Genomic DNA, 72089 nt, shown 5'->3' with positions numbered 1-72089 from the left:
AATTGACATGATGTCTTCAAAGTTCATCCACATTGTAGCACGTATAAGCACTTAACTTCTTTTTATGGCTGAATAATATTTCATTATATCATATATCATATATCACATATAATGTGATAATGAGTATATCACATTATACCACATTTTGTTTTTCCATTCATCTGTTGGTGAACACTTGAGTTGCTTCACCTTTTTGGCTATTGTGAATAACACTCTGATGAACACTGATGTATAAATATCTGTCTGAGTTCCTGCTTTCAATTCTTTTGGGTAGATGCCTAGGAGTGAAATTGCTGGATTATATGATAATTCTATATTTAACTTTCTGAGGAACTGCCAAACTGTTTTCCACCTCATTTTATATTCCCATCAACAATGTATGAGGGTTCCTATTTCTCCATAACATTGCCAACTTGTTATTTTGTTTTTCAAAAAATAACCATCCATATGTGCAGGCCACAGTGGCTCAGCAGGCAGAGCTCTCGCCTGCCATGCCAGAGACCCAGGTTCGATTCCTGGTGCCTGCTCATGTGGGGAAAAAAAAAAAAGCCATCCTAGTGTGTGTGAAGTGGTATTTCTTTGCACTTTTAATTTGCTTTCTTCTAATGGTAATGATGTTGGGCATGTTTTCCTATGTTTATTGGCCACTGGAATATCTTCTTTGGAGAAATGTCTGTTCAAATCCTTGACCCATTTTAAAATTGGGTTATTTGTCCTTTTGTATTTGAGTTGTAGGAGTTCTTTATATAGTCTGGACATTAAATCTTTATCAATTCTATTCCACTGATTTATATGTCTGTCCTTATGCCTGTATTGCACTGTTTAAATTACTGTTCCTTTGCAGTTAAGTTTTTAAATCAGGAAGTTTGAGTCTCCCAATTTTGTTCTTCAAGCATATTTTGGCTATTCAAAACCACTTGCAGTTCTATATAAATTTGAGAATAATTTTTTCCAGTTCTGTAAAAAAGGCTGGTGGCATTTTAATTGGGATTGCACTGAATTTATAGATCACTGTGAGCAGTATCGACAGCTTCACAATAGTGCATCCTCCAGCCCATGAACCCAGAATGTCGTGCCCTTAATTTCAGCCTTCAATTTCTTCCAGCAATGTTTGTAATTTTCCGTGTACAAGTTTTTCGCCTCCTTGGTTAAATTTATTCCCAAGAATTTAAATCTTTTAGATGCTGTTCTAGTTTGCAAGCTGCTGGGATGCAATATACCAGAAACAGAATGGTTTTTTAAAAGGGGAATTTATTAAGTTGCAAGTTTACAGTTCTAAGCCTGTAAAAATGTCCAAATTAAGGCACCAACAAGAGGTTACCTTCACTCAAGAAAGGCCAATGAAGTTTGGGGTTTCTCTCCTGCTGGAAGGGCACATGGCGAAGTCTTCTAGCTTTCTCTCTCAGCTTCTTGTTTTGTGAAGCTCCCCTGTGGGTATTTTCCTTCTTCATCTCCAAAGGTTTCTGGCTTTGTGGTCTCTAAAGCTTTTCCCAAAATGGTTCTTTCTTAAAGGGCTCCAGTAAGCAAAACCTTGACTGGGTGGAGACACATCTCCATGGAAACCATCTAATCAAAAGTTACCACCCACAATTGGTTGGGTCACATCTCCATGGAAACAATCATAAAGCTCCCACCTAGCAATATTGAATGAGGATTAAAGAACTTGGCTTTTCGGGGGTACACAGCAGAGGCAAAGTGGCACAGAGTATAGGTACATTTTCTCCATATGTTTCTCTTATAATAATGTCATACATCTGTTCTAGTTCATGAAAGAACTTTTTTGTATTTGTACAATTAATCATGGACATTGCCTGTCACAAGATTCAATGCTATACATTCCCATGTTTTAACCTCTAACTCTCTTCTTCTGGTGACATACATGATCTCTATAGTTTTTCATCTTAAACTAAATGAAACCTAATTTGACTAGTATCAACCTAGTTTCAGTAGTGTACACATGTTCTATTTCTATGAATCCCCATCCCTACACCTGTATATTTTTATTGTCTTATTAAAATTACAATTTTATACACTGTATGTCCATTTACATAGATTTGAGTTTTTTACACTTTGCCTAAGTAATAAAAAGAGGGAAATGTAGTTACAAACCCAAAATATAATAATACAGGATTTCATATTTGCCTGTGCAATTACCTTGACCAATGTTCTTTATTCCTTCTTATTGCTTTGAGTATCCATTTAATATCTTTTATTTCAGCCTAAAGGACTTCCTTTGGAATTTTTGTAGGTCAGGTCTTCTGGTAACACACTCTTTCAGCTTTTGCTTATCTGTAAAGTCTTAATTCCTTTTTCTTTTGTTTTTAGCATGGGCAAGCTCCAGGAATCGAACCCGGGTTTCCAGCATGGCGGGCAAGAACTCTGCCACTGCGCCACTGTTTCATTTTTGAAATAGAATTTTGCTGGATCTAGAATTCTTGGTTGACAGTTTTTTCTTTAATGACTTTAAATATGTCAACAGTCACCTGGCCTCCATGCTTCTGATGAAAAAAAATCTGCGGTTAATCTCATTAAGGATCTTTCATATGCACAAGTTTCTTCCCTCTTGCCACTTTTAAAATCCTCTCTGTCTTTGGAATTTAAAAAATATATATTGCTATTGGTAAATGTTCACACACATACATTACGTACTTGGTGTACAATCAATGGCTCACGATATCACCACGTAGTTGCATATTCATCACTGTGATCATTTTTTAGAACATCTGCATCACTCTAGAAAACAAAATAAAAAGGAAAAAATACTCATACATACCAAATCCCTTACCCCTCCTGCTCATTGACCACTAGTATTTCCATCTACCCAATTTATTTTACCTTTTGTTCCCCCTATTATTTATTTATTCTTTATCCATATTTTTTAACTCATCTGTCCATATAGATAAAAGGCACAACAGACACAGGTTTTTACAATCACACACACACATTATAAAAGCTATATCATCATCAGGGCAGGCCACGGTGGCTCAGCAGGCAAGGATGCTTGCCTGCCATGCCAGAGGACCCGAGTTTGATTCCCGGTGCCTGCCCAAGTGAAAAAAACAAAAAAGAAAAAAATGCTATATCATCATACAATCATCTTCAAAAATCAAGGCTACTGGAACACAGCTCAACAGTTTCAGGTACTTCCCTCCAGCCACTTCAATACACCATAAACTGAAAAGGGGTATCTATATAATGTGTAAGAATAACCTCCAGGATAACCTCTCAACTTTGTTTGAAATCTCTTGCCACTGACACTTTATTTTGTCTCATTTCTATCTTCCCCCCTTTTCAAGAAGACTTTCTCAATCCCATGGTGTTTCAATCCGGCTCATCCCAGGAGTTCTGTCCCACATTGCCAGGGAGATTTGCCCCCCTGGGAGTCATGACCCATGTAGGGGGAGAGCAGTGAGTTCAACTGCAGAGTTGGCTCAGAGAGAGAGTCCACATCTGAGGAACAAAAGAGGTTCTCTGGGGGTGATTCTTGGGCCTAATTTTAAGTATGCTTAGCCTATCCTTTGCAAGAATAAGTTTCATAGGGGCCAAACCCAAGACTGAGGGCATGGCCTATTGATTTGATTGTCCCCATTGCTTGCAAGAATTTCAGATATTCTCCAAATGGGGAAGTTAAATATTTCCTCCTTTCTCCCCAGTCCCCCAAGGGACCTTGCAGATACTCCTTTATTCTCTGCCCAAATTACTCTGTGATATATCAGGGCATCACACCAGCCTGGACAAAGCAAGATCTCACGCCCTGTTCAAGATTCCATGTACTTATGGTGTTCAACTGAACTGACCATACAAGTTAAATTAGGAAATGCATTACCCAAAATATAAATTTTGCACCAAATAAACATCTTTTCATTTGGTCTCACACAGAAGTTGAAGTTTCAAAATATTGACTATATCATCCTTTACTCTGTATTCTGATTTACCTTAGTCCTAACTGGATCAGCTTCACTCAAATCTCTCCTTGTAGTCTGATCACTTTTTCAACTTTTTAAACAATCCCTGTAAGTGGTACTGCTGACTTTCGTAGCTTCAGAGCTCTAACTCTGAGTCTCAGGTGTCACAGAAATACCAGAAGTGTCTGGGAATGACAGGTTATAAACAATCAGCTCAGTATCTCAGAATTTAGAAGTAACAGTTATAGCTGGTGAATGTATGTGACTCCCCTAAGAGGTCACAATCTAGGACCCTTTACAATACAACAGGCCCCAACCTGATAACCCATGTTCTCAACTTTAGTTCGCCGAGTTTTATATTATAGTTAGTCCATATGATGGAGGCGTGATAATATTTGTCTTTTTGTTCCTGACATTTCATCCAACAGATGGTCCTTAAGGCTTATACACCTAGTTGCATTCCTCACAACTTCATTCCTTCTTGTGACTGCTCAGTAGTGCACTGTATATATACACCATAGTTTCCTCTTCCATTCCTTAGTCTTTGTACCTTTGTGCCACCTCCACATTATAAATCAGGAATAACTGCCACCAAAAACACCAGTGTGCAATGTTCATTCGTGTCCCCACACTCCGTTCCTCCAGGTATACACTGAGCAACGGGGTTTCAGAATCACATGGCAACCCCACCCCTAGCCTCCTGTGGAACCACCAACTGCCCTCCAAGGGGCTGCACCTCTGTTTCCCTATGGACAGTACGTAGGTACATCTTTTTCTCCACATTATCTCTAGCACTTGTTTTTCTCTGTTTATTTTTTTTATTAATTAAAAAAAAAGAAATTAACACAACATTTAGAAATCATTCCATTCTACATATGCAATCAGTAATTCTAATATCATCACATAGATGTATGATCATCATTTCTTAGTACATTTGCATCGATTTAGGAAAAGAACTAGCAAAACAACAGAAAAAGATATAGAATGTTAATATAGAGAAAAAATAAAAATAATAATAATAATAAATAAATATATATAAAAAAAGGAAAAAGAAAAAACAAAAGACACAAACAAACAAACAAACAAAAACTATAGCTCAGATGCAGCTTCATTCAGTGTTTTAACATAATTACATTACAATTAGGTATTATTGTGCTGTCCATTTTTGAGTTTTTGTATCTAGTCCTGTTGCACAGTCTGTATCCCTTCAGCTCCAATTACCCATTATCTTACCCTGTTTCTAACTCCTGCTGGTCTCTGTTACCAATGACATATTCCAAGTTTATTCTCGAATGTCGGTTCACATCAGTGGGACCATACAGTATTTGTACTTTAGTTTTTGGCTAGACTCACTCAGCATAATGTTCTCTAGGTCCATCCATGTTATTGCATGCTTCATAAGTTTATTCTGTCTTAAAGCTGCATAATATTCCATCGTATGTATATACCACAGTTTGTTTAGCCGCTCATCTGTTGATGGACATTTTGGCTGATTCCATCTCTTTGCAATTGTAAATAATGCTGCTATAAACATTGGTGTGCAAATGTCCGTTTGTGTCTTTGCCCTTAAGTCCTTTGAGTAGATACCTAGCAATGGTAATCTCTGTTCATTTTTAAACAGTTTTATTCATACATTATACAATCCCACCTAAGTGCATAGACATACCTTCACCACCATAATCTATATGAAGACATTTTCTTTTCTTCCATAAAGAATCTGTACCCCTCACCCATGTCCCTTACCTGGTGTCATTTAGTTTTGGCATAATGCCTTTGTGACATTCAGTGGGAGCGTATTACAATGTTACTGTTGTCTATAGACCCTGGTTTGCATTGATGTACTTTTTCACATATACCATATATTTTCAGCACACTGAAATGTTGACATTCATTTGTTCTCCCTCTTGCTAAAAGGCGTTTTTTTTTTTTTTTGCATCCTCTCTCTTCTTCTTTTTGTCAATCTTGCTAAGGGCCCATCAATCTTATTGATTTTCTCATAGAACCAGCTTCTGGTTTTATTGATTTTCTCAATTGTTTTCATGTTCTCAATTTCATTTATTTCTGCTCTAATCTTTGTTATTTCTTTCCTTTTGCTTGCTTTGGGGTTAGTTTGCTGTTCTTTCTCCAGTTCTTCCAAGTGGACAGTTAATTCTTGAATTTTTGCCCTTTCTTCTTTTTTGATATAGGCATTTAGGGCAATAAATTTCCCTCTTAGCACTGCCTTTGCTGCATCCCATAAGTTTTGATATGTTGTGATTTCATTTCCATTAACCTCGAGATATTTACTGATTTCTCTTGTAATTTCTTCCTTGACCCACTGGTTGTTTAAGAGTGTGTTGTTGAGCCTCCACATATTTGTGAATTTTCTGGTGCTCTACCTATTATTGATTTCCAACTTCATTTCTTTATGATGTGAGAAAGTATTTTGTATGATTTCAATCTTTTTAAATTTGTTGAGACTTGCTTTGTGACCCAGCATATGGTCTATCTTTGAGAATGATCCATGAGCACTTGAGAAAAAGGTGTGTCCTGCTGCTGTGGGGTATAATGTCCCATAAATGTCTGTTAAGTCTAGCTCATTTATTGTAATATTCAAATTCTCTGTTTCTTTATTGATCCTCTGTCTAGATGTTCTGTCCATTGACGAGAGTGGGGAATTGAAATCTCCAACTATTATGGTAGATGTGTCTATTTCCCTTTTCAGTATTTGCAGTGTTTGCCTCATGTATTTTGGGGCATTCTGGTTCGGTGCATAAATATTTATGATTGTTATGTCTTCTTGTTGAATTGTTCCTTTTATTAGTACATCGTGTCCTTCTTTGTCTCTTTTAACTGTTTTACATTTGAAGTATAATTTGTTGGATATTAGTATAGCTACTCCTGCTCTTTTCTGGTTGTTATTTGCATGAAATATCTTTTACCAACCTTTCACTTTCAACCTATGTTTATCTTTGGGTCTAAGATGTGTTTGCTATAGACAGCATATAGAAGGATCCTGTTTTTTAATCCATTCTGCCAGTCTATGTCTTTTGATTGGGGAGCTCAATCCATTAACATTTAGTGTTATTACTGTATGGGTAGTACTTTCTTCTACCATTTTGCCTTTTGTATTTTATATGTCATATCTAATTTTCCTTCTTTCTACACTCTTCTCCACACCTCTCTCTTCTGTCTTTTCGAATCTGTCTCTAGTGGTCCCTTTAGTATTTCTTGCAGAGCTGGTCTCTTGGTCACAAATTCTCTCAGTGACTTTTTGTCTGAAAATGTTTTAATTTCTCCCTCATTTTTGAAGGACAATTTTGCTGGGTATAGAATTCTTGGTTGGCAGTTTTTCTCTTTTAGTAATTTAAATATATCATCCCATTGTCTTCTGGCTAGACAATGGTTTCTGCTGAGAAATCTACACATAGTCTTATTGGGTTTCCCTTGTATGTGATGGATTGTTTTTCTCTTGCTGCTTTCAAGATCCTCTCTTTCTCTTTGACCTCTGACATTCTGACTAGTAAGTGTCTTAGAGAACGTCTATTTGGATCTATTCTCTTTGGGGTGCACTGCACTTCTTGGATCTATAATTTTAGGTCTTTCATAAGAGTTGGGAAATTTTCAGTGATAATTTCTTCCATTAGTTTTTCTCCTTTTCCCTTCTCTGCTCCTTCTGGGACACCCACAACATGTATATTTGTGCGCTTTATATTATCATTCAATTCCCTGAGTCCCTGCTCATATTTTTCCATTTTTTTCCCCAATAGTTTCTGTTTCTTGTCGGATTTCAGATGCTCCATCCTCCAGTTCACTAATCCTAACCTCTGTCTTTTGAAATCTAGCATTGTAGGTTTCCATTGTTTTTTCATCTCTTCTACCATGCCTTTCATTTCCATAAGTTCTGTGATTTGTTTTTTCAGACTTTCCATTTCATCTTTTTGTTCCTTCCTTGCCTTCTTCATATCCTCCCTCAATTCACTGATTTGGTTTTTGATGAGGTTTTCCATGTCTGTTTGTATATTCTGAATTAATTGTTTCAGCTCCTGTATCTCATTTGAACTATTGGTTTGTTCCTTTGATTGGGTCATATCTTCAACTTTCCTTGTGTGATTTGTTATTTTTTGCTGGTGTCTAGACATTTAATTACCTTAATTAGTTTATTCTGGAGATTGCTTTCACTTCTCTTACCTAGGGTTTTCTTGCTAGATGAATTTGTTGTCTATCTGTTCTTTGACCTTCAGTTCAGCTTTTTCCGGACCTCTAGCTTAGGTTTTGTTTAACAGAGGATAATTTTTCAGTTCTTGTTTTCTTGTTTCTTGCCCTGCTTGTATGGTGCCTTTTCCCTCCCTACATCTACGTAGGTATTATAGACTCCAGCCAGTTTTCCCAGACTATACTGGCCTCCTATCAGGGGGAAGGAGTCACCTGTGTCAGTTTTCCCTGAGGGTGAGACCCAGCAGGTTAAAAGACTTTTCTGTGAAGTCTCTGGGCTCTGTTTTTCTTATCCTGCCCAGTATGTGGCACTTGTCTGCCTGCGGGTCCCACCAGCAAAAGATGTTGCGGCATGTTTAACTTTGGCAGACTCTCTCTGCTGGGGGCATGGTGGAGACAGAGGAGAGGTTGTAGGCTGGTTTTAATGGCTTCAAATTGCCAAGCCCTGGGGTCTGAATTCCTTGAGGGAGGGATTCCACCTGAGTTGGGCTTCACCCCTCCCCCGGGGAAGGCACAGGTGGGAGACAGCCCTGAAAGCAGTCTGTTTCTGCCTATGCCTGGGGTAGTTGCAGCCCAAGAAGTCCCTCCGCTGAATCCAGAGGCAGCCAAGCCTCCATAGAAACACAGCCACAAAAACCTCTGTTTCCTCCCCTTTCCTCTTTTTCCATTAGCCCAATGAGCAACCTCCGCCTTGACCAGGTTCACCTGAGCTGGGGGCCTATTTTTAGTAGTCAGAATTTGTTAATTAATTCCACAATAGGCGTTTAATTATACTCAATCCCTGCTGTTGGTAAATTTCCTTTCCTTTCCCCTCTGGGAAGCAGCCTGTGGGGGAGGGGCACCGGGCACCGCGGCTTGGGGAACTCATGGTTCTGGGGAGGCTCACAGCTGGTGCAGCTGGTGCAGCTGGTCCAGACTGGGGTACACTGTGTGTCCTGTCACTGATATGGCTCCGGGAGCTGTTCTGTACTGTTTCTGGTTATTTAGTAGTTGTTCTGGAGGATGAACTAAGATGTGCACATTGCTAAGGCACCATCTTGGCCACACCTAAGGCTTTTTTTTTTTTTTTTGTACATTTAATCACCATCATTGTACACTCTAAGCATTCCTAAATTATATCTCTGTCTTTATCTTCTATCTTTCCTTCTGGTTTCATATGTGCCCCCAGCCCTTCTCCCTCAATCATACTCACATTCAGCTTCATTTTGTGTACTTATATTACTGTGCTACAGTCAGGTAGTATTGTGCTATCCTTTTCTGAATTTTTACAATCAGCGCCAATTGCCCGATCTCTACCCTATTTCTATCTCCTGATAACTTCAATTCTCCAAGTTCACTCTTTAATGTTAGTTCATATTAGTGAGAGCATTCAGTATTTGTCCTTTTGCTTCTGGCTAATTTCACTCCACGTAATGTTTTCAAGGTCCATCCACGTTGTTATATGCTTCATGACTTTATTCTATCTTATGGCTGCATAATATTCCATGGTATGAATATACCACAGCTTGTTTAGCCACTTGTCTATTGATGGACATTTGGGCTGTTTCCATATCTTGGCAATCGAAAGTAATGCTGCTAAAAACATTGACGTGCAGATGTCTAGCTGTGTCCTTTCCTTCAGGTCCTCTGAATATTTACTTAGTAATGGGATTGCTGGGTCATATGGCAATTCTATACTTAGCTTCCTGAGGAACCACCAAACTGCCTTTCAGAGTGGTTGCATCATTTTACATTCCCATCAACAGTGGCTAAGTGTGCCTCTTTCTCCACATCCTCTCCAGCACTTGTCGTTTTCTGTTTTATTCATAATGGCCATTCTGGTGGGTGTGAGATGATATTTCATTGTGGTTTTGATTTGCATTTTCCTAACAACCAGTGAAGTTGAGCATCTTTTCATGTGTCTTTTAGCCATTTGTATTTCCTCTTCTGAGAAGTGTCTGTCCATGTCTTTTGCCCATTTTTTAATTGGGTTGTTTGTCTTTTTGTTGTGGAGTTGAAGAATCTCTTTATACATTTTGGATACTAAACCCTCATCTGATACGTGGTTTCCAAATATTGTCCCCCATGACTCTGTCTTTGGATTTTGACAATTTCATTACAATGTTTCTTGGTCTCTTCAGAGCCTATCCAGTTTGGGACCCATTGAGCTTCCTGGATGTATATATTTATGTCTTTCATCAGATTTGGGAAGTCTTAAAAACATTTTTTGTCCCTTACACTTTCTCTTGCCCTCCACGACTCTCATGATGGGTATGTTCATATGGCTGATGGTGTGTCACAGGTCCCTAATCTCTGTTCGTTTTTCTTCATCATTTTTTCTTTCTGTGCCTCACATTGGATAATTTCAATTGTCTTTTCTTCAAGTTCACAGATTCTTTCTTGAATGTTCAAATTGCTGTTGAATTTGTCTAATGAGCTTTCCATTTCAATTACTGTATTTTGAAGTTCCAAGATTTCTATTTGGTTCCTTTTTATAATTTCTATCTCTTTATTTTTTTCAGACAATACTTTCCTAATTTCCTTTCATTCCTTGTATATGGATATCTTTAGCTCACGGAACATATTTAAGACAGTTGATTTAAGACTTTAGGTGATAATTTCAATGTATGAGCTTCCTCAGGGATGGCTTCTGGCAAATTCTTTTTTCCTGTGAATGGGCCATACTTTTCTGTTTCTTCGCGTGTTTTGTTATTTTTTTTTTTTTGTTAGAACTGGATATTTTGAGTATTACGTTGCTATAACTCTAGAAATCTAGAACTCCTACTCCTCTGGGATTGATAGATTTTGTTCTCGTTACTGTTGAGGGCTGGATTTTGTGACTTTTCCAAGCTGTTTTTGCTCCAAGTGGAAAATGGAAAAAGAAAAGAGAAAAAAAAGGTAGATACTGCCTCTTTAAGACTCCTCTGACACTTCTTCCTGAGGGGGAAACCATGGTCACCCTCAGAACGGCCTCACCTTCACCTGATGTAGCTGATCAAAAGCAGTGACCAGTGATTAGCCCCCCCCCCCCCACACACACACACACATGGATTTTGGAGAACCGGGTCCTGGGAGCACACTCGGACACCAACAGGAGCCCAGTCTGCAATTTCCGCAGCTGCCTGTCACTTGGTCGGGGGAAGGGGATTAGGAGCCACTGCATGGAGGGTAAAATTCACTGATGTTTATCTCAATTGACCAACTTTTCTCCAGCTCTTCCTGTATGCTGTCATCTTCCCACAATCCTTCCTCAGAGCTAATTTTATTTTATTTATTTATTATAATCTCTACTTCTAATGCTGATTTCCCACCTCATGTGCCCTACACATGGCTCTGTGTAGGCTCTCAAACTTAAATATGCACCAAAATCTCCTGAGGATTTGTTACAAAGCAGAATCCTGGGTCCTACCCCTGAGTTTATGAATTAGTAGCTGAGGTGGAGTTTGAGAATTACGTATCTCACAAGTTCCCCCGTGATGCGATGCTGATGGTCTGGGGACCACACCTTGAGAACTGTTGTTCTAGTAAAATTGAACTTCTCCATGTTTTTTTTAGAAATGGTCACACCTCCCTGCCTTTGCTCCTGCTTTCTTCTCCATTCAGAATGACCTTTTTCCATACACCTGCTCTGTGGACTCGCATAAATTCTCAGCGTAGAACTTGCTTCTCTCCTTCTGAGTTCCTAGGTCACTTTATATGTTTTTTGTCACCTACTGACTTGTGCTTTGGATTATACTTATTTATGTACCAGTTGCATCCTCTGCTAGAATAAAAAGCTTTTTCACGTCAGTAATCAGGTTTAATTTATCATTTTATGGTCCCTCAGTGCCTAGTACAATCCCTCAGCTGTATAGGCATGCAACAAATATCTGTTGGATGAAGGGAAAATGAAGGAAGTGAACAGTGGATAAATGATTTCATCATTTAAGGAAAAAAAGGGAAAAGGATAAAGAAAAAAGATAGGAAAAGGGAGGGGATACATGTGGTGTAGTAAAGTTGGGGTGCGTAGGTGGAGAATTATTTCAGAATGGGAATTTTGTTTTGCCAACTAGATGGAGAGCAAAAACAGACCAGGTCTTCGCAGCTGTTCTGTTAGTCTGTTTACTTGCAGCTGTGCTAGAATTTTTTTTTTCAGGCTAAAGTTGCTAATTACCATGCTAGTAGGGCCCTTGTGATTAAAAAGAGAAAAAAAAGAAAGAGAAAGAAAAAGATTAATGTCTTTAATTCCCAAATACTTAGCTGCGGCTGTGGAGGAATGCAACATTCTGGCGGATTGATTAGAAATGTATGTTACTCTTTTCATTGGATTAAAGATGAAGATATTTTTTTCTGTAGAGAATCAGACAGGGGCCCCTGGAGTGTAAAAAACAACAATTGAAGAAACAGTTAGCAGCACTAGAATTAGTTGTGTGTGCACCAAGTTGTAAAACAATGTTCAAAAAATGATTACCATAAATTCACATTTATGGTCCCACCTCCCCAGCAGGATGGTCTGGGCATAATGTCTAACTTCAGCTTCTTTGTTTGATTGTCTATTGGAACATTGTTATTTAAACCTAGCAATGTACAATAGAGTAGTTCCTCTGCCATCCTTTGCCTGTGGACTGGAGGGAGTTTTTCCAGTGCATTTTAAAAAAAGCCTGGGAATGTATTTCCACCTAAAGTACAATGCATTGGGTGTCAAGCAGGCTGCAAAGAGCTCAAGAGTTTCTGTTAGACTATGTGCCTGGGCATCTTTTGTAAGATTCTGTGAGTTTTAGTCCCTACAACAAGGGTTTACTGTGGGACATGGCTACCACCCTAGGGTTTTCCAACTCTGCTGTTTGTTATTTCCATTTTTCTTTACTTGCTGTTTGGCATGGCAGATAGATTCTATTGTGCTATCCTGACATTTCTATCTCCAGGTGCATGAGCAGAGCATTCAAACTACTGGCTAGGTGCTGCTCTTTGGTAATATATAGAAAATTAAGAATGTCCCGAGAGTCATCTTGAAACATTTATTTGGCTCTCTCTACATGCTCCTCTTTTGCAATATTTTTTCCCAAGCTATGACTGCACCTGGAAGAATTGAAATCAACTACATAATTGTGAGTCCAAGACTCTATAAAATTAGACATGCCCAGAAAGAAATCATTTTTTCTCATCCCTTTTGTGGATGATATCTCAGATGTCAAATTATCTTCTGCTGTTAGGGGATATTAAAAAGTAAGAATTTAGAATCTCTTACTAAAAGGCCTTAACAAGACCTTTAAAGAGACTCTTTGCATTTGCATATAAATTGATTTCTAAAAAGTTTACCTATATCTGCTGAGGGAAGAGATGAGAATGTCTGGATTTGTGTCTGGTAAAGGGAGCTTGTCTTTCTTTCTTCCTTCCTTCCTCCCTTTTTTCCTTCTTTCCTCCCTCCCCTCCCAAACCCCTCCCTTCCCTTCCGACTTTCTTTCTTTCTTTAATGTCTGGGGGAGATTAGATTGTGGTTAGAACTCTTTAGGACATTTAACCCAAATGCTGAAAATTCTGGAGGAAATTAGAAATAACAAGCATCACCCATCCTAATATCAAATGAATAAAAAAGGAAGTGGCACCAACTGAACAAGTCACCCCTTGTTTCTGGGAAGACTTCCAGTCTATGGTGAGCCTATTTAATATAAAGCAGACAGAGATTATATCTGATTATTCTAGAAAGACAAAGCACAATTAAAATGGGAGCAACCCAAGTGTCCATCAACAGATAGCCAGATAAATAAAATGTGGAATATTACTTGGTGGTAAAAAAGAATGAAGTTTCTATATATATTACAACATGCATAAATCTTGAAGCCAATATGCTGAGTGAAATAAGCCAGACACAAAAGAACAAATACTGTTGTGGTTCCACTTATAGGAAATATCTAGAACAGGCAAATTGATAGAGACAGAAAGTTGATTCGAGGTTGCTGGGAGCTGCAGGGAAGGGTACAGCATTTCTTTTTGGGGCACAGAGTTTAGGTTTGGGGTGATGGAAAGCTTGGTAATGATGGGGGTGATGATAGCACAACATAGACCTATTATTGGTTGGTTCCTCTTGATTAGGTTGTTTCCGTAGATATGTTACCCCACTCATTCAAGGTGGTTTTTTATCCATTTACTGGCGTTCTTTAAGAGGGAGATATTTTGGAGAAAGCACAGATGCTTGGAGAAAGAAAATGCCCCAGTAGAAGTTGGAAGGACTCCAGAAGCTGAGCCATTTTGAAACCAACCCAGGAGAAAATGGCCAGCAGATATCACCATGTGCCTTCCAAAGAACAGTGGAACCCTGGGTGCTAGCTGCCTTTCCTCTGAGAAGTTATCTTCTCTTTGGTGCCTTAATTTGGACATTATCATGACCTAAGACTTGAAACTTCTAGCTTAATAAAACCCTCTCGTAAAAGCCAATCCATTTTGGTATATTGCATTGTGGCAGCTTTAGCAAACTGAAACATACCCATTCTCGACCTAGCAATATGACACCTTTCCGCTGTGGTTTACTGTAGCAATTCCACCACTGGCTGACACCTGGGTTTTGATGCTTTGGATTGAGCTAGATGTTTGGCATCTAACTCTGCTTCTGCTGACTTCAAAATTGATGTTCTTATTTGCAAAGAGTGTTTACTCTAAAGATATGCATATTGTGTTGAGTTGTTACGCTCTATTTTATGTCATCTTGTTGGGTCCAGTTAGATTCTCTTTACTCATTTACTCAATAAATGTTTATTGGGGAGTCAGAATGAATTAGATATTAATATCTGGTGCAAATGTGAAGAAATATGATATCCTTGGGAAAGTCAAGGTGAATCAGCCATGGATCCTGCCTGGAACTTTCAGTCTAGCAGAGAAGAAAAAACAAAAAGCATCAATTATTACAATAAAAGATATAGAGTTTTAAAGTAAAATGTATACTAATATGAGATGAACAGATTAAATTTTATGGAAATTCAGAGGAAGAAGAGTGGACTTGCAATTGGAAAGCCTTTTGAAGGCGATGTCTTTGCAGCTAGGAATCTGAACCCCAGTAAATTGTGAACTCAAGAAGGACAAGGTCATTGCAAGAAGTAGGGTCATTGTTTCAGTGATGCATATAAGATGGAGAAATGGAGGCCAGACATCCCCAAACTGGGGGAGTGGGAGAAAAGGTCAGCACTGTGACTTATCAACCTGAAACATATGATTACATCAAACGATAGAGTTTGTTTTCCTCTTAGATGATATAACCCTACCTACTCTCTGCCCATTCATTCCTCCAGCCACTGCGATCTGACTTCTAAAATCAACAAAAATCTCCTCATTACCAAATCCAGCGGTCCCTGTTCAGTTTGTATCCCACTTACCTTTCTGTGGCATGATGTGTGACTAACCATTCTGCTCCTTGAAACTTTCTCCTGCCCTGACTTCTGTGATAGCCCTTTCTTCTCACCTTCCCTTCCTTCCTTCCCCAATCATTCCCACATCTATATTTGTTCTTCCTAGCCTGTGACACAAGCATTGGCATTTCCAAATCCTCTGTCTTCTTCTCTCCCTAGTCACTGCCATTTTTCAGCTCCTGCCTTGTTGCTGACGCTTTCCAAATCTGTATTTTCAGATGGATCACTCTTCTAGTATTTTCAGTCTGTACCTGGATGTCCCACAGGTTTCTCAACCAGATTTTCTTTCTTCTTTTCTTTATCTATATTCATTTCCTTTATGACATCAACTAGTTGTAGCTTTAATACCATCTATATGTTGATGTCTCCAAAATGTATACTCTGCCCAACTGTTCCTCTGCACTTGGACCCAGACTTGCCTACTTATTACCTCCACTTGGATACTTAAGAACTGTCCCAGACTTAATATGCCCAAATGATGCTCTGGGTTCTCCTTAAAACCTACTCCTCTATGGTGTCACCATCACAGGTGATGATAACTCCATCTTTTCAACAGCTCAGACTCAAAACCTTAGCGTCCTCAATGTCGTTGGCCGTCAGGAAACTGCAAATCAAAACCACAATGAGATACCACCTCACACCCAGTAGGATTGGCTTCTTTAAGAAACAGACCATAATACATGCTAGGAGGGTGTGGAGAAATAGGACCTACTTGTGCATTGCTGGTGGACATGTGAAGTGGTGCAGCCACTGTGGGAAACAGTTTGGTAATTCCTCATCTACACTAGGGGCAATGATCCATGATGAAAAATAAGAATGTAGCCAAAAAAAGTAAATTAAAAAACCAGCATTATGAAGTGAGTGGATTTTAGTTCAGATTTTTAAAAGCTTAATAATCCAGACAGACCACTTTTTATTTTGTGAATGCTTTCACTGAAGTATCCCATGCATGCAGAATAGTACTCAAATCATTGGAGTAAGCACATGTAACCATTAGTCAGAGCAAAATCTAGAGCTTTCCTAGGACCACAGGAATCTCCCTCATGTCCCTTCTTAGTCCTCACTGCCTGCAAAAATCAACACAAAACTATTGCCTGGTTTAAACTTGATATACATGGAACCACAAAATCTGTCCATCTCTTCTCTGACCAGCTTCTTTCACTCAACACCCTCAATCCATTGCTTGTTGGACTGAGCTGGGTGGCTGGGTCATCCTTCAGTCTCACTGTTGGGTATTGCCCCCACTGAATGGCTCTGCCAGTTTATTCATCCAGCTGTATTGACCAGCTGGGTTATTTCCAGCCTTGGGTTCTTATGAACATGCCACTGTCAATGCCAATTTTCCAGCATGTATCAGTAACATTTCCATTGGGTTATATTAGTTTCATATCACTGTCATAACAAACTATCACAAATTTAGCAGCTTAAACGAACTCACATTTATTATCTTCTGTAGGTCTGAAGTCTGGCACAATTCTTACCAGGCTAAAATCAAGGCTTCAGCAGAGCTGTTTTCCTTGCTGGAGGCTTGAAGGGAGAATCATTCCTTGTTCATTCAAATTCATTCAGAACTTGGTTCCTAATAGCTACAGGAACAAGGCTCAATTTCATAATAGCTGTCAGCTAAAGGCTGTTTGCGGCTTTTAGAGTCCTCCACATTCCTTGGCTCATGGCCTCCACCTCCATCTTCAAAGCCAGCAACAGATGTCTCTGACCCTTCCTTCATCCTAGCATCACTGATGCAGTGGGAAAGTCTTTTTGCTTTTAAGAATTCATGTGATCAGATTGGACTCACCCATTTAATTCAGGATAATCTCCCATCTCAAGGTCCATAACCTTAATCACATCTGCAAAGTGACTTTGCCATGTAAGATAACATAGTCACAGGTTCTGGAGATTAAGATGTGGACACCTTTTGGGGGAAGGGTTTCTTTATTCTGCCTACTCCAGAAATATGCCTAAGAGTCCTGGGTCATAGCATGTGTCTAGGTGAGGTGCGATGACAGTAGATACTGCCAACAGCTTTTCAAAACGTTTCAGTTTACATCCCCACCAAAAGGGTGCGACTTACTCCACAACTTTTGATGTCTCAGTATTGGTGGCTTTTATCAATGTTAGTCATTCTGGTTTAGTTGTAGTGTCGATAAATGTGGGTTTCATTTGCATTTCCTTGATAATTAATCACATAGAACACTTCTCCATTTGCTTTTTGGCCATTGGTATGAGCTCTTTGTGAGGTGCCTATTCAAGTCTTTTGACCATTAAAAAAATTGGATTAAAGCATATCACGCTTTAAATTATGCCTAACAGTCACCCCCAGAGAATCTCTTTTGTTGTTCAGATGTGGACTCTCTCTCTAAGACAACTCTATAAGTGAACTCACTGCCCTCCTCCCTATGTGGAACATGACTCCTTGGGGTATATATTTCCCTGGCACTTTGGGACAGATCTCCTGGGATTCACCAGGACCCAGCATCATGGGATTGAGAAAGCCTTCTTGAACAAAAGGGGGAAGAGAGAAATGAGACAAAATAAAGTTTCAGTGACTGAGAGATTTCAAACAGAGTCAAGAGCTTATCCTGGAGGTTATTCTTATGCATTAAATAGATATCCCTTTTCAGTTTATGGTGTATTGGAATAGCTGGAGGGAAGTACCTAAAACTGTTGAGTTGTGTTCCAGTAGCCTTGGTTCTTGAAGACGATTGTATAATTATATAGTTTTTACAATGTGACTGTGTGATTATGAAAACTTTGTGCTGATGCTCCTTTTATCCAGGGTATGGACAGATGAGTAAACAAATGTGAATAAAATATAAATAAATAATAGGGGGATAAAGGGTTAAATAAACTGAGTAGATTGAAATACTAGTGGTCAATGAGAGAGAGGGATAAGGAGAATGGGACGCATTAATTTTTCCTTTCGTCTTTTTATTTCTTTTTCTGGAGTGATGCAAATGTTCTAAAAATGATACTGGTGATGAATGCACAACTGTGTGATGACATTGTGAGCCATTAATTGTACACTATGTAGGACTGTATATGTATGAAGGTTTGTCAATAAAAATATTTTTTATAAAAAGCGGATCACTTTTTGGGCTGTGAAAATATATACCAAGGTGGAATTTTCCATCTGAACATGTTAAAATACCTAGAAAATTGAGAGCCCATGCAGTCAGCGACTTTTGGAGATGAAGAAAGAAACTACCCCCAGGGGATTGTCATGAAACAGAAGCCTGGAGAGAAAGCTACCAGATGTCACTATGTTCTACATGTGCCTTTCCAGTTGAGAGAGAAACCCTGAAAATCATTGGCCTTTTTGAACCAAGGTATCTTTCCCTGGATGCCTTAGATGGGATATTTCTATAGCATTACTTTAATCTGGGCATTTCCACAGCCTTGGAACACATAAACTTGCAACCTAATGAATTCCCCTTTTTAAAAGCTGTTCCATTTCTGATATATTGCATTATGGCAGTTTGCAAACTAGAACAGATTTTGGTACCAGAGAAGTAGGGTGCTGCTGCTATTTGCAAACACCAAACATGTTGGAGCAGCTTTTTAAATGGATAAGGGGAAGATTCTGGAAGAGTTGTGAGGAGCTTGATAGAGAAAGCCTAGAGTTATCTAGAAAGGGCTTATGGAAACTTCTTTTGTCTGATGGACACGATCTGAGCATATTGTACAGAAAGCCAACAAGAGTGTTGTGAGATCTGTATAAATGGAACTGCTGCCAGTCTGGACTAGAAGTCTCAGAAAAGGGATGATGTGAAGGTAAAATGTCTTCAGAGGCAGAACCATGGAATCCGAAGTCAAGAAAACTTGGGCCAGGAGAGTGGACCCACCCAAGAACTTGGAGAGGGTGAGTTTGCCCTGAAGAATGAAGAGGGCCTTCCACCTCATTGCAATGGAAGAGTTGTGCCACCTCAGGCCTTGGAGAGGGTGAAGCACATTCCTTGAGGATTGGGGAGATCCTGGCTGCCACCACTTGAAGGGGCTGAGTATGTGCCCTGGAAATGGCAGAGAGCCTGGAGGTGGCCCCGATGCTTGGAGAGGATGGAGCCGAGAAAAAGGTGGTCTCCCCAGTGTCCCCCCAAGGTTGCATTTGGAGAAAGGTGGGCCATTGAGTAAGTCCCTGGAAAGGATGGAACTGCCCCTTTCTAAAGCCCCGAAGATAAATGACTCTCAGGCTTTGAAATCTAATAGAGTTTGCCCTGCAGGTTTTCAAAACTGCTTGGGTCTGGTGACCCCTATGTTCCTTTCAATTTGTCCCTATGGAAATGGGATTATTTATCCTATGACTGTCCCTCCCTTGAATATTGGCAGCAAATACATTCTTCTGAGTTTTACAGGTCCAGAGTAAGAGGAGAATTTTGTCTTAGTATAGACCATGCCTGGAACTAACTTTGATGAGATTTTGTACTGTTTCTGACTTTGTATTTTATTTGTATTGTTACTGTAATGGCTTAAGGCTTTCTGATATTGTGATAGAATAAATGCATTTTGCATTTGGAAAGGACTTGTCTTTTGGGGGTCTAAGGGGTGGAATGTGCCAGTTTGAATCTGTTGTGTATTCCAGAAAAGCTGTGTCCTTTAATCCTCATTCAGTATTACTGGGTGGGAGCTTTTTGATCATTCCCATGGAGATGTGAGCCATCCAATTGTAGGTGATAACTTTTGATTAGATGGTTTCCGTGCAGATGTGTCTCCACCCATTCAAGGTGAGGTTGCTTACTGGAGCCTTTTAAGAGGGAACAATTTCAGAAAAAGCTTCAGAGCCCACGCAGCCAGAGACCTTTGGAGATGAAAAAGGAAAATGCCCCTAGGGGAACTTCATGAAGCAAGAAGTCTGTAGAGAAAGCTACCAGTTGTCGCTGTGTCGTCCATGTGCCTTTCCAGTTGAGAGAGAAACCCTGAACATCATCAGCCTTCTTGAACCAAGGTATCTTTCCCTGGATGCCTTAGATTAGACATTTCTACAGCCTTGCTTTAATTTGGACATTTTCACAGCCTTAGAACACGTAAGCTTGCAACTTAATAAATTCCCCTTTTTAAAAGCCATTCTGTTTCTGGTGTGCCCCATTCTGGCAGCTTGCAAACTAGAACGTATGGTAAGGACAGTAGCTAGTGTATTTATTTAGAAAACCTTCAACATTGGTATCCCCTAACGTATTCAACTGCTTCATCTTTCATCTCTTATCTCTTATGTCTCCCTCTCATTTCCCCTCTTTTCCCCTTCTCTCTTTTTTCATCAAACTTCTCTTTTACCAAACCATCTGAAAGTGCTTGCAAAAATCACACCTCATTTCACTCTAAATATTATAACAAAAAAATCTCCCAAACTCCTAGTAGCAAAGATATTCACTATAACATCTTCACCACATCTAAGAAAGCCACATTAAGCCAGTAAAATCATCCCACATGCAGTCCATACATAAATGTTCTCAACTGCCCCAAACGTGTCCTTTGTAGCTCTTTTTTTATGCTCTGATCCAAGGATCAATCAAGGTTTATGCATTGTATTTGATTATCATGTTTCTTTATTATGCTGGCTTTTAAATTTAAAAAAATTAGATTCTGGAAAAAAAACTAGAAAATTAAATAGCTCACTCAAATACATTTAGACTGTAAGGGAAGAAAATGAAACTAACTTATCCAATCTTTTTATTATCACTTTTTCCTTTAAATGAAGCTTAACGAACAATGAAACCATTTACAATAACTCACACCTGCGTTGTACTTTAGGCTTTGCAAAGTGTTTTCAGATTCATTTGCTCATTCTGCTTTTGTGACAAGGGACAAATACAATGCTGCACGCTAGTTGTGTTTTCAGAGCATAAAATACTTTCACCAAATGCAAAAATCAAGGCAAAATGAATGTATTAAAGATAATTGCAGTTGGGATAATTGGTCGATGTGAATTAGATATTTTTCTTCTTTGGTAAGAATTAGCTCTAATTTAGTGACTAATATGATACATGCTCGCAGAGTGTCTAACAGCCCTATATCTCCTAATGCAGAAAAGCATGCTGTCTTCTGGGCACTGCAGTTTAAACCAGGAAGAAGGCATAAATCCACAGAAGACTGCTGATGGGAAATGAATCTGGTGCAAAGAGGAGAGCAAATCTCTGTTATTGTTGAGAGTAGCAGAAAGATACAAATCAAGCAGACATTTTTTGAGACACTAATCGCACATAACCTTAGTACATTACAGATGCTTTTTTCATTCCTTCCAGACCCGACATTAATTGAATTAGCCTTCTTTACTCTGATGTTTTAATAAAAAACTGCTTCTTGTTGGGTACCGTATCTTTCTCAGAGACAAAATATGAGTGTGTGTGAGTGTGAGAGAGTGGGGGTGGGGTGGGGTCTACTTTTATGTGTGGGTGAAATGAGAGAAACTGTTGAAGAAAAGAAATGAACATGTATTAAAATTCTCAGGCTAAATGGTATCCTGATTTTTTTTTGCGGGGGGAGGGGGGCTTCCTGACATTTTAAATACCAGTATGCTATAAAAATATAGAGCCTCTTCTTTCATCAAGTTTACAGCCTTGAAGGATAAGACAGGCAAATGGAAGCTAGAAATGGAAAATATAAATTTAATGACTTTGTTCTTCATCTGACCATCTCAAAATTAGAATCATATCTCATAGGAAGTGACACTGTCACTTTCAAATTGTGGTTACATCCATCAAAGATAGAAGATTTTATTCGCAAGTGTGGTGCCTCCAGAAGCTATGTTGGTTTGAAAACAATTTTTCTTGAACCATGACCTCACTCAACACAGATTATTGTCTTTTGGCATTTTTGTTTTTCAAATTTCTACATCTACTATTTCAGTACATTGAACATCATGGTGCTACTCAATACGCATTTTCCCTTTTCTTGTTAACTCTGTTTCCATTCGTACCTCCCCCTTGCAGCTCATGCTATGTCTCTGGAGGAGCGCTTATCCCTTTTTTCGTTTCAGAGAAGAACTGAATCCTATTCTTTTCCAGGAATGGACACAATCCCAGAATGTGCCCAAAGTTTTGCTGGGGGGCTCTGGGAAGGAGGCTGCCCTAATCTTCTAAACCCTGCTTCCAGAATAGCTGCTCTCTTTGTCCAGGATTGAATAAGGAAGTGGGTCTGGGTTTGGAGGAGTGAAACTGGTGGTACTGCAGAGTGAAGATGAGCTGTTAAAAGATACCAGGTTCCTGAGGGCTGAAATAAGCCAACCCTGGAGGCTGCCCTGACTCTTTTTAAAATGGGTTTTTGTTACTTACAGCTAAATGTATCTTAACTGATATATTCAATGGACACTTTGTAAAGGCACCTAACAGAGTATGTTTTTACTATGCATATTGCAAAAGGAATACAGGGAAACAAGTAGATCTAGTCTTTCATGATGTCACCACAAATTTTCCTATCCAAAAGTATTTACTGACTACGTATAATCTTTAGGAATGGTGTACCCTAGTTTGCCAAGATCTCCACAGAGTTACTGATTACTTGGGTTTGGTGACTTGACTTTATTAAAGAAGTCCCTGATATCCTTTGCTCTTTCTCCTTTATTCATTCAACAATGTCTACTGAGCACCTTGGATACAGTAGGTACTGTCCTGGGTACTGAAAATACAGTGGGGACCACAGAAAGGCCCTTCTTAGAGTTTATGTGCTGGGGATGGTGGGGGAATATACCATAAATAAGTAATTAAACTTTTATAAAAGATAATTTCATAAGTGATAAGTGCCATGAAAAAAGTTAAATAGGTTGTGCTGATAATAGGCGACATAGCACGAGGCCTGGGAGTCTTTCTTTTTGATTGAATGATCAGGGAACATAACCATTGTCTGCTCCTTCTCTCCCCCTCCCATACACACACACAATCTGGAGGCACATCACTTGCTTATGCCTTCAAGGGTTTGTGAGTGAAAGCACAAGTGGCTTTTGCCCCTACACTCCTCACTAGTTGCCCTAGAAATTGAGTGTTTTCCCACTCTATGTACATTGCCAGAACAAAGACAACTTACCAACACCATAGAGGTTCTTTCTTCCTCTTTTCATTCTTTTTCTTCCCCCCATAAATCCAATGGAACCATTGCTTCCTTAGTGTCTACTCTTGTCAGAACATGCATTAGGGGCTGGTTTTCTGGCCCACCCTGGCTCCTCCTGTCTTGGCTTGCCCAACAAGGTCACTCAGTCGGCATTGCCACTGTCCTTGCCCTCAGGTAACTGGTCAGTTGCAGAGGGTTTGTGTAAGTGCACCTTTGATTTGTGCACTTTTTCCTTGTTTGCTTGCTTGCTTGTTTCTGGCTTTATGCTGGTTCAGAGCCATTCCAGAGGCTAAGGGTTCTAGAAGCCTAGTTTCTATAAAGGATAAGGTTCTTGACTTTCCAACATGGCATGTTGAACAGATTTAGGGTCATATGGAGGATCTGTTGAGATCTGGCTGTCCAAATCAGTCATCTGCAATCATTGCATTTTCTATAAATACATAAGAAATCCAAGATCTCTGTGTTTCATTACTGTCTTTGTTGACAGCAGTGAGGCAGGAAAGCGAGACCCTTGCCAGCATATTTCTTGCCTACATGACACTTTTTAAAACTTTTTATTTGAAATAGTTTCAAACTCACATGAAAGCTGAAAAAATAATATAAAACCATACAGAGAACTTCAACATACCCCCACCAAGATTCCCAAGTTCACCAACTTTTAACCTTTTACCACATTAGCTCTATTATATATCTATCTGTGTCTGTCTATCTATCCATCCATCTATTCATCTATCTCTATCTCTTTATCTACTTAGCTATTTATCTATTTTCTAAACATTTGAGTGTTGGTTGTATATATCATGCTCCTTGAACACTTAATACATTTCCTGAGAACAAAGATAATCACTTATGTAGCCACCTTAACATTCATATAAAGCTTACAGCGAATATTCCAGTTTTTCATCTGGCCTGACAATGTCCTTTTGGGCATTTTCTCCTTCATTATTAAGTTCTAGTCAAGGATCATGAATTGCATTTCATTTTCATTCCTCTTTTTTTTAACATGGGCGCCACCAGGAATCGAACCTGGGTCTCCAGCATGGCAGGCAAGAGCTCTACCACTGAGCCACCATGGCCCGCCCTCATTCCTCTTTAGTTGCTCTTTCTTTTTTCTCTTTTAGCTGTGGAAACATATATACCATAAACTTTCCCATCTCATTCACTCTGAAGCCTACCGTTCAGTGGAACTAATCACCTTCACGATGCTGCACTACCTAACCACCATCCATTATGAGAACTTTCCCACTGCTTCAAGCAGAAACCCTACACCCAATATGCCTCAAACCTCCATTCCCCCTCCCCCACACCCTTGGTAACCTCTAATCTCCTTTTTGTCTCTATGAATTTGCATATTTTAGTGATTTCATCTAAGCGAGATCATACAATATTTCTCCTGTTGTGTCTGGCTTATTTCACTCAACATGATATCTTCAAGGTTTATCATGCTGGGGCATGTATCAGAACGCCATCCCTTTTAATGGCTGAGTAATATCCCATGGTGTGCATATTTCACCTTTTGTTTATGGACGCTTGGGTTGTTTCCATGTTTTGGCAATTGTGAATAACGCTGCTGTGAACATTGATGAGCAACTATCTGTCTGTGTCCCTACTTTCAGTTCTTTGGGGTACATATCTAGCATTCGCATTGCTCAATCATATGATAATTGTTTCACTTTTTGAAAAAACCATCCAACTGTTTTCTATAGCAGTTGCACATTTTATATTCCCACCAAGGATGCATTTGGGTTCCTATTTCTTTTCACCCTCGCCAGTACTAGTTATTTTTTGTGTTTTAAATAAAAACCATTCTAGAGGGGGTAAAGTAGTAATGTCATGTTTTGTGTGATGTGTGTTTTAAGTAGATAAAAACCATGCAGGAAGTACAGAATTCCCATATCCCCCCTCTCATACATGCAATTTCCCCTATTATTATCATTTTGCATTAGTGTGGTACTTTTGTTACAATTGAAGAAACAATATTTTATAATATATAATATTATATAATTAGAATAAATATAATTTTAGCCCACTGTTCACATTAGTGTTCATTCTTTGTGTTAACAGTTCTATGGGTTTTATTTTTTTGGTAGTAACATATATACAACTGAGAATTTCCCCTTTTATCTCTTTTCAAATAAACAATTTAGTGATGATAACTACATTCACAAAGTTGTGCATCCATCACCATCACCTATTGCCCAAATTATTCCATACCACAAAGAGAAACTCCATACCAATTAAACATTAACTCCCCATTCCTCTTCCACACCCAGTCCCTGGTAACCTATATCCTATAGGTAACCTATAACCTATATCCAACTTTATGAATTACAGATTCTTTTTGCATTTGCTTATTTCATACGTGAGATCATACAATATATGTCCTTTTATGTTTGACTTATTACACTCAAGATGACGTTTTCAAGTTTGAACATGTTGTAGCATACATCAGAACTTCTTTCCTTTTTATAGCTCTATAATATTCCAATGTATGTATAGACCACATTTTGTTCATTCATCTGTTGATGGACACTTGGGTTGCTTCCACCTTTAGGCAATTGTGAATAATGTCACAACAAACAGTGGTGTACAAATATCTACCTGAGTCCCTGCTTTTAATTCTTTTGCATATATCTAGAAGTAGGATTGCTAGGTCATATGAAAATTCTATACTTAACTTTCTGAGGAACAGCCAAACTGTTTTCCACAGGGGCTGTGTGCCACTTTACGTTTCTGCCACAATAATTAAGTTTCTATTTCGTCACATCCTCTCTGACACTTATCTTCTCCATTTTCTGAATGTTAGCCATTCTAGTGGGTGTGAAGTGGTATCTCATTTTGATTTTGATTTGCATTTCCATGATGGCTATTAACATTGAGCATCTTTTCATGTATATATCTTCTTTGGAAAAATGTCTCTTCAAGTCCTTTGCCCATTTTTAAATTGGGTTGTTTGTCTTTTTGTTGTTGAGTCATAGGAGTTCTTTATATATTCTGGATATCAAACCCCTGTCAGACGTACAGTTTCCAATATTTTCTCCCCTTCTGTTGGTTGTCTTTTTAGTTCCTTGATAAGGTCCTTTGATGCCAAAACTTTCTAATTCTGATGAATTGAATTTATTTATTTTTTATTTTGTTATTCATGCTTTTGGTGTATTACATGCCTGTATACATTTTCTTTTCCAGTCAAAATAATATTCTCATTAGGACATGTTTCCTTTCTGCTGCCAATAGCACCTCACCTTTTGCCTAAACAACCACCTTTCTTAATCCATACAGTTTGGCTAAGAATGATGAAATATACACTCTTCCTCCCTACCCACTCCAAAAAGGGGCGCACAACACTGTGTGAATAATCAGAAGTATAGAGAGTCAGGTAGGTTGAGAAGTCTACCTGCAGTCTTAGGAAAGGACCTATTCTCTACTTGGGTTGCTAAGCTCAGAGGATGTAGACTTACACTGCCAGAGTCCACTACTTGCCTTGTGGAAATGCAGCAAACTCGGGAAAACAGAGTGAGATCATATTTTCATGCCATCATTTGGTCTTGATCCAGCTATTTCTGAACTTACATCTTGCCTTTTAAAATCACACGAGCCACCTCACCCCATCCATCTTCCACCACCGTCTATTTTTGAAGCTGGTTTAGTTTGAGCGTCCATAACTTGTAGCTGGAAGAGTCATGACTTACATACCAAATCAGATTCATTCCTTAATGCTTTGCTCAGACTTCATCTCCTTCACCAAGCTATTAATCACTTCCTCTAGCATATGGACTTTCTCCTCTCTGAATCCTCAAAGACTTAAGGTCTGTGCCACACAATTTTCGATATTGCTGTGGACGTGCTGTTTTTTAAAGCACTTTGGGAAATCATGAGTTGATTAGCTCTGTGAATTAACTTTTGTGTTTGTTTTTTTTCCTCAGCCACACTGCTTCACAACAGGTCAACTAAAATCCCCACGTGCTTGCTCTTAGTTTATCTCAATGGTTCCACCTGCCCTGGCAAAGGTTAAGTGATTTGCTACAGGTCACGTAGTGCTATATGAGGGGATTTATGGAATTGTGACCTGAAGATCAAGTTTGCCTGCAAGTGACCAAATAAATAAATAAATAAATAAAATAACAATGGCTTTAATTAGAAGTTTTTGTTCCTTTTACATAAAGAATGGAGGGTGGCAGGCCAAGGTGGAGGCTGATCTGCACAGGGCATCAGACTGCTGGACTCCTTCCTTCTTGCTCTGTCCAGAGGAACTTCCACTGCCAAACTCACCCCGTGGCACAAGAAGGCTGCTGAAACCCCCACGGGCAGGAAAGAGGAGTGCAGGATGAGTGACCTGTTCTTTTCCTTTAAGATTCCCTGCTGGGAGTTGCACTTGTCATTTCTGCTTTCATCCCATTGGGCAGAATTCCCAGTGGGAATTCTAAGTTGCAAGGAAGTCTGGGAAATGAAGTCTATGCACTGTGAGGGCTAGTAGAGGGGGTTGTCTCACTAAAGAAGAAGGGGAAATGAGCTTTGGGGTGGCGATGAGGTGTCTCTCTACTGCGAGGTGAGCTCAACTCTCCCTGGGGTGTTCATTCAACTTTCCTCTCCCCAGAGAGTCTGTGGGCTCCTGGTGCACGAGGCTTATATTCAATTTCCCAATGCAATTCTAGTTCCTGGGATTATGCTTTTTACATTATATATTGATGATAATACAACCACACGTGTAAGGAGGGGAGAAGGTGTAACAGAAAACCAAAGGCTAGGCATTACACAGCTTAGGTACCGCCAAGAGACACCACCCCACATAGAGTCTGGCACATAGCCATCCTCAGGCTTTGGAATGAGACAGCTCAGTTCTAGAACATTGGCCATACCTTCTACAAGGCCATGGAAAAGCAACTGAAGCTCTCCGAATCTTGTTTTCCGTATCTAATAAAATCAGGATCATGATACCTTCCCTTCAGTGTTGCTGTGAGAGCTCCTGAGATGGTCTGTGTAGAAATACCCACTACATTAAGGGTTTCCTTCCTTCCTTTGTTTGAGTGATAATGAATTGGGGTTGGTAAAGCTGGATGCCATTCAGCTTTGTGTACGTCTAAGTCAGCAAAAAAGGATTATTCCAGGGCACAAGAAATGCTTCTTCTTTTACACCATTTAAGCATTTATGCATTACTCCTTGACCTTCAAGAGCAAAACAAGGGATTATCGAGAATAAAATAAGAATTTGGGGGGTGCGAGTGTAGTTCAGTGGTAGAATTCTCACTTGTCATGCGGGAGACCCGGGTTCTAGTCCCAGTCCATGAACATCCCCCCAAAAACAAGCAAAACAAACAACAACAAAAATATTTCAATGAATGGTACTGCAATAACAGGAAACTCACATGGAAAAATAATGAAGTATGACGCCGCCATACAGCATACAAAGACAAAACACAAATATTATCTTAAGATGTATCTAGATCTTCACACAGGACTGAAAAAAGCATCTACTGGAAGATTTCCTATGCGGTGGCTTGCAAATGACAACCGTAACTTAATTACTCAGAAAAAATCCAACAACAGTCCCTTTGCTTTTGCATCTCCCTCTTCTGGAACATCAGCAAATTATTTCCTGGGTGACTTTCTTTCTTTTTTTTATTTTTTAATATTTTTATTGTATGGATGCACCATACAGTCCATCCAAAGTATACAATGACTCACAATATCATCACATAGTTGTGTGTTTATCACCATGATCATATTTAGAACGTATGCATCATTCCAGAAAAAGAAATAAAAATACAAAAAAAAACCCCCATACATCCCATACCCTTTACCCCTCCCTCTCACTGACCACTAGTAATACCATCTACCCATTTTATTTTTAACCCATATCCCAATCCCCATTGTTTATTTATTTATTGTCTCCTGGACAACTTTTGACAAGTTATTTCGAAGGTTATCGGCAGCTTGAATATAGGAGATTCTTGGTTCCAAGATGTCAGAATTGTAATGAGATCAACCCTTGGACAGTAAATTGTTGTCGGCCTCTTCTAACTGTGAAAACAAAGGAATAACTCACAAGAAGAATATCCCAAATTAGACTCAGTCCCAGGCAAAATCATTTAAATTGATAAAGGTGACGCCTTCAATCTATAATTATATGTTTCCATCTCTTCCACCAATGCACTTCTCTTTCTTCCTTTTAAACACTTCTTTTTTTTTTTTCACGGGCAAGCTCTGGGAATTGAAGCCAGGTCTCACAGCTCAGCAGGCAAGAATTCTTGCCACTGAGCCACCATTGCACCACCCTTAAATACCTTTTTAAGACTCAGCTGATGTGACAGGCAGCACTTCCAAGGCTCTTTCCCATGCCATCGCTCTGGAATGCACCAGTGAACGCTGTCCCTGTTTCAAACACAGAGGTATCAAGCCCTGTAACCAGAGAGTGACTGGGCTCCGTTGGACTTCTCTCAGCCTCTGTTCCCACCCTGTGACCTGTTCTGCAACCTAGCTCCCCTTCCCCACCCCAGATCCTATCAGCAAAGCAAAGGAGTCCTGGATTCCGGAGATTCTGGAGTGGGGTTGGAGACATCTATTACTTTTTTTTTTTTGGTGAAGTTAATCTGCCCTAACACCCTTTGCTAGGGATTGCCCTTCTCCTATCCCATGTGACTATGTGTGGCTGTCAATCACAAGTTGACATGACTTGGCATGCCCCACAGGTGCAGTTCATGCTGGCCAGTGTTCCCCATCCTTCCAAGACACAGCAGTTGGTCCAGGTGTGGGCTGAGGGCCAAGCACAATCAGTGTCAGGGATTGTGATGGTTAAGTTCACCTGTCAGCCTGGCCAGGCTTTGGTATCCAGGTGTCCGGTTGTCATGGTCAGGTCATGGGTCAACTTGGCCAAATGGTGGTACCTGTTTGTCTGGTTGGGCAAGTGCTGGCCTGTCTGTTGCAATGAAGACATTTCATAGAATTAAATCATGATCACGTCAGCTGTATCCACAGCTGATTCCATTTGTAATCAGCCAAGGGGAGTGTCTTCTGCAATGAGTGATGCTTAATCTAATCACCGAAAGCCTTTTAAGGAGGATTCAGAGGAGACAGGCTCCTTCCTGCTTCCGCCAGCAAATCTCTCCTGTGGAGTTTGTCCAGATTCTCCATCAGAATCGTCAGCTTCATAGCCTGCTCTGTGGATCTTGGACTCTGCGTTCCCACGGTTACGTGAGACACTTTTATAAATTTTGTATTTGAAAGTGTTTCCTGTTGATTCTGTTTCTCTAGAGAACCCTAACTAATACACTGGTCAAACAGGCATTGGCATGATTGTTACTGTGAGAACAATTCGTGGCCCTAAATCATCAATAAGTTGATGGCTCCTATGGCTGATTACATCTACAATCAACTGAGGAGATTGCTGTCACAATGAGAGAAATCTCATCCAATCAGTTGAAGGCTTTAAAAGTAGAAATGATGATTTCAGCAGTCAGAAGAGAGCATTTCTATCTCTACTTCGTCCAGCCAGCCTCCTCCTGGGGAGTTCATTGAAAACCTTCTTCAGACTTTCCCAGCCTGCTCTACAGAATTTGGACTTGCCCATCCCCACCCAAGGTAAAGTGAGCCAATTCTCATAATAAATCCATAATATTTACATTATATATATTTATCTCTATCTCCTGTCAGTTCTGTTACCCTGGAGTATTCTGACTAATACAGGGATTGGATCAAGTTCAGGTTCTAACTCCCGTTCCTGTGGATGTGAACCCATGTGTAAATGGAATCTTCGAAGACACTATTAAGATGAAGCCAAAGAGAATCAGAATGGGCCTCAATCCAACATGATTGGAGTCCTCACAAGCAGAGAAAATTTGGACACAGTGGAAGGAGATGGGCAGGGATCGATGGCGACGTGATGCAGGAGAGGCTGGGTATGGACTGCTGGCAAATCACCACCAGAACATGACTTCCGAGAACGCATAGCCTTGCCACACCATGATTTTGGAATTCTAGCCTCCAAAATGATGAGACATTAATTCCTGCTGTTTAAGCCAAGCAGTTTGTGGTATTTAGCAGCCTTGGCAAATTAAGACAGTCAATCTAGGTCCTTCTGAGGGACTGAGGTAGATGTGGGAGGAGAGAAGATCTCTCTATCTCCCCGTCCGGGATTGTAGACTATAGGGACAGTAAATTGAGCACTGCCAATGCCATATTTTCCAGCGGGTGGAGAGAGACTGCCAAGAGTGAAACCACAAAGAGGAAAACATGACTGAGGGAGGAGAGAGACCGAACCCAGGGATGGACATGGGGTGGCTCATCCAAGCCTGGTGCTCTCCAATGCAAGAGCCCATAGACTCCTGTTCATGCTTAATTCATGTTATGTCATGTCTCTGTTGCTTTCTGCTGGAAGAGTCTAATATGTGGGGTTAGAAATGATCTTTTTTGCCCCTTCTTGTCAAGCATATCTGTTCTATATTCAAGCCAGGTCTATATCCATCAAACCCGAGCTTGTACAACTTTGGACCCTCACATATTAAATAGATATTCCTAGAAATTATCATATGTCCCTTCATTTCACTGCAGACCAAGACTATATATTTGTTTAAAAGCGTATTTTAAAGGTTTCAAGATTTTTCTAAACTTTGATCTTGCATTTATTTTTTTTTTGAAATTTTAAATGATTAATTACCGTCTATTTTCAGCACCCTGCAGTAATGATGATCTTGCATTTCAATTTGGCATGTGAGCAGCTGGACATGCATATTTTTGTCTTTCTGATGTCCCAGGACTCTGCTCAGGGTATTGCAGGTACATCATTCCTTACCCCAAACCCTGGGGGCCATTTGTGTTTCAGAATTCAGAATATTTGGGATTTTAGAAAGCCATAAACCCATCCTGTGGGGCTTCAGGCAGTTGCCTGTAATCAAATGCCTGTAATCAAATAATCAAGTGATTATCTGTATATGAATATCAGCATTAATTGGGGTAAATGAAGACTATAAACAGCCTTCCATGATTTTAGGTAAAGATTTGCCACAATTTTGTTCTAAAGCATTTTTTTTAATGTTTTGAGCTTTGTTTGGTTTTAGAATTGTAGGTAATATCTGTGTCCCTGTTCTGTTAGAGTGAGGAGGTCTTGCTCGCCCTTTGCACCATTCCCACAGCAGGTACTAAACTTTCCTTTAGGGTGATGTTAAGAAGCCCCTTCTGCATAATTGGTGAAACTTGAATAAGATCTGTTTATTAGATGATAGTACTGGATCAATGATAATTTCCTGACTTTGATAAGAGAATGTCCTTGTTTTTAGAAAATATGCATTGAAATACTCAGGGGTAAAGGGCAATAAGTCTGCAAACAATTCATAAAAAATATATATAAATAATGTGTGTGTGTGTGTGTGGAGAGAGACAGACAATAAAGGAAAAGCAAGCATGGTAAACTGTTCATATTTGGGAAACGTTCTCATTTGGGAAATGAGAATATAGAGAGTCTTTGTATTATTCTTGCAACTTTCTGTAAGTCTGTAATTATATTTAAAAAAAAAAAAAAGACTGAGAAGTACTGTGGTAGTTAGATTCAGTTGTCAACTTGGCCAGGTGAGGACATCTAGTTTGCTGTGGACATGAGCCAATGGTATGTGAACCTCATCTGTTGCTGATTTACATCTGCAGTCGGCTAGGGGGCATGCCTGCTGCAATGAATGATGTTTGATTTAATTGGCTGGTGCTTAAATGAAAGAGCTCAACATAGCACAGCCCAGGCAGCTCAGCATACCTCATCTCAGCACTCGCAGCTCAGCCCAGGCCTTTGGAGATGCAGAAAGGAAACACCCTGGGGAAAGTTGTTGGAACCCAGAGGCCTGGAGAGAAGGCCAGCAGAGACCACCCTGTGCCTTCCCACATAAGCAAGAACCTCAGTTGAAAGTTAGTTGCCTTTCCTCTGAAGGACTAATGAAATAAATCCCCTTTTATTCAAGGCCAATCTGTCTCTGGTGTGTTGCATTCCGGTATCTAGCAAACTAGAACAAGTACTGATGATGTATGTCACTGAAACAGCCTTTTCCTATTGTCATTGCTTCTCTTATAGGACTATAAAGATGTGACATACTTTAAAAATAATTTTACTTCTTATTTCCTCAGAAAAAAATATGTCATTTTTGTTGGAAGGGTTCAGGATCTCATGGTGCTATTCATTCTTTTCAGATTATTTTTTCTTTTTTTAGTCTGTCATAGTAACTCCTTTCTTTCTTCATCTGAACATCTACAATAATTTTTCTCCACTACATAGTCTTCCTTTTTTATAAGGTGGCACATGGATCTGATGTGACCCTACTTGTGCTGTGGGGAAGGACATTTACAGATTAATTCAAGGATTCTGCACATATTTCCATTTTATTATGTATGACATTGAGCATGATTTTTATGTATATGTAATAAAAGAAAAATCAAGATGTCAAATGGTGATTTTGAACAAACCCCTTGGAGTTTTTTATTTTCATTTGAGTGGCTTCTAGTTTGTAAAACATATTTTATAATTACACCATGTACTGCTCATCTAAATTTGAATGATATGACTATATTCAGATCATTTTACTAAATGTTCCAAAAATTAAATATCCAGATTGAAAAAAAATCCCTCCTTAGAATCACTGTATAGTTGACCTAAAATTCAATGGCATTATAAACATATGTAAGATGTTTAGAATAAATATATTTGAAGTATAAACACATATGTGCAAAAACATAGTGGAACATAGAAACCAAATTGTTAATTGGTAATAGTGTTTTCCTCTGGTTAGAGGGATTAGAGATGATATTTGCTAGTTTTTTTGTGTGTGTTCTTTTTCTGTGTTGGAGATTCTGCTTTGAAAATACCTTTTTTTCCCTATTAAATAAAATACTTCTCTTGGATTATCTAGGTAATGAATCATAGAATCTTTAAATAAGACATCTTTCCCCCTCTTTTCCTTCTTAATATTTAGGCTCCTTTGTTTCCCTGGTTTGATTCCATTTTCCAAGATTCCTGAAGAGCATCTAGTTATAATGTGATAGGGATCAATCCTTCCTTATTCTTGACTTCAATAAGAAAGAACATGTTTTTAGAATTAAAAATCAAAGTGAACATTATTTCTAAAAGCTTTCATAATGCTGATTTATAACACAGAGGCGGTCTAAATGGGATAGAGAAAGGACCTTTCCAAGTAAAAGGATCCAGACAAGGCTACACAGTATGGATTATTTCACAGTTATAAAATTTATCACTTACTTTCTAGAGGATGGAAAATTGAAAATGGAACTAAGAAGTCATGAAACACTGATTCATTCTCTGTTTAACAATGTTTTGAAGAAGTCCTTTAAACAGAATATGCTCAAGAAAATATAACCTGAAAGCTAAAATGAAAATATCTAAAAAGAATGGGAGAAAATGTAAGTTTAAAAATTTTAAGCTGCAATCAAGTGCTCTAGAAAGATAAATGAGAAACTTTAAAAAAAAAGTCTGAAACTGAAGAAGTCTAGGCTCTTTGTGTTACTGTCTAAGAACAGAAATATGAAAATAGTGTAAGGAAAATAAGATAAATTTAAGATCAATTCAAAGTTTATAAAACCAAATTGAGGGGGTACAAGAGTAGTTCCGTGGTAGAATTTCTGCTTGCCATGCAGGAGACCCGGGTTTGATTCCCGGTCCATGCATTTCCCAAAAACCAAATAAACAAAAGACAAACAAACAAAAATTCAAGAAATGGTGCTGCAATAACAGGATATACTCACGTAGAAAAATAGTGAAATGTGATCCTGCCATACAGCACACACACACGCACGCACACACACACACACAAAGGAAACAAAATTGCATCCACGACCCCAAAAATAAAGAATGAATTGTGTATACACATGCCCAGCTCACGAGGGATGGGCGGTAAGAAAGCTTTGATATTGGAATGTCCTGTGATTCCAATGAGTCAAGTCCCAGCTCCCTGCTCTTCCCCACCCACCTACACTCACTCCTGGGATGAGATTTGAAGTCCTCACAGGTTCATCTCAATCCAAAACGGACATATTAACAAACAATCTTGATTTTTCTCTTGGACCACAAATTGCATTTTTTTTTCCAGGGACGATTTGTGCAAAGAGAACCAAATTCCGCAGAATTACAAATCACATTTTAAAAAGGACAGGGAGATTCCATTTTAAGGAACTTCGCCAGCCACGCTGAGTCCAGTTACTTTTGGATCATAATATCGCTGGTTAAAGGAGAGAAATTATCTTGAGGCTGTTGCATGTTACAGCAAATTTTAGCTATTAAAATATTATTCCAATTCTGTTTTTCTACAAATAATTTTCCTCGCCCAGTTTTTTGTCATGAGAACTTCTCCTCTGGTGTTTAAAGTGTTACATTTTAGCATGTCCAAAATATCCAAATGATGATGCCCTTGTGACTTGCTATCAGATGTGCTCTTTTTGCCTGGAAAAGTCAGGTTTTAGCCCTTTCCGGAAACAGCACAACTTTGGAAGAGAAAATTCTGTTCTAATTGAAACAGTACAGAAGAAAGAGGTGGGACCACTTACAGGGAAGTGCATCACGCATCACAATAACCCCCCTCGGGGGTGGCTGCTGTCCCTCTCTCACTTCAGTCACCTTCGGGAATAGGAGCGACCTTTTCTCCTGCTACCGTCCTGTCTCCCCTCCACCCACCAGAACCTGGGAAGGGTTTTCCTTCTGCGAAAGCAGGAGCTGTAGGATCTGGAGCCTGAGGGCTAGGGGCTGATGCAGAAGCAGGGCTTGGCTGACAGCAAAAGCAATTGCCAATTCCAGTTTGGGGGATTATCTCGGGAGCTGGGAGCCTGAAAAATCTCCACTGAGGGAAAAAGGATGAGAACAGTAGGCCCAGCCCAAAGAATATCTATGTTATGGATCTTTGTGCGCATTAAAGGAAAAGCAAATGTTACAACAAGGTTCCATCTGCCTAGTGCAGGGTTAGCATCCGATAAATGCTTTCTCTTCCTACCCTCCCGATCCATGCACATTCCCCCCACTTAGCCCTCGGTGTACATTTTATTCTGGGGAACACTCCATATACTTGATTAACTCTTCCTTCAGAGGAAACTATTCTTAATCATCCCCAAAAGGTTGGCAAAATTCCAGCATTTCCTCTCAGTCTCTTGTACCATCAATTTCTTCCTTTCTACTAGGTCATTCCAATCAGTTGACACCCATGCCTACGGCCATCATTAAAAGAAAACAAGCAACCATTCTCCTCGAGCAACTGTCCCAATTCTTTACTTTTGCTCCTTTTCACGGCCAAAGTTTTCTGTAATTGTATCCTTTCTCTTCAGTCTCTGCCTCAATTCTCAACCATCTGGTTTCTGTCTCACCACACAACTGAAATTACTGTTGTCAAGATTACCAGTGCTTGGTCCTCACCTAACTCGGCCTGGCTGTGGCATCTGAGGGTGGACCGCTCCCTCCTGAGGCACTCTCTCTCAGTCTCCTCTGGTACCGTGCTCCCCTGGCTTCACTCCTACTTCATTGACTCTTCTTCCCTGTCTCCTTCGCTAACTTCTCCTCTTGTGTGATAAAAGTTGAAGTCACTTTTCTTCTCTTTATTTTAGCCCCAGGTAATCTCTTTCTAATTCATGGCTGTAAATACCATCCATACACTATGACTTCCAAATCTTTATCTCTAGTTTTGACCTTTCTCTTGAACTCCAGACTCCAAATGGGCATCTGTAAGGCTTGTTGAGGCATCTCAAATTTAAAAGATCTAAAACAGAATTGTGTACCCACCCCGATCCCTCCAGCTCACAGACATGTTTGTTCTTTATCTTCTCCATCTTGGTAAATACTGCCATCATCTACCCAGGTGCTCACGTCAAAATCCTAGACGTCTACGTGGGACATGACTCCCAGGGGTGTGGACCTTCCTGGCGACATGGGACAGAAATTCTAGAATGAGCTGAGACTCAGCATCAAGGGACTGAGAAAACCTTCTCAAACAAAAGGGGGAAGAGCGAAATGAGACAAAGTGTCAATGGCCGAGACATTCCAAACAGAGTCGAGAGGTTATCCTGGAGGTTATTCTAATGCACTAAACAGATATCACTTTGTTAGTCAAGATGTAATGGAGAGGGAGGGCCACGGTGGCTCAGCAGGCAAGAATGCTTGCCTGCCATGCCAGAGGACACGGGTTCGTTTCCCGGTGCCTGCCCATGTAAAAATAAAAAAAGAAAAAATAGATGTAATGGAGAGGCTGGAGGGAACTGCCTGAAAATATAGAGCTGTGTTCCAGTAGCCATGCTTCTTGAAGATGATTGTATAATGATATACCTTTCACAATGTGACTGTGTGATTGTGAAAACCTTGTGTCTGATGCTCCTTTTATCTACCTTCTCAACAGATCAGTAAAACATACAGAATAAAAATAAACAATAGGGGGAACAAATGTTAACATAAATTTAGGGTAGGCCACAGTGGCTCAGCAGGCAAGAATGCTCCCCTGCCATGCCAGAGGACCCGGGTTCATTTCCCGGTGCCTGCCCATGTAAAAAAAAAAAAAAAGAAAAAGAAAAATTTAGATTGAAATGCTAGTGATCAATGAAAGGGAGGAGTAAGGGATATGGTATGTATGAATTTTTTCCTTTTGTCTTTTTATTTCTTTTTCTGAATTGATGCAAATATTCTAAGAACTGATCATGATGATGAATATGCAACTATGTGATGATACTGTGAATTATTGATTATATATGTAGAAGAGAATGATCATAAGTTAAGATGTTTGTGTTGCTTTATTTAAAAATAATTTTTTTTTTAAATCCTAGGAATCATCCTTGATTTGGCCTTCACTCTAGACAAATACTGGCTCCATTTTTCTCTAACTCCTGCCTCTACTACACTCAGCCAAGCCTCCATCATCTCTTACCTGGATTCCTGGAATAGCCTCCTAACTGGTCATCTGTTCAAGTGGTTCCAAGTTTGTTCCCATACAATTCATTCACCATAAAACAGCCCATGAAAGCATTAAGTCTGCAAGCCAGACCTGATCATTGCTTACAGCCTCCCAGCAACTTCCTATTGCAGTTAGAATAAACTACACACTCTAGAGAGCTCCAAGAGACCTGGCACCATGTGGCCCTGTCAGCCTCCGTGACCTAATGTGGCATGCTCTCACCCTTCGGTGTGCTAGGTCGTGGGTCTTCTGTCTGGTCCCGGCTCAGCTGAACTTGGTCCTGCATCTGTGTTAGCTGTTTCCCCTCCCTGGAAGGCCTCTTCCCCAGATCTTCACCTGACCGGTTCTTTCTTGTCATTTAAGTCTCTGCACAAATGTCACCTCCTCAGAAAAGGCTTACTTCACCTTTCAGTCTAAAGAAATGCCCCCCTCACTCTTTCCTACCATATCGTCCACACACCCCTAGTTTACCTGTTATTTATTTAAATTATGTAACTATGATATCACATACAACTAGTAAATAACAGTTTAGGAATAAGCACAACTGACTCTTGCTAAGTGTACATCTCATTAATTAGGAACATGCCTGGAAATTTGTGTTTTTTAAAAAAATTTAGTTAGAGAATGTCATGGTCAGGTTCATGTATCAACTTGGCCAAGTGGTGGTACCTGCTTGTCTGGTTGGGCAACTGCTGGCCTGTCTGTTGCGATGAGGACATTTCATAGAATTTAGAATTAGATCATGATCATGTCTGCTGTATCCACAGCTGATTCCATTTGTAATCAGCCAAACGGGAGTGTCTTCAGCAATGAGTGATGCTTAATCTAATCTCAGGAAGCCTTTTAAGGAGGATTCAGAAGAGACAGGCTCTATTCCTGCTTTGGCTGGCGAGCCTCTCCTGTGGAGTTCGTCCAGACCCTCCATCAAAGTCATCGGCTTCAGAGCCTGCCCTGCGGATTTTGGACTCTGCGTTCCCATGGTCACGTGAGACACCTTTATAAATTTTATATTTGCGCGTGTTCTGTTGATTCTGCTTCTCTAGAGAACCCTAACTAACACAGAGAAATTGTGGGTTTACAGAAAAAGTATACATAAAATACAGGATTCCCACATACTACCCTATTATTAACACTTTGCATTGGTGTGGTACATTTGTAACAATTGTTCTACTATATGTTTCACTTCCTTAAAAGAATTCATCACCTGTAATCATCTAGTTTATTTGTTTTTTGTTGTTGTTTGCTGGTTTTCTTCCTCAATTGGAAGGTAAGTTCCAGGAGACTGTGGATGTCATCTGTCTTATTTACAGCTATACCCTAGTGACAAGGACATCCTGGAACTTTGTAGATGCTTAATAAAAATCTGTTGAATGGTTAATGACTAATTCTTTATCTTAGGAAATGCATAGCTCATTGCCCTCAGTTTTCAGTACCTGATCTATGTCACTGACAACAGGTCCCTGTTGGATTCTGCAGCGTAAGCTAGCAACAGGTGTCAAGGTTTTAGAGGGTAAGAACTACAATGGATAGAATATATGGGAATATTGAAAACCATGGACGTTAAGTTTACGTGCACTTTACCTTGGTGAGACAGAACAAGAAGGGTCAGGATCTTTGCTGAATCTCTGTGTCTATGATGCTCCCCCAGCGGTACCTGCAAGAAAAGCTCATCCTTAGAATTGGATGGCTCAATTCTGGCTCAAAGCCCCATCTTCGGAGGCTCTGACTGCTGGCTAGTATCCTATAATTTGAAATGATCTTGGCTGGTTACATCCCATCAATCTGTGTTATGAGGCTGCTGATGTAAACCACCTTGATATGGTTTGGAAATGTTTCCTTCCCAAAGGAGCTTCAATACAATTTTATTTAGTTTGATGAGCTTGAGAGGAAGAGAGAATGAAGGTTAGCCATGAAGCCTGGAATCTGAGATTAGGCCCTGGAAAAGATTTACTATGTCTGCTTGGGCCCTGCCAAATAGTGTGGAGGAGATAACTTCCTATCTAGCTAAATACAAGACTCTTTTGCAGTAGTTAGTGTAGCCATGTGAATAGACTTGTGCTCAGATAGTGAATATTTTCTTAGACTGGGATTCTTTGATGCTGTGTCAGTGAATTATGGTTGTCTCTTTTTTCTTGCAGGCCTAGCACAAAGCTTCAGCTAGATATTGCTAATTACCATAGTTTGCCAACCCCCAACCAAAGCCATTCCTGTTAACCCTAAAGAACACCTAGGGCTCTGTCTGAGATTTGACAAAAGTTTCATGCACTGTGATTATTTTCCAGAAAACTACAGTCTCCAGATGGGTTCCTGGACCAGATAAGTCCTGAAACCCAAAAGGGGCTAGTGTCTCCAGAACATCAGCTAGTTCTATTCCACTATCCCATGTTATCAGCACCCCTTTCCAACATGAAAAAGTTGGCATGGACATAGCCCAAATATGACTAAAGATTGGGAGAAGGATCAAAGGAGAAGAAGGAACTATACAAGAGAAGATAGGATTTAACAAATTAATATGATTGCAGAATCATTACACTGATATTTCTTTTAAGTCTCCAGTGTCTTGGAGCACCTAGAAGGAAAAACCTGGAATTGTAGAACAGTAACCCATATCAAACTCTGAAATCTGTTCTATAACTACTTGTTACAATGTACTCTGAAATTGTTTGCTTTTTTGTATATATATTATATTTCACAATAAAAATTTAAAAAAAAGAGGGGTGGGGGAGCTGTGATATTTTGGAACACTAACGATATGCCTTTTCACCCACTTGGTGAGGGAAGAGGCCCACTCTTACATTATGGGGATGACCGAACAGTGACACATGACACTGGCAGGAGTATATTAGTCAAATCACTCACAGCCCAGGGGAAGAGGACATTGCATGCCACGCAGGGCCAAAAAGGAGGAAGGCTTTGCAGTAACAAGAGGATGAGGTGACCCTGGTTCTTGCTGGAGGATGTAATTGTCTTGTGTGAATAATTCCATGGGCTGGCAGGGAACCCAAACATTTTAGGTTGAGGATTAGATGGTGTTTTAGTTTGCTAGTTGCCAGAGTGCAATATACCATAATTGGAACAGCTTTTACAAAGTGCATCCTCTTTTAAATGATTCCAGTAAACTAATCAAGACCCACCTGGAATGGGTGGAGTCACAACTCCATGGAAACCATCTAATCAAAAGTTACTACCCACAATTGGGTGGGTCACATCTCCATGGGAACGATTAAAAAGCTACCAGCCAGCAATATTGAATGAGAATTAAAGGACATGGCTTTTCTGGGGTCCACCACAGATTCAAACTGGCACAGATTCCGCTGATAGGGTAACCAGACAGATTGGGATGCTTTTTGACTAGGTTGGGGAGCACATCTGGAGAGAGCAGGGGAACCCACAGTTAGGCCTTTAAGGTTCTGTGAAGTTTGAAGATGTCAAATCAACCCACGAAATTTCAGACCTCACAGTATGACAGTCCTAGTTGCAGAGCCTCCAAACCTGACTCTTGGGTTTTCATGGAAATATTGCTATTAAGTTTATTAATATCACTTTATAAATTCCTTTTCTTTTTTAAATAGCTAGAATGGGTTTTACAGTGAAACTTTGGGAGAAAAGACATAAGTTAAAAAAAAAAGCCAGAGATAAATGGATCCAGGTTTCTTACTGTTAGAGATCCATGAGGCAATGGATTAGAGTTGGAGACATCAGTATAAACTCATGTTTAGTTTAGCATAGCTGGAAATGGGTCTGTATAGCAACATTTATAGATGCATCTATATACAGTGGTTAGAATGCACACATATCTTTTCTTACCCTGTCAGTTGAGAGGGCCTAGAAGCAATGACTTGCAAGTAGCGATGAGCACATCTAGTGCCTGGATGGTGGTTTCCTTTTTTGTTTGTTTGTTTTTTTAATATTTTTATTGTAAACAACGAACAAACATAGGAACATTCTTGTCATGGTTACAATCAATAGCTCACAATATCATCACATAGTTGTGTATCCATCACATTAATCATTTTTTTGAAAATTTGCATCTCTCCAGAAAAGAAAGAAGAAAGAAAAAGACTCATACATGCCATACCCCTTACCACTGCCTTTCATTGACCACTAGTATTTCAATGTACTCAATTTATTTTAACCTTCATTCCCCCATTGTTTGTCTATTTCTTATCCATATTTTTCACTCATCTGTCCATACCATAATTAAAAGGAGCATCAGACACAAGATTTTCACAATCACACAATCACATTGCAAAAGCTATATCATTATTCGAACATATTCAAGAAACATGGCTACTGGAACACAGCTCTACAGTTTCAGGCACTTCCCTCTAGCCACATCATAAACTAAAAAGGGGTTATCTATGTAATGCATAAGAATAAATTCCCTATGTTCACTCATTAATGTTAGTTCCTATCAGTGAGACCGTACAATGTTTGTCCTTTTGTTTCTGGGTAATTTCACTCAGCATAATATCCTCAAGGTCCTGGATGGTGGTTTCTAATTCCAGTTGCTAATGAAAGGAACCAGGACTCCTTAGGGAAATAGATGCTTCTCAGCCTGGCACAGATAATATACGAGATGAGCCTGGAGGGTCTTGTAATGCCAGAAAGTAAGAAGTGCTCCATAGCAAAACAAGACTATGCAACAGACCTCCTCAACCCACAGTGATGGCGATGTCAGAGGGACACAGGAGCAAACTGAAAGAGTTCCCAGGGTTCAAAGCTGGGAGTATTTGAGCAACAAAATAAAGAAAACAGTGTTGGATTATGATCCAAAGAATAAAATAAATACCCATGAATCCATGGGGTATAAATAAGTGGTTGAATAAATAGATACATGGCAGCAGCGGGGGAGGAGGGGACAGCTCTCCCGTGCAGAAGAATTTCAAATATTTTATGTAGATATTCCACCCTGATAGAGGTGAGCCTAATTTAGGTATGACTCTCCTTAAGTGTTAAGTGTGGGAAGTGACTTCCTTCCAAAGAGTACATAAAGGAGGGAGAAAAGAGTAACTTTGCAGTGAAGAAATCTGACTGACGCTACCTCAGCCAGGTGATCAGGTGAACATCTACAGTGATAAATCATGCTGGTAGCATGTTCCCTTGATATGCTGTGATGACAATAGCACCTCCTTGGTCTTCCCAGTTCAATCAGGAGAAAAACGTCAGACAAGTCCCCACAGAGGGACAATCTACAAAATACCTGACCAATACTCTGCAAAACTGTCAAGGTCGTCAGAAATGAGGGCATCTCAGAAACTGTCACAACCACGAGGAACCTATGGAGACATGACACCGAGATGTAATGTGGGATCCTGGAGTAGAAAAAGGACATCAGGGAAAAACTTAGGAAATCTGAAGAAAAGTATGGGTGTCAGTTAATCATAGTATATCCATATTGGTTCGTTAATTGTAATATGTACCATAATAATGTTAGGTGATATTAGGGGAAACTGGATGCAGGGTTTGTGGAAACTACTGCACAGGGGGATTTGTCCCCACTTCCCCATGTATTTATTTATTCAATTACCGACCTATGTCCTTCGGATTCATTTTTCAAACAAGAAGAATAACAGCTGAATAAAGGTTAGGGTGGAGAGCTCAGTTAGAAAGGTGAATCCCACCCGTCATCCAGGGTGGGTCTGCCATGGGGTTGCTGTGCTGTAGTAGAATAGGTGACAGAAGGTGGTAAATGGGCTCTCAGGGTGGCCTCCGATCTCAACCTGGAGTCTAGAAAGGAGAGGTGGGCACCTTAGGGTCCGTTTCCTCTCTTCGCTCATCTTTTGGCAGCACAACCTGCTAACCACCCATGGAAGAGAGAATGACCCATCAACAGAAGCTTGGCTCCGCTGGTGAGTCTGTGACTGCCTAGCAGTTCTTGGTAGTCAAGGGGGGGACTGTGTGCCAGAGAGAAAGAGTGATTATGGTAAAGTTTGTGATGTTTGCTTTTCTAAAGATCAAAACTCTGTCTATCCTCTGTTAGCATAAGTCATCAAAAGTTGATCTGCATTTAATTTTCCTTGGGTGGTCTTGGCTTGACATCTTGCCCTCTTTCCTTACGGAAGGAAATTGGGAACCTAATCCTTTGTTCGATCTGCTTCTGCTTCTAAGACAACCTGCCTCCTGCTGCTGGCCCAGCCAGGTCAGCGTGGAGCCTGTGTTTTTGAAACCTCGTCTAATGTTACAGGGAACAAGAGATCCTCACATTGAATGTGAGCATTCTGAGATAGAGCCTTGAGGCCCAGCCACACTGGAGCGGGACTGGTCAAGGTTCCTGGGAAAGCTGCAGAGCGGAGTGAGACCTGAGGCTGCCCCTTGCCTGCCCCCACTTTTACAGACCTCCGGTAGTGGGGAGAAGGTGGTCTTGTTGCTCCAAGCACGTAAGGGACCCCCCAACCCTTCCCCCACCCCAAGAGTGGGGAGGCAAGAGGCCTCTCCCCAGGTGGGGTAGGGGCCTCAAGACAAAGCGCTGAATAACAGCTCCGGGAACCTGAGCTCTCCACATTTGAAAGCCACATTGCAGGCTGGAATTCTTGGTGGTGGCTGTTTCTCTCCACTCCCTGCGAGGCGGGGCTGTCTCAGAAATGCAGATGTGTATGCAAGGTCACCTGGCTGCTGATCAGTGTCCCTTCCCAGGGCACACACAGAGGTGGGGCAGGGTGCACAAAGGGTCAGCATGACCCCCAGTCCATCTCACACCTGGAGACACCCAAGGACCAGATTTACTTTGTTACTTAACTTCTGGGACTCTTGGACTGCAGGACAATAGAATTGGAAAGTAAACAGTCATTAGAAACTTTCTATCCTATCCTTCCTTTTTTTCATTTCCCTGTAAGTCTGAAGTCTGTTTTGACTAAAAATCCAAAAAGTTTGGCTCCAAACCATAAAACACAGCTTACATGCAGAATAACTATTTAGTGGATTCATTACATCTATACTTTTATAGCATATATTTAAAATGTATATAGTAAGGTGACTATAAACTTTATCATTCATTTTGCAAAAGTAGAAGAAAAGGATGAGAAGAAATTAAAAGCTGTGCCCTGGCCCATTCATCTTAGTACAACCTCAATCAATGAACCAATATATTTGGATTCCAGATTTTTCGCCAGAGCAGCCTCCCTTTGAGCGTGTCACATCTCTCCTAACACTGATGCTGTTTTGTTTTTTTGTTTTTTTTTTGTAGAAGGCTCTGCTCATGAAACCACCTCATGACTTGGAGCGAAATTGTTCACATTTTTTCAGGTCTACAGATACAATTATACATCTAAAGCTCTGAGATCTTGTTCATCTGTATGTGGGCATCCATTAATCATGCCTGAGCCTTCCTGGAGATGAGTTCACAGATAAATTCATTCAAGTGTGACAGTGACATTTGAGGCTAAGAGATCCAAGTTAAAAGCTCTGTTCGGGCACTCTTGGTTTTCAGGTGAGGCAGAATTGCTTTGTTTCATACAATTCAAATATTAACTATAAGGACATCAAATCTGATGTCTAGTAGGGTTGCCAGATTTAGCAAATAAAAATACATGTCACCCAGTTAAACTTGAATTTCCACAAATAATCATAAGCATGCTTCATGCAATATTTGGGACATTACCTCTTTTCTTCTATAGAAAAGTAGAAAAAAGAGGCAATAGGCCTACCACTGTTTACATTTATTTTCTTCTTTCATTTCTAGAAATAGTTTTGTTTCACATGGTCAAAAATCATACTACATATGATTTACCAAGTATGTATTGAATCCCTGCCATGGAGGGAGACCTGGGGATATGACAGGGTAACATGCCATCCACTTTGCCTTCACTTAACATAAAGCAATTTCTTAATCACATGGCTTTTATATAAACCATTTTAAATGGATGCATGATCTTCTATCTATTTAATTTAACCAATCCTCCATTTTGGATTAATTTATTCATTCATTTACATATTGGCTTTTGCTATTGTAAATAATACTGCCCTAAATGTCTTCGAGGGTAAAACTATCCCTACATTTTAGCATTATTTTATTATTAGGATAGATAGAATTTCATATTGTTTTGTTTTAAAAAGATTAACTCTGTAGAACAACAAAAAGTTGGAGTCTGTGTTGCTATAACTACTAATATGTTTGATCTCTTTCAAAAAATGCATTCACTAATTTTATTTTTAGGGGAAGGTCTTAGATAGTTTTCTTTACTTTAATGAACTTCTTTATATGAAAAGGCTGTTAACTTTGTGACACATTTACCATTTGGATCTTTCAGTCTGTTGAAATTTTTTTTTTGGCTATTAGTTTTATTTTTATTTTTGACTAGAGCAATTTAACACTGTATCTAGCAAATCTACTCACCTCTTGTTTTTTTCTATTGTTTCTAAGCATAGAATATCATTTTTCTATCCAGATGTTTATTAACTATAGTAATTATATTTTTTTCTTTCTAATTTTAACATTTTAAAATTGTGAATCACCTGGAATTTATTTTGGTGAAATTTGCCACTACTAGATAATAGGATTTTTTCTCACATGACATATCAACTGCTCCCAAAGAAAACTCCATTTTTCTTTATCTTGCCCTTTATCATATATTTAATTTTCTTATAAAATAGAGCTTATCTCTGGGCTTTATACAATATTCTTTTCATCTATCTGAATGAATGCCATTATCATGCTGTTAATATTACAAAATCTAATAGGATTGTATTAGAAAATGCTATAGTATAGCATATATACAATTTGTGATTTTTAAGTGTAGATTTCAGTGACATTAAGTGCATTCAAAATGTTGAGTAACCATCACCACCATCCATTTCCAAAAGTTTTTCATCATCCAAAAGATAAACTCAATAGCAACTGAGAAAATTGTAATTCATTCTCCTCTCCTACTAGGCTCCAGTAACCTCTGGTCTGCATCCTGTACCTATGAATTTGCCTATTCTAGATATTTCATATAAGTGGATTCATACAATATCTGTACTTTTATTGCTGGCTTGTTTCACATAGGTAATGTTTTCTAGGGTCATCCATGTTGTAGAAGGACTTTATTCCCTTTCTGGGTGAATGATACTCCCTTGTACGGATATACCACATATTCTTTTTTTTTTTTTACTTCATTTAATAATCATAGATACAGAATTAGTTTTAAAATTGTAGATTTTTTTTTAGGTGATGAAAGTCCTTTTTACTATTTTTTCAATTTTTTATTCATTAAAAAAATTACAAGAAAGAGGCACAAATATTCTTAATATATGCTCATTCCGTTCTACATATATAATCAGTAATTCACAGTATCATCACATAGTTGCATATTCATTATCACGATCATTTCTTAGAACATTTGCATCAATATGACAAGTGCTGGAGAGGATGCGGAGAAAGAGGCACACTTATCCACTGTTGGTGGGAATGTCAAATGGTGCAACCAATGTGGAAGGCAGTTTGGCGGTTCCTCAAAAAGCTGGATATAGAATTGCCATACGACCCAGCAATACCATTGCTAGGTATCTACTCAAAGGACTTAAGGGCAAAGACACAAACGGACATTTGCACACCAATGTTTATAGCAGCGTTATTTACAATTGCAAAGAGATGGAAACAGCCAAAATGTCCATCAACAGAAGAATGGCTAAATAAACTGTGGTATATACATACGATGGAATATTATGCAGCTTTAAGACAAGATAAACTTATGAAGCATGTAATAACATGGATGGACCTAGAGAATATTATGCTGAGTGAGTCCAGCCAAAAACTAAAGGACAAATACTGTATGGTCCCACTGATGTGAACGGACATTCGAGAATAAACTTGAAATATGTCATTGGTAACAGAGTCCAGCAGGAGTTAGAAACAGGGTAAGATAATGGGTAATTGGAGCTGAAGGGATACAGACTGTGCAACAGGACTAGATACAAAAACTCAAAAATGGACAGCACAATAATACCTAATTGTAAAGTAATCATGTTAAAACACTGAATGAAGCTGCATCTGAGCTATAGGGTTTTTTTGTTGTTGTTTTTTACTATTATTACTACTTTTATTTCTTTTCTCTATATTAACATTTTATATCTTTTTCTGTTGTGTTGCTAGTTCCTCTAAACCGATGCAAATGTACTAAGAAACGATGATCATGCATCTATGTGATGATGCTAAGAATTACTGAGTGCATATGTAGAACGGTATGATTTCTAAATGTTGTGTTAATTTCTTTTTTTTCTTTCTTTCCGTTAATAAAAAAAAAAGACAACAGAAAAATAAAACAAAAACAGAAAAAAAAAATTTTACATACCATACCCCTACCCCTCCCTTTTGATCACTAGCAATTCAAACTAAATTTATTTTAACATTTGTTCCCCCATTATTTATTTTTATTCCATATGTTCTACTCATCTGTTGACAAGGTAGATAAAAGGAGCATCAGACACAAGGTTTTCACAATCACTCAGTCACATTGTGAAAGCTATATCATTATACAATCATCATCAAGAAACATGGCTACTGGAACACAGCTCTACATTTTCAGGCAATTCTCTCCAGCCTCTCCATTACATCTTGGATAACAAGATGATATCTACTTAATGTGTAAGAATAACCTCCAGGACAACCTCTCGACTCTGCTTGGAATCCCTCAGCCATTGACATTTTGTCTCATTTCACTCTTCCCCCTTTTGGTTGAGAAAGTTTTCTCAATCCCTTGATGCTGGGTCTCAGCTCATTCTAAAGTTTTTCTCAATCCCTTGATGCTGAGTCTCAGCTCATTCTGGGATTTCTGTCCCACATTGCCAGGAAGGTCCACACCCCTGGGGGTCATGTCCCACGTAGACGGGGGAGGGTGGTGAGTTTGCTTGTTGTGTTGGCTGGAGAGAGAGGCCACATCTGAGCAACAAAAGAGGTTCTCTTGGGGGTGACTCTTAGGACTAATTTTAAGTAGGCTTGACCTATCCTTTGTGGGGTTAAGTTTCATGTGATAAAACCCCAAGACTGGGGGCTCAGGCTATAGCTTTGGTTGTCCACACTGCTTGTGAAAATATCAAGAATTCAACTTGGGAAGGTTGAATTTTCCCCCATTCTCATCATTCCCCGAAGGGGACTTTGCAAATACTTTTCCACTCACTGATCAAATCACTCTGGGATTCATCGGGGCATCACTCTGGACAAACCAACAAAATCTCATGTCCTACCCAAGGTTCCATGTACTTATGTTGCTCAACCAACTATCTACATAAGTTATATTAGGAGATGCACTAGTCAAAATATAAATTTTGTACCAAATAAACATTTTTTTTGCTTTAGTCTCACACATAAGGTGAAATTTAAAAATATACTATAATTATACCATCTATTTTCAGCACCCTGCAGTAATGATATTCCTTTGTTCTTCCTCATGCAAAAACATTTTTAAAATTTGTACATTTAGTCACTATCATTATACACTCTAGGCATTCATAGATTATACCTCCTCAATCTTTATCATCTATCTTTCTTTGTGATTTCATTTATGCCCCCATCCCCACTCCCTCTATCATTCTCACATTCAGCTTCATTCAGTGTTTTAACATAATTGTATTACAGTTAGGTAGTATTGTGTTGTCCATTTCTGAGTTTTTAAATTCAGTCCTGTTGTTCAAGCTGTATCTCTTCAGCTCCAATTACCCAATATCTTACCCTATTTCTATCTCCTGATGGTCTCTGTTACCAACAAAATATTCCAAGTTTATTCACTAATGTCAGTTCATATCAGTGAGACCATACAGTATTTGTCCTTTTGTTTTTGGCTAATCTCACTCAGCATAATGCCCTTAAGGTCCATCCATGTTATTACATACTTCATAACTTTATTCTGTCTTACAGCTACATAATATTCCATAGTATGTATATGCCACAGTTGTTTAGCCACCCATCTGTTGATGGACATTTTGGCTGTTTCCATTTCTTGGTAATTGTAAATACTGCTGCTATAAACATTCGTGTGCAAATGTCTGTTTGTGTCCTTCCCCTCATGTCTTTTGAGTAGAGACAGCATATATATGGGTCCTGATTTTTAATCCATTCTGCCAGTCTATGTCTTTTGATTAGGGAGTTTAACCATTAACATTTAGTGTTATTACTGCATGGGTAGAACTTTCTTCTACTATTTTGCCTTCTGGATTTTATATGTCATATCTAATTTTCCTTCTTTTTACCTTTACTCTTAGTCTTCCTTTCTATACTCCTCCACACCTCTCTCTTCTGTCTTTTCATATCTGTCTATAGTGCTCCCTTTAGTATTTCTTGCAGAGCTGGTCTCTTGGTCACAATTCTCTCAGTGATTTTTTGTCTGAAAATGTTTTAATTTCTCACTCGTTTTTTTTTTTTTTTTTTAACATGGGCAGGCACCGGGAATCGAACCCGGGTCCTCTGGCATGACAGGCAAGCATTCTTGCCTGCTGAGCCACCATGGCCCGCCCTCTCACTCATTTTTGAAGGGCAGTTTTGCTGGATATAGAATTCTTGGTTGGCAGTTTTTCTCTTTTAATAATTTAAATATATTATCCCACTGCCTTCTTGCCTCCATGGTTTCTGCTGAGAGATCTCTACACATAGTCTTATTGGGCTTCCCTTGTATGTGATGGATTACTTTTCTCTTGCTGCTTTCAAGGTTCTCTCTTTCTCTTTGACCTCCAACATTTTGATTAGTAAATGTCTTGGAGTACGTCTATTTGGATCTATTCTCTTTGGGGTATGCTGCACTTCTTGGATCTGTAATTTTAAGTCTTTCATAAGAGTTGGGAAACTTTCAGTGATAATTTCCTCCATTAGTTTTTCTCCTCCTTTTTCCTTCTCTTCTCCTTTTGGGACACCCACAAACATGTATATTTGTGTGCTTCATATTGTCTTTCAATTCCCTGAATCCCTGCTCATATTTTTTCCATTTTTTTCCCTATGTTTTCTTTTTCTTGCCGGATTTCAGATGTTCCATCCTCCAGTTCACTAATCCTATGTTCTGTCTCTCAAAATCTACCATTTTAGGTTTCCATTGTTTTTTTCATCTTTTCTACCATGCCTTTCATTTCCATAAGTTCTGTGATTTGTTTTTTCAGACTTTCGATTTTCTTCTTTTTGTTTATTCCTTGCCTTCTTTATATCCTCCCTCAATTCATTGATTTGGTTTTTGATGAGGTTTTTCATATCTGTTCGTATATTCTGAATTAATTGTTTCAGCTCCTGTATCTCATTTGAATTGTTGGTTTGTTCCTTTGACTGGGCCATATCTTTAATTTTCCTAGTGTGATTTGTTATTTTTTGCTGGCATCTAGGCATTTAATTACCTTAATTAGTTTATTCTGGAGATTGCTAATTAAGCAGAGCAATCTAATTAAGCAGATTGCTATCTTAACAGAGATAGGTAATATCTTCAGGACCTTAGTTTATGGCAACAGTGCTCACAATTTGCAATGGATGGAGGTCGCCTAAGGGTACATTGACTAAGGAATGGAAGGGGGAACTCTGGTGTGTACATTCAGTGGACTACTGGGTGACTGTAAGAAGGAGCGAAGTTGAGAGGCATGCAACAAGGTAAATGAACTTTGAGGACAGTATGTTAAATAAAATGTCAGAAACAAAAGACAAATATTATCATGCCTCAATCATATGGACTAACTATAATATGCAAACTCAGAGAATTGAGGTTAAGAGCATGGATTATCAGGTTGCAACCTTTCATAAAGGTTCTTAGACTGTAAACTCTTACAGCAGTCACATCTATTCTGGAGCTGTAATTTATTACTTATTACTAAATTCTGAGATGCTGAGCTATTTGTATATAATCTGATTATTCCCTGGAAGATTGGGTATTTGTGTGATACCTGAGACTCATAGTTAGGGCTCTGAAGCTATGAAAGTCAGCATTACCCCACACAGTAACTATTTAAAAAGTTGAAAAAGTAATCAACTTTAATTAGAGATATGAATGAAGCTGATATGAATAGGATTAAGGTAAATTAGAATACAGGGTAAAGGATGATATGGTCTGTATTTCAAAACTTCAGTTTCTAGGTGAGATCAAAGGAAGAGATGTTTATTTGGTGCAAAATTTATATTTTTGGTAGTGTAGTATCTAATTTAACTTGTATGGTCATTTATTCAAACACTGTAATTACATGGACTCTTGAATAGGGAGTGAGATCTCATTGGTTTGTACAGGTTAGTGTGATGTCCTGATACATTCCAGAGTAATTTGGGCAGAGAATAAAAAAGTGTTGCAAGATCTCCTTGGGGGACTGGGGAGAAAGGAGGACATATTCAACTTCCCAATCTGGGGAACTTCTGATATTCTTGCAAGCATTGGGGACAAACAATTCAATAGGCTGAGCCCTTGATTTTAGAGCTCACTCTCTACATGGAACATGGCTTCCAGGGGTGTAAATATCCATGACAACATGGGATGTGACCCCTGGGGATGAATCAGGGTCCAGCATCATGGGATTGAGAAAGTCTTCTTGACCAAAAGAGGGAAGAGAGAAATGAGACAAAATAAAGCTTCAGTAGCTGAGAGATTTCAGACAGAGTTGAGAGGTTATCCTTGAGGTTATTCTTAAGCATTATATAGATATCCCTTTTCAGTTTATGGTGTATTGGAATGGCTAGAGGGAAGTATCTTAAACTGTTGAACTGCATTCTAGTCACCTTGATTCCTGAAGATGATGTATAACTATATAGTATCCACAATGTGACCGAGTGATTATGAAAACCTTGTGTCTAACACTCCCTTTATCCAGGGTATGGACAGATGAGTAAAAAAAAATAATAATAATGGGGGTGGTGATAAGGGGTAAAAAAAAAAATGGGTAGATTATAATACTAGTGGTCAATGAGAGGGAGGGGTATGGAATGTTTGGGTTTTTTCTTTTTCATTTCGTGGAGTGATACAAATGTTCTAAAAGTGACCATGGTGATGAATACATAACTATGTGATTATATTGTGAGGCATTGATTGTATACTTTGGATGGACTGTATGATGTGTTAAGATATCTCAATAAAAATATTTTTTAAAATCTTCATGACCTTGGATTTGGCAATAGTTTCTTAAATATGACACCAAAATCACTGGCAACAAAATAAAAACTCACTCTCAAGTGATTGAAAAGACAATCCACAATGGGAAATCATATTTTCTGTGTTTCATAGTTTCGGCCATTAAGATTAGGTCTTTTCCATTTTGAGTTAATTTTTGTATATGATATAAAGTAAGGGTCTAATTTCATTTTCTGGCATGTGGATCCAGTTTTCCCAGCATTATTTGTTGAAGGGATTAATTTTCCCCCAATCAATCGCCTTGGTACTCTTATTGAAAATCAGTCGACTGTGGATGTGAGGGTTTATTTCTGGACTTCCAAATCTAATCTTTTGGCCTACATGTCTGTCCTTATTCCAGTACCATATTGTTTTAATGGTTGTGACTTTGTAGTAAGTTTAGAAATTGTGAAGTGTTAGTCCTCCAACTTTGCTCTTCTTTTAAAGTATTGTTTTGGCTATTAAAATTCCCTTGAAATTCCATATGAATTTTAGTTTTTTTGTTTTTTGCCATTTCTGCACAACATAAACTGTTGGTATTTTGAGGGAAATTGTGTTGAATTTGTAGATTTTTAAAAGTAGTACAGCCATCTTAACAATATTAAGCATACCAATACATGAACTTGTGATGACTTTCCATTTATTTAGATCTTCTTTCTTTCAGCAATGTTTTGTTCTTTTCTGCATACAAGTTATGCAATACCTTGGTTAAATTTGTTCCTAGATATTTTGTGTATGTGTGTGTGTTGAGGGGGTGGGCAAATTTTAAAAAAAAAAAATTTATTTTAAATTGTGGCAAAATATACGTAATGTAAAAATCATTTTAACAATTTTAAGTGGACAATTCTTTGACATCAAGTACGTTGATAACCCTGTTATTTTCACACTATTGCCAGACTATTTTCATCATCCCAAATTAAAACTCATACTCATTTAGCAATAACTCCCTGTTTGCCCTCTGCCCACCCCTAGTAACCATTTTTCTACTTCCTATCTCTCTGACTTTGCATATTAAGTATTTCATATAAGAGGAGTACAATATTTGTCCTTTTGTGTTTGGATTATTTCTCTCAACATGATGTGTTCAAAGTTCATTCATGTCGTAGCATATATAACCACTTCACTTCTTTCTATAGCTGAATAATATTCCATTGTATGGTGGGATGGTTTGAAGCTACATACCCTAAAAACGTGTTCTTAGACTTAATCCATTCCTGTGGGTTCCAGTGACCTTATTGTAAGAAGGACTTTTGATGAGGTTACTGCAGTTAAATTGGCCCAACTCAATTAGGATGAGTCTTAATCCTATTACTGGATTCCTTAAAAACAGAATGAAATTCAGACAGAGAAAGCTATGGGAAGCAAGCAGCTGGAGGTCCACAGAATTCAGAAGAGAAGGGAGAGTTCAAAAGAGGCCACCGTGTGCATTCCTATGTGATAGAAGAGCCCAGGACTGTGGATCACCATAGCCAGCACCAGGATGTGAGTCATTGGAAAGAAAGCATCATTTTGATGATGCATTTATTAGGACTTCTAATCTCACAACCATAAACCAATAAATTTGTATTATTTAAGCCAACCCATTGCCTATGTAAAACTTATGAATATAATACATATTGTTTTCCATTCATTTGTTGAAGGATGCTTGGGTTGCTTTCCCCTTTTAGTTAGTAGAAATAATGCTGTGATGAACATTGATGTTACATGTATCTGTCTAAGTGCTGCTTCCAATTCTTTTGAGCATATACATAGGAGTAAAATAGCCATGCCATATGGTAGCTCTATGTTTAATTTTATGAGAACCACCAAACTGTTTTCCACAATGACTTCGCCATTTTACATTCCCATCAGCAACGTACAAGGAATACTATTTCTCTGCATCCTCACCAATTCTTGTTATTTTCAAATTTTTTGCTGTTGAGTTGTAGTTCTTTATATATTCTAGACATTAAATCCTTACCAGGTACATGTTTTCCAAATATTTTCTTCCATTCTATTAGTTGTCTTTTTACTTTCTTGATAATATAGTTTGATGCACAAAAGTTTTTAATTTTTATGAACTCCATTTATTTATTTATTTATTTATTGCTTGTGCTTTTGGTATAAAATCTAAAAAGCCATTGCAGTTGCTCCATTACTGCCTTTTTTTCCATTCAGTTTTTGTTTGTTTGTTTGTTTTGTAGTGTACCATCTTGATTCTCTTCTTTTTTTCCCTCTAATTGTTAAAGTTTTTTTCTTAGTGGTTACCTTTGTAATTACAATTAGCATCTTATACTACTAATTATAGTAGTATACAGCCTATTTACAGTAATTACAGTGTATACACACTCTCTACTCCTATGTATCTCCTCCCCTCCCCCTTTATAATGTTTTTATCTCAGTTGACATCTTTACACATTGTATTCACAGTAATATAGATTTTAAATGTTATATTACACATTTCCCTTTTAGGTCACATGTGGCGGGATGGGGTCAGGAAAGCAGTTACAAACCCAAAGTACAGCAATATAGGATTTTATATTTACTTATGTAACTACCTCTACCAATGTCCTCTATTCTTATGGCTTTGAGATACTGTCTAATGTCCTTTTACTTCAGCCTGAGGATTCCCTTTAGCATTTCTTCCAAGTTAAGTCTTCTGGTAATGGACTATTTTCAGCTTTTGTTTTTCTGTAAATGTCTTAATTTCTCCTTCATTTTGGAAAGATAATTTATGAGACAGAATTCTTAGTTGATAGTTTTTTTCTTTAAGGACTTTAAATGTCACCCCATTGCCTTATGACCTCCATAGTTTTGGATGAGAGGTCCACTGTTTATCTTATTGGGGATCCCTTGTATAAGACAGGTCACTTCTCTTTGCTACTTTCAAAATCTTCTCTTTGTTTTCCAATTTTGACAATTTTTCAGTTAAATAAGGGTTTCTGTGGTTTAACATGATTTGAAAATCACTGGACTAAACAATCTATTAAGATCTTTTGTACTTTTGAATTTCTTGATTCAATTATCTATGAAATACCTGGTGCTTTCTTGCTGCTGTCTTTGCTAAAATAGTTCCTCTCCCTAAAGTGGACTCCCCTTCAGATCTGAACTGACAGTTGTGATCCAGCTCTAGTCTCACCTTCTCTAGTCCCTCTAACCCAGACCCCGTTGGACTGATAATCTCTCCACTCCTTTGGCACTTAGTAATATATTACCTTCAACTACCCATGTTTTGTCTTGATCTTTTAGTTAGAGTATAAACACTTTGAGAGCAAGAACTATGTATCTGCATCTGTTGCACCAACATAATATTATTATGCATTGTATGCTCTATACATACATACATATCAAATGAATAAAAGAATAATGACAAGTATAGTATTAGAAATGTGTTGGCTTGCTTGTGTGTTGCAATCCTATAAAAATCCAAATGATGCATTTGTTATTTTTCTAGTATAAGTAAACTTCATTTCTTAATGCAAATGGAACACGAGACAGATGCCCAAAGAAGAGGCAATTTGTTTCCTCCTTCGCTGACAACATCCACTGGTGTGATCGATGCCGTGGGTGCCCTCCATCCTTGCTGGTATTCATGCAGAGCCGGTGACTGCTTGTGAATCATGTGCTGGATGGTTTTATAGATGTCCACTTTAAAAAGATAATTCAAAAGAAGGAAATCCAATTTTTATGTAAATTATCCAGATGGGCTCTGGTGCTTGTTCAAATTCACCCGAGAAATCTTTCTATTCTGAACTTTATGTTATCTGGTAGGTCAGGTTTATATCTTTGGCCCAGAGCAGAGACCTATGGCATTTACCAAATCTGAATTCACATACAGTGATTTCAAATTAATCTGAAAATTGATTAGGTCATATATTTTTGCAGATCGTGTTTCTGCCCTTTTGTCTGGGAGGAATCAGATGTCCATTTATGGATCCAGGATTTATTTGTAAAAAGAGACTTTCAAGTCAATTAGAAACATTCTCTTGAATTTAAAAGTGACCATTTTTATCTAGAGAAAACAAATTAATAGAGACAGAAAGTAGATTAGAAGTTACCAGGGAATGCAGGGAGAGAGAACGGGGAACTATTGCTTAATGGGTACAGAATTTGTTTGGGGTGATGAAAAATTTTGTTAATGGATGGTGGTGAAGGTAGCACAACAACGTGAATATAATTAATACCAATGAATCACATGCTTAAAAATGGTTAAAATGTGAAATTTTATGATATCACTTGAAATAAATGAAATAAAGATAAACAATAAAATAAGCCATATATACATACATATGTTACAAAGTCGCCATTTTAAAGTGCATTTTTTTAGAGATGATATCCTTCCTTCAATTTCTTTCAAAGCATCTGTTTATCTGTGAGAAACAAGCAATGATGCAAACACTAATCCACTCCAGGACTGTAGTGAGTGAACACATTAAATATACTTACCTATTTATAGATTATCATTACTGATTGTTTGACTAAACCAATCATATAAAGTAAAAGCAACTTTTACCTCCCCTCTGCTAAACTACAAGAAAACAGAGATTATGAGAGCATGCTCTTTTTCCTATAAAAACATCAAACTCTCAAGGTCATAGGCAAGTGACAAATGGTCCTCCTGAACACATGACCTGATTCTCAGCTGCCAAAAGGATATCTTCATCTGCACACTCTGCAGGCACCTCACTCCCATGGTGCAAAAGCAACTTATCCCGTGCCGTCTCCAGTACACCCTGACTCAACCAATGGTGGCACCATTTTCCAAGTATGGGGCCTAGACTCTTCTTTCTCTTTCTTTTATCCCTTGCTTTTTGGGAATCACTGAGTATTATCCATGGTACTACCTGCACCTGTAGCTCCCAAACTTGGCTGACTATCAGAATCACCTGAGGAGCTTTTAAACAAATCTAGATTTGGGGTCCCATTCCTAAAGATTCTGAGTCAGTAGATCTAGAAGGGGCCTGGGGATCGGCATTTTAAAAAGTCCCTTCCCTGCCCCAAGGTGAGTTGATGACCGGGATTTAGGAGATGCTCTGCTGCAAATTTCTGACTAACCACGGCTCCTGTTGTCATTCAGCCTCAACACCTCCAGTCTGACCTCTGTGTCCCATTTCTCCATTTTCTGCTCAACTTCTAACCCATAGACAACTACAACACATACATTTATGGGCCTATTTTTTTCTGGGCAGTTTGCTTATTAATGAATGTACAAGGACACATATACCACAGCATCCTCTCAAGATGACTCTTTAGTGAGGGAGCTAATCTAGGAAGCAAATTCTATTCATTGCACAGGTGATATAACTAGAAGCAGAAGAGAGGATACCTGAAGGTCACCAAAGAGGAACCGATGAAATCCACTTTAGGTTATCTCAGAAAGCTTCATAGAGGAAGTGATACTGAATTTAGGATGAAAAGAAGGTAATCAGGCAGAGAAAAAAATAAGGGTGGGAGTGAGAGAACATTCCAGATGGTTTTGAGCAGGGGAATAATATGATTAGATTGGGGCTTTAGATTTATCTTGGCTTATCTTTAATTCATGCTTCAGACCTGTCTCACTCCTACTTAGGAATGCTTGGTGATTCCTTATAGTCTTTAGCATCAAATCTTAATTCCTTGGTCTGGAGAGGAAGGCCCTTCAGAAGTAACCAATTTATATGTAGTTGTTAGGTTCAGTGTCAACTTGGTCAGATGGTGGTGACCAGTTGTTTTGTTGCTGGGGACTTAAATCATCAGCATGTGAATTTCATCTATGGCTGATTACATCTGCAGTCAGCTAAGGGAAGTGCCTTCCACAATGAGCAAGTCTTAAAAGAAGTCAGAAGAAAGAGAAACAGCTCAGCACAGCTCCAAGGAGCTCAGCCCAGCCCAATACAATGCAGCTCAGAGTTCAGAGCCAGCTCAGATCCAGAAGTTTGGAGAGGCAGAAAGGAACCTCCCTTTGGGAAAGCCATTTGAACCCAGAGACCGGGAGGGAAGCCCAGCACATGTCACTGTGCACCTTCCCAAATTAGTAAATTTGTGACTAAATAAATCCCCTTTATAAAAGCCAGTCTGTCTCTGGTGTATAGCATTCTGGCAGCCTTAGCAAACTACAACACTGTCATTACCTACCATCACAAACTGTGGGAGGTCAGACTGAACCTTATTTCTTCCAAGCTGTGGGATACTAGATAAGTTGCTTAACCTTTATGGGTCTGCTTTCTCAACTGTAAATGGGACTTAATAAGAATTTTGAGGATTAAATGAGAAACATGACTGTGTAAGCACTTCCAGATGGATGATCTTTTTACCTAGGTGATTGCACAAGCATTTGCTCTGTGATAATGCATTGAATTAAGTATTCATGCCTGTGCCCTTTGCTGTGTGTGTGTGTGTGTGTGTGTGTAACTTCAACAGGAGGTTAGGAAAAATTGTCTGGGTCAGCATTTTCTTTTTCTTTTTTAATTGTGAAAATGACATATATACAAAAAAGCAATAAATTTCAAAGCACACCACAACAATTAGTTGTAGAACAGATTTCAGAGTTTGGTATGGGTTACAATTTCACAATTTTAGGTTTTTCCTTCTAGGGGCTCCAAGACACTGGAGACTAAAAGAAAAATCAATATAATGACTTAGCAGTCATACTCATTTGTTAAATCCTATCATCTCTGGTATTAGTCCACCTTCTCCTTTGATCCTCCTCCCACTCTGTAGAGGTATTTGAGCTAGGCCCATTCTAACCTTTTCATGTTGGAAGCAGCTGTCAATAATATGGGATAGTGGTATGGAACTAATTGATGTTCTGGAGAGGCTGACCCCACTGGGTTTCAGGATGTTTCTGACTTAGGAGCCCAACTGGAGTTTGTAGATTTCTGGAAAGTAATCATGGAACCTTTGTAGAAGCTCAGATAGAGCCCTATGTGTTCTTTAAGGTTGGCAGGGAGGTCAGCAATGTCTAGTTGAAGGTCGTGTAAGAGTAGCCTCCAGAGTAGCCTCTTGACTCTATTTGAACTCTCTCAGCCACTGACACCTTATTTGTTACAATTCTTTTCCCCATTTTTATCAGGATGGCATTGTCGATCCCAGGGAGCCAGGGCCAGGCTCATCCCTGGGAGTCATCTCCCACACCACCAGGGAGACTTTCACTCCTGGATGTCATGTCCCACATAATGGGGAGGGTAATGATTTCACTTGCAGAGTTGGGCTTAGAGAGAAAGAGACACCACATCTGAGTAACAAAAGAGGTCCTCTGGAAGTAACTCTCAGGCAAAACTATAGGTAGGTTAAGGTTCTCTGCACATAAATAAACTTCATAAGAGCAAACCTCAAGATCAAGGGCTTGGTCTACTGACTTGGGGATCCCTAATGTTTGAGACATAATGTATCAAGGGTTTCCCTGATGGTAAAGTTTAATAGTTGAACATTTTTTTCCCTTGTCCCTCAGGGGACTTTGCCAATATTTTAAAATTATCTGCTAACATACTCTTGGATGTATCCAGGCATTACATTAAGTGATACAGAATTATAAGCCTTTATTTCCATCCTGGGCTCCTTGGGTTTGGGTTGTTTAAATGATCTATCCATACAGGTTGAGTTAGATTATGTGCTACAGAAAATGTAGGTTCTGGACAAAATAAACCTCTCTTCCTTTGGTCTCACAGAGTAGGTGAAGTTCTAAAATACAGACAATGTTTTCCCTATCCCTGTATTCTGATTTACCTTAGTCTCTACCTGATCAGCTTTGTTCTGATCTCTAATTGAAGCCTGATCTCTTCTGCAATTTCTTTAACAGTTGTTGTATGTAGCAATGCTGACCTTCAGAACTGCAGAACTCCTACTCTGAGTCTTAGGTGTCACACAGGTACCCACAGTTCCAGAGAAATATTAGGATTATACATATATAGCACAGCCTCTCAATATCTAGAAATAAAAATAACCACTCCGGACTAAATAAGACTGCTGTAAGAGCCTCCAATCGAAGTCACGATTTTCTTATAAGTATTTTCTAAAAGAGACCATAGAATATTTGCTCTTTTGCTTCTGGCTTATTTTGCATCACATAATGTCCCAGTTTCATTCATAATGTTGCATGCCTCACCACTTCATTCCTTTCCGTAGCAGCACAATATCTGATCACACGCATATACCACAGTTCGCCATTCTACTCAGTCAGTGCATCCTTCAGCCACCTCCATTCATTGGGCATCGTGTGTAATGTACAATCGGTCAACACTTTCTAAATTAGATAATGTTCATTGCTCCCAAGAGAAAAATAGCTGATAGACACATCCTCACAGAATAGAAAATCCAAACCTCCCCTTAACTCTTAACCCCACCCCACCCCATTATTTACCCCTGGTGTTGCTGTGTCACTGTTGATGTCAGCATGCAAAAGTAGTTTTCCCCCATTATAAATTCTTTGTACAAAATTCATACCTTTGAAGTTGTCCAGGCAAGAAATTATTTGTCGGTGGGATAAATGTCTCTGTAAAACTCCTTTCAATCATGTTCACGTTCAACATGGCAATATTGCTTATAGACCAACTAAGGAACTGCCTTCACTTCTATCCACTCCCTCACATTTAAGTTTAACCTCATTAGCTAACCATTCACCCATGTCTAACTTCCATGTATCTCTGGGTCCCCATAGTCTATATTGTAAGCCTGAGTTTACCTTTACCATGACTATAAAAGTGAAATCATACGATATCTATCCTTTTGTGTCTGGTTTATTTCACTTAGCATTATGTCCTCAAGGTTCATCCATGTTGTCATGTACTTCAGGGTGTCATTTTGTTATACTGTTACATATGATTTTCAACATATGCATATACCACATTTTGTTTATCCATTCATCTATTGATGGGCATTTGGATTGTTTCTATCTTTTGGCAATTGTGAATAATGCTGCTGTGAACATCGGTGTGCAAATGACTGTTTGTGTCACTGCTTTCAGCTCTTCTGGGTATATATTAAGTAGTGATATTGCCAGGTCATACATCAACTCAATATTTAGTTTTCCAAGGAACCACCAGACTGTCTTACAGAGCAGCTGTACCATTATAAATTCTCACCAACAGTGCATAAGTTTCCCAATTTCTCCACACCCTCTCCAACATTTGTAATTTCCTGTTTGTATGATAGCAGCTATTTTTATAGGTGTGAGGTGGTATCTCATTATAGCCTTTATCTGCATTACCTTTATAGCTAATGAAAATGAGCATCTCTTCATGTACTTTTTAGCCATCTGTATTTGCTCTTTGGAAAAATTTCTGTTCATATCTTTAGCCCATTTTATAATTAGGTTGCTTGTTAATTGCTGTTGAGTTGTATGATTTCTTTCTGTGCACAGGCCACCAAACCTTTATCCAATGTGTGATTTCCAAATATTTTCTCCCATTGAATTGACTGCCTCTTCACCTTTCACATCTTTCGAGGCACAAAAGCATTTGATTTTGAGGAGTGCCAATTTATTTTTTTCTTTCATTGATTGTGCTTTGGGTGTAAAGTTTAGGAAGTTACCTCTTATTATTATGTCTTGAAGAGGTTTCCCTATATTTTCTTCTAGGAGTTTTATGGTACTTGTTCTTATATTTGGATCTTTGATCTACTTGGAATTAATTTTTGCATAGGGTATAAAGTAAGGGTTCTCTTTCATTCATTTAGCTATTGGTATCCAGTTCACACATGCCAATTTATTGAAAAGACTGTTTTGTCCCATTCAGTGGACTTGGGGGCCTTGTCAAAGATCAGTTGAACATAGATTTGGTGGTCTATTTCTGTGCTCTTGATTCAGTTCTATTGGTTAATACTTCTATCTTTGTGCCAGTACCATCCTGTTATGACAACTTTGACTTTGTACTAAGTTTTGAAATCAGGAAGTCTTCATTCCCCCACTTTGTTCTTCTTTTAAAGGATATTTTTAGCTATTCAAGGTCTCTTTCCCTTTAAATGAATTTGGTAACTCGCTTTTCCAAGACTTCAAAGTAAGTTGTTAGAATTTTGATTGATATTGCATTGAATCTGTAAATGAATTTGGGTAGAATTGACATCTTAACTACATTTAACCTACATCCATCAGCAGGGAATGTCTTTCCACCTGTTTAGATCTTCTTTGATTTCTTTTAGTAATGTTATGTAGTTTATGTGTATAGGTCCTTTACATCCCTAGTTAAGTTCATTCCTATATACTTGATTCATTTAGTTGCTATTTTGAATGGATTTTTTTTCCTTAATTGACACCTCAGTTAGATCATTGCTTGTGTATAGAAACATTACTGATTTTTGCACATTAATCTTATATCTCACCACCTTGGTGAATTTGTTTATTAGCTCTAGAAGCTTTGTCATAGATTTCTCAGGATTTTCCAAGTATAGTATCATGTCATCGGCAAATAGTGAAAGTTTTACTTCTTCTTTTCCAATTTGGATGCCTTTTATTTCTTTGTCCTGCCTGATTGCTCTTGCTAGAATTTCTAGTACAATGTTAAATAATAGTGGTGACACAGGGCATCCTTGTCTTGTTCCCAATCTCAGGGGGAATACTTTCAGTCTCTTACCATTGAATAAGATGCTGGCAATAGATTTTATATATGTCCTTTATCATATTGAGGAAGTTACCTTTAATTCCTACCTTTTGAAGTGTTTTTATCAGAAAAAGGTGTTGAATTTTATCAGAAAAGGATGTTGAATTTTGTTGAATGCTCTTTCAGCATGTGATTTTCCCTTTTAATTTGTTAATTGCTGTATTACACTGATTGATTTTCTTGTGTGGAGCCATTCTTGCATTCCTGGTATAAATCACACTTGGTTGTGGTACATAATTCTTTTAATGTGTTGTTGGATTTAATTTGCTAGTATTTTGTCGAGAATTTTTGCAACTATATTCATTAGGGAGATTGGCCTGTAGTTTTCCTCTCTTACAATGTCTTCATCTATTTTTGGTATTAGAGTGATGTTAGCTTTATAGAATGAGTTAAGTAGTATTCCTTTATCCTCAGTTTTTTGGAAAAGTTTGAGCAGAATTCATGTTAGTTCTTTTTGGAATGCTTGATAAAATTCCCCTGTGAAGCCATCTGGTCCTGGGCATTTCTTTGTAGGAAGATTTTTGATGATTGATTGAATCTCTTGACTTGTGATTGGCTTTGTGAGATTTTCTATTCTTCTTCAGTCGGTGTAGCTTGTTTGTGTGTTCCTAGGAATCTGTCCATTTCATCTAAGTTGTCTAGTTTGTTGGCATATAGTTGTTCATAGTATCCTCTTATGATTTTTTAAAAAGTTTCTTCAGCGTTCATGGTAATGATGCCCCTCTCATTTCTGATTTTCTTTATTTACATCCTCTCTTTTTACTTTGTTAGCCTAGCTAGGGGTACATCAATTTTATTGATTTTCTCAAAGAACCAACTTTTGGTTTTGTTGATTATTTCCTTTGTTCTTTTGTTCTCCAATTCATTTAATTCAGCTTTAATCTTTATTTTTCTATCTGTTAGATAGAAGATGGGGTTAGTTTGCTGCTCTTTCTCTAGTTCCTCCAGGTGAACAGCTAAGTCCTTAATTTTTACTCTTTCTTCTTTTTAAATATAGGTATTTAGGGCAATAAATTTTCCCTCTCAGCATTGTTTTTGCTGTATCCCATAAGTTCTGATATGTCATATTCTCATTTTTATTCATCTCCAATAGTTACTGATTTCTCTAGCAATTTCTTCTTTGATACACTGGTGCTATCTAATCTCCACATATTTGTGAAAGTTCTGGTTCTTTGGTGTTTATTGATTTTCAGCTTCATCCCATTGTGATCAGAGAAATTGCTGTGAATAATTTCAATGTTTTTAAATTTGTAAAGACCTATTTTGTGCCCAAGTATATGATCTATCCTGGAGAATATCCATGAGCACTACTAGAGAAGAAGGTATATTCTGGTGTTTTGGGGTGTAAAAATCTATATATGTCTGTTAGGTCTAATTCATTTATCAAATTCTTTATTTTTCTATTTCCTTGTTGATCCTTTGCCTACTTGCTCTATCTGTAGAAGAGAGTGGTATATTGAAGTCTCCCACTATTATGTTGAAACACCAAAGGTCCCTTCAATTTTGTCAATGCTTGCTTCATGTACTTTGATTGGGGGCATAAGCATTTATGATCATTATTTATTCTTGGTGGATTGTCTTTTTATTAATATTTAGTGTCCTTCTTTGTCCTTTATGATGTCTTTACATATAAAGCTTATTTTGTTGGATAATAGTGTAGTTTTTCCTGCTTTCTTTTGGTTAGAGCTTGCATGAAACATTTTTTTCCCATCTTTTCACTTCAATCTATTGAATCCTTTGGTCTAAGGTGAATCTCTTTTAAGCAGCATATAGAGGGATCATATGTCTTAATCCATTCTGTCCATCTGTACTTTGAATTGGTGGGTTTAGTCTGTTAACACAGTAAGTTATTACTATAAAGGCATTTCTTGAATCTACCATATTATCCTTTGAATTTGTTTATCAGATCTGTATATTCTTTTCTTTCTTTCTCTTTTTATCCTTTAAGTTACCTTTACTAGTAGCCTTCAGTTCTGTGCCTGTCTCCAGAGGTCCCTCTCCTGACTTTTTTTTCAGCTAACAGAACTCCCTTTAGTATTTCTTGTAAAGCTAGCTGATCTCTTGTTGACAAATTCTCTCAGCATTTGTCTGTGAAAATTTAAGCTCTCCCTCACTTTTGAAGGGCAATTTGGCTGGGTACAGAATTATTGGCTGGAAGTCTTTCTCTTTCAGGATCTTAAATATATCATTCCTTTGCCTTCTCATTTTCATGGTGTCTGTTGAGTAATCTGAATTCAGTCCTATGTGGTTTCCCTTGTATGTACTAGATCACTTTTCTTTTTCCACTTTCAGGATTTTCTGCTTCTCTTCAACATCTAACAGACGGATTGTATGTGCCTTAGAGTAGGTCTATTTGGACTTATTCTATTTTGAGTTCATTTGGCTTCTTTGATTTGCATATTTATGTCTTTTTTAAGGGCTGGGAAGTTTTCCCCATTATTTCCTCAGCTAATATTCCTAGTCTTTTACACTTATATACTCCTTCTGAGACAATTACAGTTCTTATATTTGCGTGCTGCATTTTGTCCATCATTTCCCTGAGATCTAATTCAAATTTTTCCATCTTTTCTTGCCATTTGTTCTTTTGTGTATTCAAAATCGATTGTCCTGACCTCCAATTTACTTATTCTTTCTCCTACTTCTTCAAATTTGCTGTTGTGTGTCTCTAGTATATCTTTGATTTGGTCTACAGCATCTTTAATCTCTGTGATAACTGGTATCTTTCTATTTATTCTTTCAAATTCTTCTTTATGCTCTTCTAGTATCTTCTTGATCTCCTTTATGTCATTAGCCAAGCCATTGAATTTATTTAGTCGAGTTCACTGAACATCTTTGATTAGTTGTTCCAAAGACAGTCTCTTCTGGTGTTTTACTTTGGGTTTTGTGCTGGGCTATATTTGTCTGCATTTTCATATACTTTGTGGTTTTCTGTTGATTTTGAGGCATGTAATTATTTTTGATAGGGTTACTTTGGAAGTTGATTTTTTTCAGTAGTCTAAAGTTCTGTGTTTGCATGATGGGCATGTGGAAGGACACGGGGCTTGGGGTGGGGCACCATGGCATGGTGGCAGCTTGTGGTGTAGGGCTAGACATGGAGCAGGGGTGCTATGCTGGTGCCCAGGAGCATGAGATGTAGGATATGGGGCCAATAGGGGTGGGGTACAGCTCAGGTAGGCATCAGGACACAAGGTCAGAGCATGGTGTGGGGTCTTGGAAGCATGGGACAGCAGAAGGAGGATCAGGGGGCTATGCAGATATGCAGAGGTGGGTGCACAGGTTGGGGATATATGCGCATTTGCAGTGTGGAGGCCATGGGTATTGGGGTGCTGAGGTTGGACCATAGTAGGGCAGCATGTGCATATGTGGAAGGTGGGGATTGGGGTGCTGGGTTGGGGCAGGTTGGGTGTAGATGTTGGGGGAGCAGGGTGTGGGTGTGGATGTGCACTGAGAGTGTGCATGGAAGTGGAGCAGGGGCACAGGTCATAGTTGGGGGCATGGGGTGTGGGTTGGGGGTTGGAGTCCTTGTGCACGGGTCATAGGGGGTTGGCAGGGCCTGGTGTGGTGCACAGGAGCAGGGGTCAGGCACAGGGGCATGCCTGTGCAGGGCTGTGGGTAGGGCACAGGTGTGTGTGTGCGTGGAGGTTATGGGGGGCTGGGGCAGGGTTGTGTGCCTACACAGGGTGGGGGGGGTGTGGGCATGGATGTGCACTAGAGTGCCTGCAGGGGGTACAGGGGAAGTGGGCACGGTTGAGAGGCAGGCATGTGTGTGCTGTCCAGGGGGCAGGGTGTGGGCATGCACATGCATGGGTTGGGGGGCACGGGGCAGGATGCAGTTTGCAGGGATGGAGTGGGGTAGGGGTGGGGCTTGGGTGTCAGGGTCCTGGGAGTGTGGTCATGGGTTGGGCAGCTTGCATGGGTGTGACGTGTTTAAGGAACATGGCTTGGCTTACTTCCTAGTCTCTGTCTCTCTGTCCATGTACTCCTGAGTGTTTCGGTGTTCCATTTGGAAAGGAGCATGTTAGACTCTTTGCACTAGCTGATGGTCTTGACTCCTCTATGTTTCAATTCCTCAGCTATTCCAACCAGGGTCTCCCTATGTGGTGTAGAAAACCCTCCCAGGTCACTTATACCCTGGTTGTTTTTCTGTCATTTCTCTAGCTGTTCCTTGGAGCAGAGTTGAACTTGACCTATCTATTTCCACCATATTCCTGGGAGTAGCATTTTCTTTTTAGCAAGGTCCTAGTAAATATCACTGATATCAGTTCTCTTTGCTGCCGATCTTTTCCTGCAGGGCCGAAGATGGCCCAGGGCTGGGGCGGATAGCTAATGCAGAAATGACAGATAAAATTCTGAAAGGTCTAGATGGGCTGCAGTGATGTACTGAAAGCAAGAAGGTGAAATTTAATAGGGATCAATAAACAGCTTTGTCTTGGAGGTTCAAAACAAGACAGTGCAAGTAAAGAGTAAGAGATGACTTGAAAAGAAATTATTGCAAAAAAGCTAAGAGATTGCAACTGACTCCAAACTTGAGTCCTCAGTCTAGGCTGGTCACTAAACTCCACAGTCATCCCAAAAGGAAATTCTTGGCCCATTAAACAATAACTCCCTGTTCCTTTTTTGCCTGCTTACTGGTACCCTCCAATATCCTCTCTGTCTCTATGAATTTTGGAAGCTTCCTTTTGAGATGGTTCTAGACCAATTACTGGTTGCTGAATTTTAAAAGGGGCTTAAAGTCATGTCAAAAGAAGAGCTGGACAATTTGGCCTTGAGAAAATATTAGGACTTTTGCTGGGAGGGCTTTACATATTTAAAAGATTTTTGTCAATAATAATTAAATTTATTCTATGTAGTTTCATAGGGTACCACTGGAAATTTCTTGATAATGGATGATGATGATAGTAGCACAATATTGCAAATATAATTTATACTACAGAAATTCGAAAGTGGTTAAAATGAAAATTTTGTACTATATACATGATAGCACAATTTAAAATATGGAAGGGAAAAACTGGCATGAAGCTACAGGGGAAAGTCTAAAATGACGGAATTGGGCCACTGTCTTAGTTTTCCAGGGCTGCTCTGACAGAAACCACACAATGGGTTGGCTTAACAGTAGGAATTTATTGTCTCACAATTTCAGAAAACCAAGGCAAGGTCATGCTTTCTTCTCAAATTCTGTAGTGTCGGGCTTGCCCACATTCCTTGAGGTTCCTTGATTTGCATCTCTGCTTCCATTACGTGGCTCTCTCTCTCTCTCTCTCTCTCTCTCTCTCTCTTTGTTTCAGTTCTTCCAGATTCCACTGATTTCTGGATTTTCCCCGTGGCCTTTTCTGACTTCCTGTTTCTTGATTTCTTCTATTTATAAAGGGTTCCCGTCATATGGATTGAGGCCCAGGCTGATTCAGTTGGGCTGCACCTTTACTAAAAATAACATCCTCAAAAACTCCTTTTGACACATGCTTTCACATCCACAGAAATGCAGATGAAGATTAAGAACATAGCTTTCATTCAATTTACTACAGATTAAGGAATGAGGTAGCTCATGGTGGAGCTGCCTGAGAAGGGAATGAATGCCAGTCCCTCACTGGCAGGGCTCATGCACAGGTTGTGTGATTACATTATGCCATTGTAGATTTATTTTTATTTTGGGCAAGTGGATAGGCATACAGTGAAGGTGGCCTCTGCAGCCACCCCCTGGTGACAATCTTGTTCCCCAATCCTCTCATCCACTGCCTATGCCTGCAGAACCCCAGAGAAGCCCACTGTTACATTCTACCTTCTCCTTCCAGCTTGGCTTTCAGGTCCCTAAGAAGCCAGGGCCCAGAGTCTGGGACCTCAGAGAGACCTGGGGTCAAGGCTGGGGAACTATCATAGCTCCATCTTACTTACAGTATGAATCCATAAACTTTGGGATTGCTAGCCCAGTGTAATGGAAAAAAAGCAAATTCCTCCCCTTCAAATGAACTTCTGGAAGACACAGTCATTGGAGAGTTCAGGAACAGCCTGTGGTTGATGCTCGGGTGCAGTGTGGAGATAAGGTTGTAACATTGCAGCATACTGTAACACTCAGCAGTCCAGAAACATGCTGAAGAGCTCATAAAGCAACTCATTTTTCCTCCATGGAAATTCAGGAGTGCCCTTGAGGACGTTTTGCTAAGATACATGAGTGATTTGCTTTTCTAAGAAACCATGGAAGCCATGGTCCTCCACGTGACTCTTACTGGCCCAGCTGGTCACCAAAGCTTTTCTCCAGGTAACTTTCTATCATGTGGTTGTAACAAACAGGGCCTGATGGCCTAGAGACTAGACCCAGAACGGGACAGCTTGGTCCCTCTCTGACCCTCTTAAAAAGACAGCAAGGACTTGGATCCTTGACTCCCCTACGATGCTGTGTCCTAGATCACCCCCTGCATGCTGATCTCCCTCCTTTCCACCTTGGCCAATCTGCCATGCTTTATCATTTGCATATTAGTCTACCAGGTAAGACTCCATTTCAAAGAAGGGTTAACTACTAACTTGGGTGTACTCATTTAATACCCTCTCTTTGCAGTCTGGAAGGTCTTATGAGGCATGTGAGCATGCCTGTGAAAGGGGAGGATGGCACCTGTCCACTCCCGGTCATCCCCTCTGATCCACGCATGCTGGGCAAGGCCGGCTCGACCCTGTATTCACTCCATCATGAGCTCAGCTTAGTGTTAAAATAAACACTGCAATTTTACTTCTGGGAATTGATCCTAAGGAAATAACTAAGAAAATGTGCAAGGACTTAACTCCAAATATGTTCATCCTTGTGTTGTTTGGGATGAAGGAAAGTTGGAAACAATCTGAACAGTTTGCCATAGGGGATCAATTAAATAAATTATGGTGAAGCCATACTAAAGAATCCTATGCAGCCATCAAAATAGCATTACGGAGATGCAAGGATTGATGTGGAAAGATGTTACCAATTTACTTGTATAAAAATACTTCACGGTATGAGCTCATTAAAAAAAATACGTGAGTATATATATTAAATATACACGCACAGGAAAACAAATCTAGAAGGGAATGCTAACCACAGTTTTCCTTGAGAGAGTAAGCGTTTTATGTTCATTTACTTCTTCTATGTTTGTCTGTAACCAATATATGATTTCTAAAAATAATGAAAAGTATTTGTGATAACAATAATAAGGAGAAAGGAAAGACATTTCACTTGGGGGAATTAAAAAATGGTAGCTTGTCACCAGCCACTAGTGGGGAATGTTACTTAGCTGTGAGGAGAATTTGGGCGGAGGTTTGTTTGTTTGTTTGTTTTGGAAGTACAAGGGTCGGGAATGAGCAGGGTTTTTAATCCATGTCTGGAGTGTCCTCAGTCCTGGAAGGCAGAGAACGACTGCATCCCTGAGGGTTAGGGAAGTGCTGCATGAGAAAACAGCAGGACGTCTCAGAGGCTTCTGCACGGTGACATTATAAATTTCCAAGAGGGAGATAGGCTGACAACTTCTCTCCCTCCTTATTTGATCAGCGAGCCCTTAAAATAACATACAGACCATGATATTCCTGCTCTGTGAAACACGGTTGAGGAAATTTTGGAATAATGCTAGCCAAAAACGAGTTCAATGAAGTTAAGAGCAAAACTTTTCCAGCTCCTAAGTGGGGAGAAATGTTTTCCACTTACTTTCCCCAGAAACTGAGAAAGGCCAGCTGCTCCCAGCTAGACAGGAATTGAATGCAAGCTATACAGTGTCCTGAAACAAAACTAAATGCCTGGCCTGTAAGAATGGGGAGCCTGGAGCGGGTTGAGCCCTTGTGGCTGTTTGGGCTCTGCACTTGAGAAGGAACGGAGCCCTTCCAGAAAGGGTCCTGGGAAGGGTGACAGTTATATGCACTTGAGAAGGAACGGAGCCCTTCCAGAAAAGGCCCTGGGAAGGGTGACAATTATATGCACTTGAGCAGGAATGGAGCCCTTCCAGAAAGGGTCCTGGGAAGGGTGACAATTATATGAGACAATGGAGGAGAGAGTGAACGTGCACGGATGGCAGTATTCACAGCCCTTGCCCAGTGTTTGGAACATGACCTGTGTCTAAGTGTTACTGCACCTGAAAGGGATCCGCCCACACACAACTTC

General features: G+C 39.1%; 1 long non-coding RNA gene across 1 annotated transcript; it reads left to right on the top strand.

The window, feature by feature from the left end:
• The first annotated feature begins 30938 nt into the window (after positions 1-30938).
• Positions 30939-38755, top strand: LOC143662375 (uncharacterized). The gene is made up of 4 exons (XR_013165315.1): positions 30939-31066; positions 31172-31383; positions 32155-32260; positions 38270-38755. It is a non-coding gene; the product is annotated as an uncharacterized LOC143662375 (long non-coding RNA).
• The last annotated feature ends 33334 nt before the right edge of the window (positions 38756-72089 follow it).

The sequence above is a fragment of the Tamandua tetradactyla genome, chromosome 2, assembly GCF_023851605.1.
Source record: "Tamandua tetradactyla isolate mTamTet1 chromosome 2, mTamTet1.pri, whole genome shotgun sequence".
NCBI classification, from domain to species: domain Eukaryota; kingdom Metazoa; phylum Chordata; class Mammalia; order Pilosa; family Myrmecophagidae; genus Tamandua; species Tamandua tetradactyla.
This window is presented reverse-complemented; position numbering and strand designations above follow the sequence as displayed.